Source organism: Jaculus jaculus, chromosome 5, assembly GCF_020740685.1.
Source record: "Jaculus jaculus isolate mJacJac1 chromosome 5, mJacJac1.mat.Y.cur, whole genome shotgun sequence".
Classification (NCBI taxonomy): domain Eukaryota; kingdom Metazoa; phylum Chordata; class Mammalia; order Rodentia; family Dipodidae; genus Jaculus; species Jaculus jaculus.
The window spans coordinates 160,360,111-160,430,699 of record NC_059106.1 but is presented as its reverse complement, the minus strand read 5'-3'; the positions used below and the strand labels follow the sequence as shown (position 1 = coordinate 160,430,699).

The 70,589-nt window shown below is 45.1% G+C and overlaps 2 protein-coding genes and 1 pseudogene across 4 annotated transcripts; 1 reads left to right on the top strand and 2 right to left on the bottom strand.

Moving 5' to 3' along the window:
• Nucleotides 1-12,769: 12,769 nt before the first annotated feature.
• Nucleotides 12,770-17,815, bottom strand: LOC101607132 (annotated as a pseudogene).
• A 13,006-nt stretch (nt 17,816-30,821) lies between these two features.
• On the bottom strand, nt 30,822-34,456 carry LOC101607713 (carbonyl reductase [NADPH] 1). Its single transcript, XM_004654470.2, has 3 exons — nt 34,118-34,456; nt 33,093-33,200; nt 30,822-31,488 (listed from the first exon to the last, which is right to left on the bottom strand). The coding sequence occupies exons 1-3, from the start codon at nt 34,404-34,406 to the stop codon at nt 31,052-31,054; spliced, it is 834 nt and encodes a 277-aa protein (XP_004654527.2). The 5' UTR covers nt 34,407-34,456; the 3' UTR covers nt 30,822-31,051.
• A 3,765-nt stretch (nt 34,457-38,221) lies between these two features.
• On the top strand, nt 38,222-61,886 carry Setd4 (SET domain containing 4). 3 transcript variants are annotated; one of them, XM_045150102.1, is made up of 12 exons: nt 38,270-38,318; nt 42,718-42,744; nt 43,458-43,561; nt 46,912-47,007; nt 49,962-49,999; nt 51,370-51,458; nt 53,484-53,913; nt 56,004-56,178; nt 57,010-57,091; nt 58,001-58,081; nt 58,303-58,426; nt 61,671-61,886. In XM_045150102.1, the coding sequence occupies exons 3-12, from the start codon at nt 43,489-43,491 to the stop codon at nt 61,806-61,808; spliced, it is 1,326 nt and encodes a 441-aa protein (XP_045006037.1). In that variant the 5' UTR covers nt 38,270-38,318; nt 42,718-42,744; nt 43,458-43,488; the 3' UTR covers nt 61,809-61,886. The 3 variants fall into 3 exon arrangements, with proteins under 3 accessions (XP_045006036.1, XP_045006037.1, XP_045006035.1); XM_045150100.1 differs by lacking the exon at nt 38,270-38,318 and adding an exon at nt 41,859-41,971; XM_045150101.1 differs by lacking the exon at nt 42,718-42,744 and having other exon boundaries at nt 38,222-38,318.
• Nucleotides 61,887-70,589: the final 8,703 nt, after the last annotated feature.

Sequence of the window (70,589 nt, the reverse complement as noted above, 5' to 3'; positions counted from 1 at the left end):
AAATACATAAATAAATAAAAACATTTTTAAAAGAAGTTACACAGAAACCCAGAAACTTTCATGAGCTGCCATAGAATCTCTCCTTGCAAAAACCTGATAACCCGGGTTTGATTCCTTAGTACCCACATAAAGCCAGATGCATAAAGCAGTGCATGTTTCTTGGAGTTATCTGCAGTGGCAGGAGGCCCTGGCATGCCCATATTCACTCTCTGTCTGTCTCCACTTTTTTCCTGTTTCTCTCAAATTAATAAAATAAAATGCAAATAAAAAAGAAACTCTCGAAGGGTACTTAATAGGTTTATATTGTTTATATGTAAGTACAATGATTGTGATGGGAAGGTAATATGATGGAGAATGGAATTTCAAAGGGGAAAGTGTGTGGGGGGGGAAGGGAGGGAATTACCATGTGATTTTTTTTATAATCATGGAAAATGCTAATAAAAATTTAAAAAGAAAAAAAAAAAGAAACTCTCCTAAAATATGCTAATCTAGAGCCCAGTTTGGAGGCTAGAAGACAATATTGAAATACTTTGTCTTGGGCTGGAGAGATGGCTTAGGGGTTAAGCGCTTGCCTGTGAAGCCTAAGGACCCGGTTCAAGGCTCAATTCTCCAGGACTCACATTAGCCAGATGCACAAGGGAACACACGTGTCTGGAGTTCATTCGCAGTGGCTACTGGCCCTGGTGCACCCATTATCTCTCTCTCTCTCTCTCTCTCTCTCTCTGTCTGTCTCTTTCTCTCTCTGTCTGTCACTTTCAAATAAATAAATTAAATAAACAAAAAAAATGCTCTTTGAAAAAAAAAGAAATACTTTGTCTCATTGTCTTCCCCAGACATTAAGAAAAAGATCCAAAACTTTTAGAGAATGGCCTTCAAACCCAACAAGAAAACCTTACTAAAAAAAAAAAAAAAAAAAAAAAAAAAAAAAAATTGCGGGCTGAAGAGATGGCTTAGTGGTTAAGTGCTTGCCTGTAAAGCCTAGGGACTCTGGTTCAAGACTTGAATCCCCAGGACCCACATTAGCCAGAAGCACAAGGGGGTGCACGCATCAGGAGTTTGTTTGCAGTGGCTGGAAGCCCTGGCGTTCCCATTCTCTCTCTCTCTGTGCTTCTTTCTCTCTCTGTCACTCTCAAATAAATAAATAAAGAAAAAAAATTAAAAAATTATTTGCAAGCACAGATAGGGAATGGGTGTACCAGGGCTTCTAGCCCTGCAAACAAACTCCATATGCATGTGCTGCTTTTTGCATTTGGCTTTCCATGGATCCTGGAGAGTCAAACCCAAGTTGTTAAGCACTTTGGGCAAGTGCCTTAACCACTGAGCCATCTCTCTCCAGCTCCTAAAGTAGACTTCAGAGAGGAGGAGACTAAATAACGGAGGAAAGTGCCAACTGGTAACAACGGTTAAGAAGGACAGCCATGGAAAATCTTTTCTTTCTCACACAATGCTGCTGGGACCTTGATATAGATGTGACCAAGAGGGACATTTGGCCAAGAGCTTGCTCAAACCCACAAGCTCCCCTGGAACCCTGCCCAGTCTGTAAAGTTGAGAGAAGTTGGAAATCAACCTGTCCTCTAGCCCTTGGGCAGAAGCTAGCTGCTCCAAACCATAATTCAGAGCTGGTGATGCGGATGGGGAGCAAGGCAGCCTTCTCTAAGAGATACAGAGCTAGGGAGTGGCACAAAGGAACTAGAACCAGGTTTGATTGAGTCTCATCCAGGATGGCTGTAAAAAAAAACAACCTCCTGGGCTGGGGAGGTGGCTTAGCGGTTAAGCGCTTGCCTGTGAAGCCTAAGGACCCAGGTTCAAGGCTTGATTCCCCAGGACCCACATCAGATGCACAAGGGGGGCATGCCTGTCTGGAGTTCCTTTGCAGTGGCTGGAGGTCCTGGTGTGCCCATTCTCTCTCTCTCTGTCTCTCTCTGCCTCTTTCTCTCTCTGTCTGTCACTCTCAAATAAATAAATAAAAGTAAACAAAAAATTATTTAAAAAAAAACCAACCTCCTAATCCCACTCAGCAACAGCTTCCTGTTTCTTCTCCAGTTTCCAGGGATTAGCCCCCACAGGTGGAATTTCTTAATCCAGTGTTTCTCCAGGGCTTGCCAACCAGTCAGGTTCCTCCCCACACACCTGAGCCTGGTGGCGAGGCTCATTCTACTTGAATATCTGATTTATACAAAGGCACCTGAGCCTCAGGTGAGAGACCTTTCCCCCATACTCTTCCCCAGCTGGGCCCCAAATCAATTATTATCAAATTCTTTAGCTGCCCTTCTCAGGACAGAGAACTCACCCTGAAATACTTCTATTCTTGCTACTAAAGGAACAGGGAGAGGGCTGGAGAGATGGCTTAGCGGTTAAGCGCTTGCCTGTGAAGCCTAAGGACCCCAGTTCGAGGCTCGGTTCCCCAGGTCCCACGTTAGCCAGATGCACAAGGGGGCGCACGCATCTGGAGTTCGTTTGCTGTGGCTGGAGGCCCTGGTGCGCCCATTCTCTCCCTCTCTCTCTCTCTCTCTGCTTCTTTTGCTCTCTGTCACTCTCAAATAATAAATAAAAATAAAAAAAATTAAAAAAGAACAGGGAGAGCTCGGCGTGGTGGCTCACGCCTTTGAGGCGGAGGTAGGAGGATCACTGTGAGTTTGAGGTCGTCCTATGAGACTCACTGTGAGACTGCATAGTGAATTTCAGGTCCATCTGTGCTAGAGTGAGACCGTACCTCAACAACAACAATAAACGGGGAGATGCCTCAGTGGTTAAACGAGTTTGCTTGCAAAGTCTACTAGGCCAGGCTGGATTCCCTAGCCAAGCTGGTGAAGCTGGATGGACAGTCCACGAGTGCGCCACACCTCCCAGCATCCTCCTCCTGTCTGTGGAAGGTCTTTGCAGCTCCTCCCTATATATTTGTGTATAATCCATACTGTCATTTAACTTTTTGGCACAAAAGGGCACATAGTTTCACTTAAGAAAGGACAATTCTTTAAAACCGAGGTTACGGTAGAGAGCCACAACCAACAGGAGACATTGACACAGGCGCAGGTCTGTCTGCTTCCGGCTGAGCCAGCAGAGAGCAGAGCGGGACACAGCCCTGCCTTCATTGCTCCTCTCGGACTGTTTGTATGGGCCTGACCTTGTGCAGAAGACAGTATGTGCAGAGAAACAGTCTTCAGCTGCTGCAGAGATTGCTCAGTGGTTAAGGCACTTGCCTGCAAAGCCTGATGATCTAGGTTTGATTCTCCAGGGCCCTCATGAAGCCAGATACACAGAGTGGTGCGTGCACCTGGAGTTCATTTATAGCGGCAAGAGGCCCTGGCATGCCAATTCATTCTCTCTCTCTCCTTGCAAATAACTAAAACACACACACACACACACACACACACACACACACACACACACACACAAAAGAAAGCTTTTATATCTTCCCCTGCCCTAGCTTTACCTAATGCCTTTAATCAATCTATCTCTATAGAGTTGTGAAACAGACACCAGATGGGAGGTTTTTTTTTTTTTTTTTAAGGTATGGACCTAATATGTGAGTAATTACTTCTCTGAACAACTGGGTAAAACTATCTTTAAGATGGTCTTCCTCTTGGAGGGCTGTAGAGGTGACTACTATCTTGATTCTAGACTTTTAATTTGGTTCTCTACCTTCTTAGCTATACACCCCAGTGCTTACAGCCCCTAATTCACTGAGCAATCCTTGTGATCTGCTTCCCATCTTGGAGATATACATGCCACCCTCCTGTATATCTAGAAATCTAGACACATCTCTACACTGATGTAATTCCCTAAATCCAGTTACCCTAATCTCCCCCACCACCAACTTTTTTTAAAGCCAGAAAACACTCCACCTCACAATTGCTCTGAAATGTTAAATCACTTTCTTAACTCACTCCCTAACACCGCTGACTCTTCCCTGCCCTTTCCAGCCACTCCATGGTTTACAGACGGGAGTGCAATCAGAGCGCAGTGAGGATAGGCTATAGTCACTACGGACTCAGTCTTAGGTTCAGGGCCCCTCCCACCCAGGCCCATCTTCCAACAGGCTGAGCTTATTGCACTAACCAGAACCTTAATTCTAACCAAGGGGTTGTCAGTTAATATCTCTGTTTATTCTAAGTATAGCTCCCATATTTTCTGTTCTTATGCTCCATCTGGAGGGAGAGGCTCTCTAGCCTCTAAGGCATCACCGATCATTAAAAATACCCTAATACTGGGCTGGAGAGATGGCTTAGCAGTTAAGGTGCTTGCCTACGAAGGCTAAGGACCCATGTTTGACTTTCCAGATCCACGTAAGCCAGATACACAGGATGATGCAAGAGCAAGGTCACACATGCGCACTATATGGGGCACGCATTTGGACTTTGATTGCAGTGGCTTGAGGCCCCGGCATGCCAGTTCTCTGTCTCACACACAAAAAAAGTAAAAGTAAAAAAGTACCCTAATCCTAACACTGTTACAGGCTGAACCATTACCACAACAAGAAGCCACTATTAATTTTAAGGGATACCAGAGACAAACTTCTCCTATTAGTTTGGGAAAAGACAAAGCCGATAAACAGAGTTTCAAGCCATAAGACTTTTCCCTCTCCACATTGCTTCCCCACTTAACCTCCTCGCTACTGATCTGAAGAAAAACAGAAATTACCCCAGGAGGGGTACATTTTGAATCCAAGGATTGTTTACTCAAATGGGCAAAATAATTTTACTGAAAGAGGAGAAGCTCAACATTTTAACAGCCCTTCATGATCAGTTCCACTTGGGCTATTGCCTTCTAGCTAATCTCCTGTCACAGGTTTCTGAGGATTCTCTTACCACAGATTTCTGTGAAGTTGCTCAGTGTTGGCATGATGTGCCAAAGGTCATAGCCCCACAGGCCAGAGAACAAATCCCTGGCCAAGACTGACAGATCAACTTTACCCGCATGACATACATTTAAACATCAGATATCTACTAGTTAAGACAGACACTTCTTCAAGATGGTTCGAGGCTTTTCCATGCATATCTGGAGGGACTGATAAAGCAATAACTGCCTAAATAAAGAGATAATACCCAAGTTTGGGCTACCTACCCCGCTAAGTCTGATATTGGCCTTACATCTATTATTTGAAATTACTTAAGGTCTCCAGGCATAGTGACACCTCTCTTCCCAGCACTCAGGAGGCAGAGGGAAGAGGTTTGGGAGAGTGCCAGGCCACCCGACTACATAGTGAATTCTAGGTCAGCCTGGGCTAGAGTGAGACCCTACCTTGAAAAACCAAATAAATAAATCATAAATGAAATTACTTAGGAGCATATAAGGCTCCTTGTATTCACTGGATGCTACACATCCCCTATAGGCCTCAATCAAAAGGCAAGGTAGAGAGGATGAGTAACCTATAAAAATATTCTTATCAACCTGCAACCCCGCTGAGGAGCATCCCCAATGGAGTGGGGGCAGGGACGAGGGAAAAGAGGGTGCCAACACATGATGTATCCACATGAAACATCTTATTAGTAATAATAAAAAAAATTAAAAAATATATTCTTGGGCTGGAGGGATGGCTTAGTAGTTAAGGCATTTGCCTGCAAAGCCAAAGGACTCAGGTTCGATTCCCCAGGACCCATGTTAACCAGATGCACAAGGGGGGCACATGTGACTGGAGTTTGTTTGCAGTGGCTGGAGGCACTGGTGCACCTATTCTCTCTCTCTCTCTCTGTCACATAAATAAATAAAATATTTGTGTATATATATATATATATATATATATATATATATATATATATACACACATATTCTTACCAAATGAATGATACCAATACAATTTACTGGATTAATCTCTCTATTGCTCTTATGAGAGTTCTTTCAATGCCCCAAGCTCCACATGTCTTGAGGCCCTTTGAATTGATGTATAGAAGACCCTTTTGTTTCTTTTTTACTATTAATTTAATTAATAATTTATTTGAGACAGAGAAAGAAAGAGAAAAATAAGCACCCCAGGGCCTCCAGCCACTACAAGTGAACTCCAGACACACGCACCACCTTGTGCATCTGGCTTATCTGAGTCCTGGGGAATCAAACCTGGGTCCTTTGGCTTCACAGGCAAGCACTTTAACTGCTAAGCCATCTCTCCAACCCTCGAAGGCCCTTTTGATACAGTAATTTCAGGTGTCTTGCAGAACAATGGAGCTTTTGTCAATACTTGGTTGAGCTTGTAGCTCAGTAGTTAGGATGCCAGACATTCATGGCCACTGAGTCACTGGTCTCTAGGATCTTAACTTGAGAATTTTGATGAATGAACACATAGACCACAGAAGGTGACATTTAGAAACATTTTATCCAAAGTGCTTTTCCTTTTCTCTGTACTAACCCCTTCAGAGAAACAGAGATAATTATTAACTAGGAGGAAACAAAGACCCTCATAGATCCCAGGCTACTCTAGCATTTTAAAACTCTCTCATTATAAAAATAAAATGGTGGCATTTCTAATCTATTCCCTTAACTGCCTTTAAGACAAACCCCATGTAATTTCAATTATGGGAAACTGTTGGATATATATGTGTCTACTGGTGCATTGTGCCTCTGTTCATTTATTAGGTGTGACTTTAAAAAAAATACTTCCATTTATTTATATGCAAGCAGAGAGAGATAGAAAAGAGACAGAGAGAATGGGCATGCCGGGGACTCCAGCCGCTGTAAACAAACTTCAGATGCATGAGCCACTTTGTGCACCTGGCTTTATGTGGGTCCTGGGGAATCGAACTCAGATCATTAGGCTTTGCAGGCAAGCGCCTTAACCTCTGAGCCATCTTTCCAGCCCTAGATGTGACTAAAAAAAATTATGTATTTATTTATTTTTTTGAGATAGAGAAGGTGGGGGGGAGAGAGAGGAAGAGGCAGATAGAGAATGGACACACCAGGGCTTCCAGCCACTGCAAATGAACTCCAGCTGCGTGCACACCTTGTGCATCTGACTTGCCTGGGTCCTGGGGATCGAACCTGGATCCTTAGGCTCCACAGGCAAGCGCCTTAACTGCTAAGCCATCAATCCAGCCCTAGATGTGACTTTTTAGAAATACAAAACACTCATCCCTCCTACTCCCAAAAGGAAGAAATGACCCTAAACCTAGGGTGCCTCGAAAACCTCCAGTCCCACATTTATTCTGTGCCACTTATGAAGGATCAGAGAAACCGCCACCAGAAGAAATGGAGAGCTTCTTTACACAGGTACCAGAGGAACTATAGACAAAATCCTCAACAGACACAGCCAATGAGGTAAGCTGCAAAGCCAAAGGACTTCTGTTTGATTCCCCAGGACCAATGTAAGCCAGATGCATAAGGTGGCGCATATGTCTGGAGTTCGTTTGCAGTGGCTGGAAGCTCTGGCACACCCATTCTCACTCTGACTCCCTCTCTCAAAAATGAACAAATAATAAAAAACAAAATATTAAAAAGACTGAGAGTTTCTCTCAGCATGTTACAACTAAGCACAAGTATTTGGAGCAAAAGAGGAGACAGGTTCCCTACAATAATCTGCATTTTGGTTGACTATGGCAACAAAAAGAAGTTGTTTGGAGTATTAATGGAGTTTTTAATTTGTATATTCCATTCTGAAATAAAAATAAAAATAAAAATATATAAAATTCATATTCTATAGGCTTAACATTATTTGTGACAAAGTTTAGATGTGTTACTATGTTGAAAATTTTACCTAGGATTTTGTTAATAATTTTCTTTTAGATTTTAATTATTGTTTAAAATGTTATGCTATACCTGGGGCCTCTCCCCTGTGGAGTTATGGTATTCACTGTGGGGTTATGAAGGCCTCAGGCAGTCACTGTGGGCTAACGGGGGGACCATGTCACAGGGTATTCTGACCCACTTGGTGGCTCTTACAATCTTTTCCCCCCCGTTACTGCAGTGTTTCCTGAGCCATGGCAGGCCTGTTGGCACTCTGATTTAGTGTTGAGTTCTCTGTAGCCTCTGGATTTCTGCTTTGATGGGTTTTGATAGATCACTGTGTCTGTCACCATTGCCCTAGGGATGGTTGTCAGGCTAGCAGTATGAGCAGTATTTCTATCATAGCTTCCTCTACAATTTCTCCTGGGCACTGCTTGCTTTGCTTTCTGAAGCCAATAATTGAAGAATTGATTGTCCTCAGTCTTGAAATTTACAGCTTTTCAGGGATTAACTGATGATCTCATAAGTTGGCCTTAAAGAAGATACTGGTTTTTTTTTTTTTTCAAATTTGTTTTATTAACAACTTCCATGATTATTGATGCTACTTCTCCCTTTCCAGTTTTCTTTTCTGTATAAATCCAAGTTTATCATAGGCAGCAGTAGTGTGAGAATGGCGTGCTATGGTGTGATCGCCCAAATGAACCCAGGACTTCTCACTCATCTCACTGAAAGCTGTGCTGTGTGGTGTCCTCTTGCTGTGGCTCGTTCAGCCCCAAATTAATTGGAAAATAGCTTTCTACTTTATAAAAAGCACAAAAGGGGCTGGGGACATTGCTTAATGGTTAAGGCACTTGCCTGCAAAGCCAAAGGACCCCTGCTGGTTCAATTCCCCAGGACCTATACAAGCCAGATATCTAAGGTGGCGCATGCAACTGGAGTTCATTTGGAGTGGCTGAAGGCCCTGGTATGTCCATTCTTCTCTCTGTCTGCTTCTTTCTCTCTGTAATTCTCTCAAATAAATAAATAAAAAGTCTTTTTTTTAAAAGGAAATAGTACAAAAGGCCTTACCTGAAGACTAATTTTTCCTTTTTCCTTTTCAACTATCAGTAACATAATGTCTTGTGTGCCCAGTTAAAATATGGTCCTTCATCCATTGTCATGCTATTATGAAATACTTAATGACACATTTGTCGTTATTAGTTTTTTTCTATTTTATTTTTCTTCAAGTTTTTCATACAGAGTAGTGGGTCTGATTATGGTATTTTCATATACATGTGTCCTGATACTTTGTTCTCATTCATTTTACCTCCCATTTCCTTCCCTCCTGTCCCCTGCCTCCCTCGGGCTGTACCATACTTTGGGGGCACAGACCTGAAATTATAGACTCTGACCCTTGGAGTTTTATTCAAGAGTGGGCAAACTGCTTCCAGGAGCAGAGACTGAGAAAGAAGAAAAGTAACTGTTGAAGTTACCCAAGAGTGAGCTACTAACAGCCGGAGGAAGAAAACATAACTTACTCTTTGGGTTTTGTTTGTAGAACTTGAGTAGGTAAACATCAGCTGAGCAAAGGGCAAGGGACTTTGGGCCCTGGGTGATTCTTCAACATTTGTAAAAGGAAGGGACTTAGGGGTATGACCTACTGGACTCTGCTCAGCCTCAGCACACATACGCTCTGAGCACAAACACAATCACGTTAAGCCCACCTGTTGTCAACAGACCTCTGGCAGTTCAGTGGGCAATTTGTCACTGACCTCATCATTGTCAGTGCCATGGTAAGTACTTTTTAAGCATGTCTAGTCGCTCTGAGTCAAGACTTCAACCAGGCTACAGAGGAAACTGGGCACAACACAGATCTTAAGATCAGTCAGCATTCTCTCTCTATATATCTGCCTCTTCCTCTCTCTCAAATAAGCACTTTTTAAAATGGGGGCTGGAGAAATGGCTTAGTGGTTAAAGGGCTTGCCTGTGAGGCTTAAGGATCCAAGTTCAATTCCTCAGTACTCATGTAAGCCAGATGCACAAGGTGGTGCATGTGTCTGGGGTTTGTTTGCATTGGGGCTGGAGGCCCCATTTGCACTCGATCTGCCACTTCCTCTATGTTTCTCTTTCTCCCTCTTAAATAAATACAAATAAATATAAATATTTTTTTTAAAAGATCAGTCAACATTTCTAAACACTGCTTGTTAATATTGATCATCTGTGCTGTTCAGGCCAAAGGTCCACCAAAGCAGAGGAAATCTTTAACCATTGCTTTAAGTGGGTGGATGGCATAGTTGTAAGATTATCCTTAGGGTAAGTTATAAGTAAGGAACTTAGCACCTCAAGATAACAATCTCAGAAAAGCTATTTGTAAGGTCCATGATAAATATTCCCTCAGATCTTTCCCATAGGTAATTTCCATATTTCATCCTCATAGTCTATGTCCACATGGTTGGTCCCCTCACTTCCCTGAGATAGTTCCTCCTTCTGCTTTCCTGTCACACTTACTCTGTTAATGCTCTTGTCACCTCCCTTAAGAATTCTTCCTCATCTCCATGATCTCCCTTCTAGTTTCATCTCTCTCCCTTGCTCCCTCTCTCTCTCAGACACACACACGCATGCATGCACAGAATTTTAAATTTAGGTTCTGCATATAAGAGAAAGCACGATATTTCTCTTTCTAAATCCTGCTTGGTTTGCTAATGTAGTTATTTTCAGTTCAGCCATTTCCCTGCTGTTGTAGTTAGCTCTGTGTTGCTGGCAGAAAACACCCAACCAAGAGCAGCTTGTGGGAGGAAAGGGTTGATTTTGGCTTACAGACTCAAGGGGAAGCTCCACGATGGCAGGGGGAAAGGATGGCATGAGTAGAGGGTGGATATTGCCTCCTGGCCAACACCAGGTGGACACCAGCAGCAGGAGAGTGTGCCAAACACTGGCAGGGGGAAGCTGGCTAAAACACCCATAAGCCTGCGCGCGCCCCCCAACAATACACAACCTCTAGGAGGATCCAATTTCCAAATTGCCACCAGCTGGGGACCTGGCATTCAGAATATTTGAGTTTATGGGGGCCTCTTGAATTAAACCACCACACCTGCAAATGTCATGATGCCGCTTATCATTATGGCTGCATAAAACCCTATTGTGTATACGTACTGTGTTTTCTTTATCCAATCACCTGATGATGGACATCTAGGCTGGCTCTGAATTCTGTAGCTGTAAGTATGGGTATGTAAGTATCTTTGTGGTTTGTTGACTTAAGAGTTCTTTGCAAATATTCCCAATCTGGGTCCTATGGGAGTTCTAATTTTAGTTTTTAGAAAAAACTTCTACACTGATTTCTATAGTGGCTGCCTGAGTTTACATTTCTTTTCTTTTTCCTTTTCCTGTTTTTTTTTTTTTTTTCTTGAGGTAGGGTTTCACTTTAGCCCAGGCTGACCTGGAATTCACTATGTAGTCTCAGGGTGGCCTTGAACTCACGGCGATCCTCCTACCTCTGCCTCCCAAGTACTGGGATTAAAGTTGTGCGCCACCATGCCTGGCACAAGTCTACATTTCTACCACTGAGAGGTCCTCTTTGTTTCTTTCCTTCTTTCTTTTGCATGGGTAGGTGATGTGTGCGTGTGTGTGTGTGCGTGTGTGTGTGTGCGTGTGTGTGTGTGTGTGTGTGTGTGTGCACGCACGTATGTGCATGTGTACAGGCCAGAAGCTGACATTGGGTGCCTCTGTCTATCACTTTCCATCTTATTTATTTATTTTTAATTTTGTTTGTTTATTTTTATTTACTTATTTGAGAGCAACAGGCAGAGAGAGAAAGAGGCAAATGGAGAGAGAGAATGGGCGCGCCAGGGCTTCCAGCCACTGCAAACAAACTCCAGACGCGTGCGCCCCCTTGTGCATCTGGCTAACGTGGGACCTGGGGAACCGAGCCTCGAACCGGGGTCCTCAGGCTTCACAGGTAAGCGCTTAACCGCTAAGTCATCTCTCCAGCCCTCCACCTTATTTGTTGAGACAAGGTCTCTAATCAAACCCAGAGCTTGCTGATTTGGCTAGTCTAGCTATCCAGCTTACCCCAGGAGTGCCCTGTCTCTGCCTTCTGTGGGTTGAGAGTGCTGGCCTACTGGTGAGCTACTACGCCCGCTCAGCACTGATGAGGGTGCTAAGAATCTGAATTCAAGCCTCATACTTGTGAGACAGGTGTTTCAACCCTGACTATGTTTTATTTTTTAAAAAATATTTATTTGGGCTGGAGAGATAGCTTAGCGGTTAAGTGCTTGCCTGTGAAGCCTAAGGACCCCGGTTCGAGGCTCGGATCCCCAGGTCCCACGTTAGCCAGATGCACAAGGGGGCGCACGCGTCTGGAGTTCGTTTGCAGAGGCTGGAAGCCCTGGCGCGCCCATTCTCTCTCTCTCCCTCTATCTGTCTTTCTTTCTGTGTCTGTTGCTCTCAAATAAATAAATAAATTAATTAATTAAAAAAAAAGTCATTCTGTGACAGTATTTAAAATATTGCATCTTGGGCTGGAGAGATGGCTTAGCGGTTAAGCGCTTGCCTGTGAAGCCTAAGGACCCCGGTTTGAGGCTTGGTTCCCCAGGTCCCATGTTAGCCAGATGCACAAGGGGGTGTACGCATCTGGAGTTCGTTTGCAGAGGCTGGAAGCCCTGGCGCACCCATTCTCTCTCTTTCCCTCTATCTGTCTTTCTCTCTGTGTCTGTCGCTCTCAAATAAATAAAAAAATAATAATTAAAAAAATATTGCATCTCTGGTAACAAACCTGAAAACTATGAAGCATTTTACTTCCCTAATTTTTGTATTTCCACCCTAATCCAGCCCTTTTCTCCTTTAACATCCATCCAGCTGTTTTGTTTCCTTCTGGTTTTGTTTTGGTAAATACAATTAATTATATCCCAAAACACTGACAATATTCCTTGGCAAACAAAGAAATCCAAGCACAGTCCAAGCCTACAGCTTTGCACCCAAAGTGTAGCCCAGGCTAAATGACACAAGGAAAAAATGAAAACAAAAAACCTATCAATGGCCCTTGCTGATTGGAACAGTCAGATGCTCCCGAGTCCACACTTGTTTGAGAATTTGCAGGTGTAAACCTGAAGAGCAGTTCAACAGATTTTGTAGGCAAATATCAGAGAACAAGTCTTTGACTGATAATTTTCCTATTTATTTCTGCCAAGGTGACCGAAAACACGAAAGCTTTTTCATCAGAGAGGCCAGCATAGATGTCAATTTACCTTTTCTTGTTTTTCTCTTTCTTTCTTGTGTTTTTTTGGCAGATGTAATTTCAGGTCTTCCTCGACCTCCTCCGATCTGAATGGCTGTTACCTCGCGACCTCTCTGTTTTCTAAATCTTTGTTTATTGTAGAGTTTATCTTCTCTCTTCTAGCTCTCTCTCTGTTCACCTCCTCTTGGCCTCATGCTTGTTTTCTGTAGAAGGTGTTGATTTTTCTGAGTGTTTGCATCTAAAAGTTTTCTGCTAATAAATATATAACCACAAGGACATGATTTACATAAAACAGGGACCTGTTGGTCACACTCTGGGCACGACTTGGTGTCCATCCTTCACTTTCTTGGCACGAGTTGCACACTTGTTCGGGCTCCGTAGCTCCAGCTGACACCCTCTGCGCCTCCCAGATCCAGGGTGCTGGGGCGCAGCTGGGTGTTTTCTCTATGGATACCATTCGTACTAGGGTGAGATGGTTAATAAATATGTTGAACTTTTTCAAGTATTCATTGGCCCCTTTATTTCTTCTTTTGAGAACTTTCTATTTCATTCACTAGCCTATTTAGTGATTGAATGATTTATAGGGGTGTTTTTAAAATTTATTTTACTTATTTGAGAGAGAGAGAGAGAGAGAAAGAGAGAGAGCGGGGGAAGAATGGGCACACCAGGGCCTCCAGCCATTGCAAATGAATTCCAGATGTATGTACCACCTTGTGCATCTGGCTTATGTGGATCCTGGGGCATTGGACCTGGGTCCTTTGGCTTTACAGGCAAGTGCCATAACACTAAGCCATCTCTCCAGCCCTGTTTTTTTTTTTTTTTTCTGTTTGTTTTTGTTTTTGAGGCAAGGTCTCACTCTAGTCCAGGTTTACGTAGAACTCACTCTGTAACCAGCCTTGCCTCAGACTCATGGTGACCATCCTACTATCTGAGTGCTGGGGTCACAGGCATTACTCCTGTGTTGGATTGGCAGTTTTTACAGTTCTTCATCTACCCTAGAGCACAGTCTCCTGTCTGGTGTGCAGCTGACACAGGGTTTTTTCTAGAGTCGTCTCTTCACCCAAGTGGTTGCCTCCTTTGCTCTTGTCCCATTTGTCAATTTTTGTGATTATTTTCTGTTTCTATTTCTACTATTTCTGGGGATCTTTCCATATGCCTGTATCTTCAAGTGTTTTCTTAGGTTCTCCTCTAGCAGTTTCAAAGTTTCAGGTCTTACATTAAGATCTTGGATTCATTTTGAATTGATTTTTGTGCAGGGTGAGGTATGGATCTAGTTTCATTCTTCTATATGTGGAGATCCAGGTTTTCTAGCACCATTTGTTAAAGGACCTTCTTTCTCCAATGTATGTTGTATGTTTGTTTGTTTCAAGGTAGCATCTCACTCTAATCTGGGCTGACCTGGAATTCACTATATAGTCCCTGGCCTTGAACTCACAGTGATCCTTCTACCTCTGCCTCCTGAGTGCTGGGAAGAAAAAACAAACAAACAAACAAGAATAGTAGACAAGACTGCTACTGAGGCGAAAAGAGCAAAAGATTAGAAAAGAAAATGAAAATAAAAAGATTTTTCAATAATGAAAAAGTTCAAAAACAAGATTAGGAATGATGAACTGGCAGCCAAGGAAAAGCAGGTTTTTACCACCTCACTGTGGTGGACTTCACGTGGCCCAGGCCACGATTTGTCTGGGCTAGAGGCTGGCTTGGGAAGGTCAGGCCAGCCATGACCATGACTTTGACCAAACACAATACCAGGATGAGATTCATTAGCTTTGAATTCTAGGAAAGAAGACCTCTCTCCCAGGAGTGGTTCAGGGAGTTTGTGGAAAACCACAGGTCTAGTGTTGGAGTCCGGTTCGCATTGCTGGTAGAAATCACCTGACCAAGACCAGCTTCTGGGAAAAAGAGGTTTATTTTGACTTACAGCCTGGAAGGGAAGCTCCACAATGGCAGGGGGGAAACAATGGCATGAGCAGAAGGTGGACATCACCCCCTGGGCGACAAAAGGTGGACCATAGAAACAGGAGAGTGTGCCAAACACTGGCATGGGGAAACTGGCTATAACACCCATAAGCCTGCACCCAAAAATATACCCCCTCCAGGAGACATTAATTCCCAAATCTCCATCAGCTGGGAACCTAGCATTCAGAACCCCTGAGTTTATTGGCGGGGGAGTGCCTGAATCAAACCTCCACATCTAGGGAACTCCTTTAGACAAGAGGTAAGGTGTCAGATCATTTTTTTTAAAATTTTTATTTATTTATTTATTTGAGAGCGACAGACACAGAGAGAAAGACAGATAGAGGGAGAGAGAGAGAATGGGCATGCCAGGGCTTCCAGCCTCTGCAAACGAACTCCAGACGCGTGCGCCCCCTTGTGCATCTGGCTAACGTGGGACCTGGGGAACTGAGCCTTGAACCGGGGTCCTTAGGCTTCACAGGCAAGCACTTAACCGCTAAGCCATCTCTCCAGCCCCAGATCATTTTTTTGATCTCTAGCAAAGTGGAGATTGCCAGGGCATTCCTGCCTTTACTTTTGGGGCTCAGTCACCCTAAACTACCTAACAAAGCTACCTAACTCCCTCTCATTGGTAAGTAAAGCTGCACCCCACTCACCACATAGCGTCACCTGTGTGGCTCAATGCAGGGAGAGGGAAGGCAGAAGCGGCTGCCACAAGCACAGCCAGGTAAGAGTGAAGCAGCCCTTCCTCAGGCCTGGCCCTCACCTCAGCTGCAGGTCTGCGTGAGACAGTGACTCATCCAGAAGATGGGTCAATGGCGGAGAGGAATCTCATTCTGTCAGACATATGACTCAGAGGGCGGCAGAGAGAGAACCTGTCGTTCAAAACTGAGCTACCAGACTGGAGAGATGGCTTAATGGCTAAGGCACTTGTCTGCAAAGCCAAAAGACGCAGGTTCCATTCCCCAGGACCCCATGTAAGCCAAATGCATCCAGTGGCACATGCATCTGGAGTTCATTGGCAGTGCCTGGAGGCCCTGGCGCACCCATTCTCTATCTGAGCTACCCTGGGAATCTGAAGTCAGGGAACACCCACCAGCCAGGCAGCCTCCATTTGGCCTGCTACAGCCTGTGGGTGAGGGAAGGCCCAGAGAGGCAGTTTGGAGACCCAGATGCTGACCAGCAGTATTGGGCTCTGCTCAGGCTGGGGTGTGATTAGGGGGAGCCAGCCCTGCCCTCAGTGGCTGTGAACATACCTCTTCAATTGAGGATCACCCTGGAGTGTGATAGCCTGAGCCGGGACACCAGGAGGTAGATAAAATTCCCTAGATGTGGTGGTTTGATTCAGGTTATGTCCCATAAACTTAGGTGTTCTGAATGCTAGGTTCCCAGCTGATGGAGCTTTGGGAATTAATGTCTCCTGGAGGGGGTGTACTTTTGGGTGCAGGCTTATGGATGCTATAGCCAGTTTCCCCATGCCAGTGTTTGGCACACTCTCCTGTTGCTATGGTCTACCTCTTGTCGCCCAGGGGGTGATGTCCACTTTCTGCTCATGCCATTGTTTCCCCCCTGCCATTGTGGAGCTTCCCTTCCAGGCTGTAAGTCAAAATAAACCTCTTTTTCCCAGAAGCTGGTCTTGGTCAGGTGATTTCTACCAGCAATGCGAACCGGACTCCAACACTAGACCTGTGGTTTTCCACAAACACCCTGGGCCCCTCCTGGGAGAGAGGTCTCCTTTCCTAGAATTCAAAGCTAATGAATCTCATCCTGGCCTTGTGTTTGGTCAGAGTCATCCTCATGCTGGCCTCTTCCTGTCATGGAGCCCTGGAAGGGCAATACTCAGCTCTTCACCAGGGCAGTCCCCCAGCAGGGGGCTTGCAAGTGTAAATACACAGATCCTCCAGCTGTGCGGATCCCAATGCTGCAGGCGTCTCCTACGCTCTGGGAAGACATACCCAAGGAAATAAAATATTAGCCATTCAAGGAATACAATCTAGGGAGTCCCTGTGGCGCCCACAATCTGCAAAGCTAAGTGTGGTCAGCAGAGAGCGCTGTCACATCGAAAAGGAAAACTCCAGACCGCTCTGGAAGACATCTAGCATTTGTCCAATACAGACCCTGACACGGGAGTCCAGGTGACCCGCTCTTCCTCCTTGCATGGAACAGGCTTAGAAAGAGAGAACTCTAGCGCAGGCTGACCTGGGACTCAGGGCCATCTTTCTACCTCTGCCTCCCAAGTGCTGGGATTAAAGGCGTGTACCACCACACCTGGATTTTGTTAGTAGTATTTTTACATTATTGTATATTTTAAACTTTTATATTTTTGTTATTCCCTTCTGATTTTTTGTTTATGCATATCTTTCATTGTTGGGCGGTTTATTTTTCTTTTCTTTTTTCTTTTTATTTTTTTGTGGCTTTCGAGGTAGGGTCTTACTCTCATCCAGGCTGACCTGGTATTCACTTGTAGTCTCAGGGTGGCCTTGAACTCATGATGATCCTCCTACCTCTGCCTCCTGAGTGCTGGGATTAGAGGTGTGCGCCACCGCGCCTGGTTGATCTTGTTTTTTTTTTTGTTTTTCTTGCCCTGTGCTTTCTTCTCCTACCACCCAGTACATTTAGTAGCATTTGTTTTCCTTTTAGAAAATTGTAATTTATTTATTATTTATGAGAGAGGGAGAGAATGGGTGTGCACATGCCTATGCTCTACTGTGCCCATTCATTCATACATTCATTGTATCTTGTGCGGACCCAATGGAAACATCTTTAAATCCCTGTGGGGACAAGGTATAGAAGTGCTTTTCTTCCTGAAGTTTCAGTAGTTGATTCTAAGTCTTACCTGCGGTGTCTTGTCAGCTGTTGGGAATTTCTGTCCTGCATGCGGATATTTCTGCCCTTACTAATGAGGGCGAAGCCCAAAGTTCCGCCCAATGGCCATCCGCCATGAAACATGGACCAGTCAATTTCACACAGGGTCCTCAACCTCGAAGGCTTCATCTTGATCCCATAGTCTCCAGAAAAAAACCCTGCTTGAAATTATCATGCGTGGTCTGCAAGACAGACCAGGGTCAACATGACAGTGTTTCAAGCCCATAGTGAGAGGAAGCAGGGGCTGGGGTTTCCTAACAGGGATATCATATGTGCCTGGCCCCGAGTCGCGCATAGGGTGGAATGGAGAGAACGAGTCTGTCCCTCAAGCAGATGCCTGCCTGGCCACACCCCACCCCACGTGGACTTAAGGACTTACCACAGGGCCATATCTATAAACCCCATGCCTGGTTAAACCCTCCATTATGGAGGGGTGTCATAGTTTGATTCAGGTTTCCCCCATGAACTTATGTATTATAAATAATAGCTCCCTACCTGATGGCAATATGGAAATTAAAGCTTCAGATGCGGTTCTCTGCAGGGCGATCAAGCCCACACTGGCTCCCAATACCAAGCTACTCTGGGGTCTTTGACTTGTCAGGAAGTCTGCCTGGCTCTCGTCTTCTTCCCCGCAGAGGCTCTAGTCCAGGGTGCCACAATCCTCCTGCAATGCCTGGAAGGGGATCCCAGAACACTGTTGGGTGTGTGCATTTCCAGGGACCTCTCCAGCAGGCTGTGGAGTCTGGCCGTGACAGCCTCTTGAACAATGGGTGTCTTGATGAAGGGGTCTCTCTGGGGCCTCCCTCCAAATGATTTAGGAGACACTCCTCCAGAAATTGGCCTGACACCAAATTGGATGGAAAAGAGGAGGTTTATTTATACCTGCAAGCGGAATCCAAGATAGCTCCTGAAAGCCTCTGTCCCTAACCCTGCGTTACGTTCAATCTGTAGTTTCAGGGAAAAGCAGAAGCTAGCAAGCAGGTGTTCGAGAAGCAGACATGTGACAGCTAGCAGCTGCTCTTACCTTCTTTCCACTGCCTCTTCCGCAATGGACCCTGAGCTTTGGTGTGATAGAGATGTTTCAGTGCTGGACACTCCTCCATCCCTTCTTCTCAGCACTATGTTGCCTTTTGGATCATCCCAGTGGTCATCGCCATCTAAAAAGAGAAGCTTCTCTAACCAAAACTGAGAGTAGTGTTAATATATGAATATGAAAATTAAGTGTAGTGCTTTCAGGGCAGTTTGGTGAGAATGATATATGCATTTAGCAAGACAAGAGCAGGCTTTACACCCCTAAGGCTCATGACCTCCCCTGCCATAGGCTTGATGAGGTTTTCAGTACCAGGCATGTATTCCCTCCCATAGAGTGGGCCTCCAGGCCAATTAGAGAGCAGTTGGTTTCCCCAGAGCAGACATTCTACTATTGCACCCATTCAGTAATTTGGCCTGTCTGGCCAAACTTGAGGCTTCCAGTGTCCACTGTTTTCACCACTGATGACTTCTGTCTCCCATAAGACTGCATGCAGTGCTGCTTTTTCCAGCTTTCAGCTGACTAGGCTACAGGGAGAAGGTTTTCTGCTCAGCACCAGCTTGATTTCTCTGGGGCCTTGCCACCCGGGCATGTGAAGCCTTTAGCAGTAGGGTCTTACCATCTGTTTCTGGTGGGAAACCAAGGGTTTTGGCAATAGCCTGTAATGTTTTGGGGGCAACAGGGACCTCCCTGGCCAACAACTCACTGTGTCCCATCCCTGGCACTGAAAATTTTCCAGTAACAATCTATGGCTTTTGGATGTGCCATTATCCAAAAAAGTAGTATTTTATAAGTCTTATTCAGAATATCTTGATTTTTGAGTGACCCTCCCCCACCCTTCTTTTACTCAATCTCTTCCCCTGCTCTCTCTTAGGCCATTAGGACTCCCTGTAATCTGCTCTTCTCCTTCCATATGTACAATAGCATCCTCTTAAATCCTTTCCTCTCCTCCTCATGGCCTTTTTCTAGCTTCTGAGCCTCCAGCTCACACACAAGTGTAAACATCTGTAGCTAGGATCCACATGTGAGAGAGAACATGCGACATTTAGCTTTCTGGCCCTGGGTTACCTCACTTAGTATAATCCTTTCCAGATCCATCCATTTCCCTGCAAATTTCATAATTTCATTTTCTTTACTGCTGAATAGAACTCCATTGTATAAATGAACCACATCTTTACTATCCATTCATCATTTGAGAGACATCTAGGCTGGTTCCATTTCCTAGTTACTGTGAATAGAAAAGCAACAAACATGGTTGTGCAAGTATCTCCAAGGTAGTGAGAAGAGTCCTTAGGATATATGCCTAGGAGTGGTATAAGTGGGTCATATGGTAAATCTACTTTTAGCTATCTCAAGAACCTCCACACTGATTTCCACAATGGCTATACCAGACTACATTCCCACCAACAGTATAGAAGGGTTCCCCTTTTTCCATATCCTTGCCAATATTTATTGTTATTTGTTTTCTTGATGATAACCATTTTTTCTTGATGATAGCCATTCTGACAGGAGCGAGATGGAATCTCAAAGTAGTTTTAATTTGCATTTCCCTGATGGCTAATGATGTAGAATACTTGTTTGATATTTATATGCCACCTGTATTTCTTCTCTTGAAAACTCTCTATTTAGTTCCAGGGTCCCTCCCCCTCCTTTTTTTTTTTTTGGTTTTCTGTGGAAGGGTCTCACTCTAGCTCAGGCTGACCTAGAATTCAGTATGTAGTCTCAGGCTGGCCTCGAACTCATAGTGGTTCTCCTACCTCTGCCTCCTGAGTGCTAGGATTAAAGGCATACACCACCATGCCTGGCTTTCCATAGCCCATTTTTAATTGGGTCGTTTGAGTTCTTATTGTTTAGTTTTTTGAGTTCTTTGTATATTCTGGATATTAATCCTCTGTCAGATGTGTAGCTGGCAAAGATTTTCACCCATTCTGTAGGTTTTCTCTTTGCTCTATTCACAGTGTCCTTTGCTGTACAAAAGCTTTGTAATTTCATGAGACCCCATTGGTTAATTACTGGTTTTTATTTCCTGAGCAACTGGAATTATATTTAGAAAGTTGTTGCCTATGCCAGTATGTTGAAGGGTTTCCTCTACTTTTTCCTCTAGTAGTTTTGGAGTTTCAGGTCTGATATTAAGGTCCTTGATCCAGCTGGACTTAATTCTTATTCATGGAGAGAGAGAAGGATGTATTTTCATTCTTCTATATATAGGTATCCAGTTTTCCCAGCACTACTTGTTGAAGAGGCTGTTTTTTTGCCAGTAATTTTTTTTTTTTTTTTGGTGTATTTGTTGAAAATCAAATGGGTGTAGCTGCCTGGATTAACATCTAGGCCCTCTATTTTTTTCCATTGATCTATGTGTCTGTCTTTGTGCCAGTACCATGCTGTTTTTGTTACTATGGCTATATTTTTTCTTTTTTACATTTAAATTTATTTGACCTAGAAAGTGGGGGAGGGGGAGAGAAAGAGAAAGAGAGAGAAAGAGAGAGAGAATGGGCACACCAGGGCCTCTAGCCACTGCAAACAAACTCCAGAAATATATACACCATTGTGCATATGGCTAACGTGGGCCCTGGGGAATCGAACCTGGGCCCTTTGGCTTTGCAGGCAAACACCTTAACCGTTAAGCTGTCCCTCCAGCCCTATTCTTTTTTTTTTTTTTTTTAAATGTAGGTGTGCATGCCATATTGCATGTGTAGGGTTCAGAGGATGACCTTGGGGTGTCAGTCCTTACCTTCCACTTTGTTTGAGACAGGACCTCTCTAGTTTGCTGCTGCAAACAAATGCCAGACCAACTGGCCTGTGTGCTTTGGGACCGTCATGACTTTGCCTCTGGTATGTTGAGATTAGATGTGTGTGCCATGTTTCTGGGCTTTGTGTGGGTTCTGGGGATCTGAACTCTGGTCATCAGGCTTGTAGAGGAAGCTCTGTCAACCTCCCCACTGCTATATTCTTCTTTGTTTAAAAAAATTATTTATTTGAGAGAGAGAGAAAGAGGCGTAGGGAGAGAGAGAGAAAAAAATGGGTGCAGCAGGGCCTCCAGCCACTGTAAATGAACTCCAGATGCATGCGCCCCCTTGTGCATCTGGCTTATGTGGGTCCTGGGGAATCCAGCCGGGTTCCTTTGGCTTTGTGGGCAAATGCTTTAACAGCTAAGCCTGAACTTCTGGCCAAGATGGCGACCGCCTAGCTGTGCTGCAAATACCAGGGAAAGAAAGATAGATGCAGATCCTAAGGAGAGAGCCACCCCACCATACCACAAAAGGGCTCCGACTGAAACTAAGGAAAACTGGTGAAACAAGCAAGGGTGCTGTTTTCCTGATGAACCGGATACCATCACAAGGGGGAAGGAGACCAACACAGAGAAAAATCAACGCCTACCAAGTCAGAGAGCCAGAACCTCAGAGGCCCCCAACACCTCATCACTGAAGCAGACCAAAAATGAACCCAACATGGCTCAGGGAAATTTTGCGGAAGAGGGGGCGGAAAGAATGCCAGAACCACATGTTGGGTCACGATATGCAGAGACATTTATCATACCAATAACTATGGGCTAACCCCACAATGCACGACCCATATACCTCAACAAGGAGGGGCCAATGGGGAGGGGGTAGGTCATGGATGAGCCTAATAATGGTACCAAACTGCCTGTATTTGCTGAATAGAAAACTAATAAAAAATAAATAAATAAAATTAAAAGAAAAATAAATAAAATGCTAATGCAACCCCCCCAAAAACAGCTAAGCCATCTCCCCAGGCCCCTCTTCTTGATACATATGAAAGAGTTTGCTGCAACTACACAGTGAGTTGTTAAACTTTGATTTTTTTAATAAATATTTTTTCATTTTAATTTATTTATTAGGTGGGGGGCAGACAGAGAATGGGCACCCCAGGGCCTCTAGTTGCTGCAAACAAACTCCAGTCGCATGCACCACCTTGTGCAACTGGCTTACGTGGGTGCTGCGGAATCAAGCCTAGGTCCTTTGGCATTGCAGCCAAGTGTCCTGTTGCAGTCAGCTTCTCACTGCTGGTAGAGAATACCCAACCCAGAGCTGCTTGTGGGAGTGTGGTATAAAAGAAGCTAAAATTTGGGCTGGAGAGATGGCTTAGTGGTTAAGCGCTTGCCTGTGAAGCCCAAGGACCCCGGTTCAAGGCTAGATTCCCCAGGACCCATGTCAGCCAGATGCACAAGGGGGTGCACACGTCGTTGGCAGTGGCTGGAGGCTCTGGCACGCCCATTCTCTCTCTCTCTGCCTCTTTTTCTGTCTGTCGCTTTCAAATAAATAAATAAAATAAACAACAAAAAAAAGAAGCTAAAATTTGAACTGAGTTAATTGCTGAGGAGCTAAAACTTATCTTTGTCAGCAGATGGAAAAATCCCCCAAAAGGAATTGTCCAGAAAGGGCCCAAGGGGATGATAAGAAGAAAGGTAGTTGAGGCTAAAACAAAGTAAAATGGAGTTCATTGTTCGGATGGCTTGACTATAGACATTATTGACATGCAAATCACCACATCTTGTTTGTTCACTTATCCCTCCCCTTGGCCATGAAAACTATAAAATGGAAATAAAATCTTTGCTCAGGGGCAAAGCTTCTTTGGAGAGCTACCTCAGGCTCCTTGGCCCCCGGGTAATTAACTCCTCTACTTTCACTCATTCTGGCATTGGAGTGATCTTCCCAGAGAATTTCTACAACAGGAGGAAAGGGCTTATTTTGGCTTACAGACTTGAGAGGAAGCTCCATGATGTCAGGGGAAAACAATGGCATGAGTGGAGGGTGGACATCACCTCCTGGCCAACATCAGGTGGACAACAGCAGCAGGAGAGTGTGCCAAACACTGGCAAGATGACACTGGCTATGACATCCATAAAGCCACCCCCAATAATAATACACTCCAGGAGGCTTCAAGTCCCAAATTGTCACAAGATGGGGACCTAAGCATTCAGAAGTTCATGGGGGACACTTGAATCAAACTACCATACACCTTAATCGCTAAGCTCTCTCCAGCTCTTAATGTTTTTTAAAAAAAATATTTTATTTATATTTATTTACTTGAGAGAGAGAAAGAGGCAGACAGAAAAAGAGAATGGGTACTCCAGGGCCTCTAGCCACTGCAAATGAATTCCAGGCTCATGCATCATCATGTGTATCTGGCTTATATGGATACTGGAGAAATCGAATCTGGGTCCTTAGGTTTCACAGGCAAATGCCTTAACTGCTAAGCCATTTCTCTAGCCCAGTTTAATGCTTTTTAAATTAATTTTTTGGTTAGGATCTAAAGAAACAGGTCTCATTGTGATATTTTAATATATATATATCTCATCACACTTTGTTCTTTTCCCAACCTCTACTGCCCTCCTTTATCAAGTGACTTTATTAAATGTTTTAATTTAGGCTGGGTGTGGTGGCGCATGCCTTTAATCCCAGCACTTGGGAGGCAGAGATATGAGGATCACCTCGAGTTCGAGGCCACCCTGAGACTACATAGTGAATTCCAGGTCAGCCTGAGCTAGAGTGAGACCTTGGCCTTGAAAAACCAAAGACCAAAACTGCTACGTCCACGGCGACCTCGCCTGTGTAGCAAGCAGAAATGCTTCTGCACTGGAAGAGAGCTGAGGACAGAGGGCCAGCACTCCTCGGAGGGATGCCCCCGGTGACCCCTTGGCAGTCAGTTACTGTAAAGGTTCCTGCTGCCCATGAAGTCACGACGACCTAATTGCCGGTGCCAATGCTGCGCTCTGTTTCTTTCCTGCTTTCTTCTAGCTGTTTGTCTAAGAACAGCTAATTCAACACTTATTAGTAATCATGCACGCAATCAGAGTACAAGAAACAATCTAAGCATTGAATGTGCCCCTCCTATGATTAGGGCAATAGAGGAAATGTATAACTCTACTAGGAATAAAAAATTAACTCTAAAACAGTTTTTAGATGGTGTAGAGTAGAAACAGCTTATGATGTTTTAGAACAATACTGATCCTGAGAAAGTGAAAGTAGAAATGTTAATCGGTAATGTTCATTAGAAGTATGACAGTTCTACAGATAAGGAGTTGTAAAACTTAGGCTTTCCCACCAGGAAACTTCCTGGGGGGTATGTTCAGTACTTGATCAAGGGCTGATAGTAGACTCCCAGAGCTGGGAACTACCTAGATCCACTCCCCTATGAGGGAGGATATGATAAATTCGGTAATAGATGAATAAATTATAAAGGAATAAGGAGGCTATGGCATTCTCTTCCATTTATGAAATGCTTAGCAAAGACACGTAAGCCTTGATGCTTATACTCTAGACAAGAAAGAAAAGAATTCCTGAAAAACATTAAACCAGCCTTAAAATATTGGTGGTCTTTTGGATAAAACACTTTTATAATGAATATGAGGATTATATAAATAATCTTATAAGTGGAAAGAGATGGCTCTCTGCTCGGTTTATAAAAAATAAATAACCTATTGTTCACCTTACATCCCTTACCCCAAGCTTCTATTCATGTAAAGCTGTGGTCAATGATGCAAGGCGTCCTTCTCAGAAAATGGGTACATTCCTGCCTGATAAATATTACATGTATGCTTACAATAGAACAATACTTAAGATTGTTTAGATTAATGATTTCTGAGATCACTTGTTAGCTTGCTAAGTTTCCCTGTTCAATCTGTATAAAATCTTCATGAAACCTTCAGTAAATTGCAGCAGCATATTCTACCTAGAGTGTGTCTGTCTGTCATTTCCTCGCCGAATCCCGAGTTCTCCTTGAGCCTTCGCCCTTGTTCTCCCTCGGTCCTGATCTCCCCGAGAGTCAGTCCGCGGCACAAAACAAACAAACAAACCATATATATATATATATGGTGCTAGGGCCTCTTGTCACTGCAAATGAAATCTAGATGCATGTGCCACTTTTTTGCATCTGGCTTTACATGAATATGAGAGAATCAAACCCAGGCTGACAGACTTTGCATGTACCTTTAACTCTGAGCCATCTTCCCAGTACTCAGTGACTTAAAAACTACAGTGGGCTGGTGAGATAACTTAACAGTTAAGGTGTTTGGTCTATGAAGCCTAAGTACCCTCTTTCAATTCCCCTGTACCCATGTAAGCCAGATGCACAAGGTGGCACATGAGTCTAGAGTTTTTGCAGTGGCTGGAGGCCCTGGTATACCCATTCTCTCTCTCTCTGCCTCTTTCCCTCACACATTCTCTCTCACATAAATAAATAAAATTAAAAAATTAAAAGATATTGCTGGGTGTGGTGGCTCATGCCTTTAATTCCAGCATATGGGAGGCAGCGATAGGAGGATTGCCATGGGTTTGAGGCCAGCATGAGACTGTATAGTGAATTCCAGGTCAGCCTGGGCTATAGTGAGACCGTACCTTGGAAAAACAACAACAACAACAACAAACAAAATCTACAATCAAATAGTCATTATGAAAATTAAATTAAGTTTACCGGCTTGGACAGGATACACTTCTCTAGGTGATTTCCAGCATGTCCCACAAAAAAGGGGGATGTCTCTAAGGTTCTCTTTGTGTTAAGGCATTGATTGACACATTGAAAAGTATTAATATTGACTTTTGCTCAAGGCCAGTTAATAAGTTTCCCAAGTGCTGTTTCCCTAAGAGCTGTGTGTCCACAAATACATACTGTAGAGAAACATATAAGGGCGTGTCCTGATATCTGCTTGCAATTAGAGTCTCTGAAGTTTAAGCCAAGTACGTCTTACGCGAGCATGTTTGATTGGTGACTTTGGAATTCTCCAACAATTTCTGTCTCATCATGACTCGAACTTTTCTAGCTTGGAGTTTTCCCAACTGTTTTGTCACCCTGTGGCACTAAGACAGTGAGTAGAGCCAAGAAAGTGTGGTTCCCTTTATGCCCCAAACAAGATGACTCTTCCCCCTAGGGATTTTCTGAAGCTTTGAGGCAGTTTAGGGTGACTGGCTGGGAAAGTAAAAGAATAGGAATGTCCTTGGGCCTGAGGTCAGAGAAGAATCTCTCTCATAGTCTCCTGTCTAGAGGAGTTACCTAGATCTGTTTTTCCATATACAACCTCACTCCTTCCCTGAGAAGGAGTTCCCCTTTCCTAGAATTAAGGTTTAAATTCTATCCTGACATTGTGGCTGGTTAAGCTCAGTCCCAAATCTTGGGAGTCATGGCTGACCTCCTTTTGAGCCAGTCAGCTCTCTCTCAGGCTCACCTGAGACTGAGGGTAAGATCCATCACAAGAAGATTATAAATAGATCCTGACCAAGTGGGTGAGGTCTTTTTGGGTTTTTCACCTCTCCTGAATTTCCAGGTCCCTGCACGGGTAAGTCTGCCCCATCTTTGCTGGGCTGAGATGAAAGGGGCTCTACTGTTATGTGGGCTCTCTGCCCTCCCCAGCCAGTCACATGGCAGGAGTTCTCTCTACTTTCCTTCTTTAAATTTTTTTTTGGTTCATTTATTTATTCAAGAGTGACAGACAGAAAGAAAAAGAGGCAGATAGAGAGAGAGAGAATGGGCATGCCAGGGACTCCAGCCACTGCAAACGAACTCCACAGTTCCACTCCACAGAGTGCACCCCTTGTGCATCTGGCTAACATGGGTCCTGGGGAATTGAGCCTCGAACTGGGGTCCTTAGGCCTCACAGGCAAGCCCTTAACCCCTCAGCCATCTCTCCAGCCCTTCTTTTAATCTAATAAAGTCTTTTTAAGTCTTGCCGCCTGGATTTTAATTCTTGTTTAAAAAAATATTTTTGCTGGGTGTAGTGGCACATGTCTTTATTTATTTATTTTTATTTATTTAACAGAGAGAGAGAAACAGAGAGAATGGGCATGCCAAGGCCTCCAGCCACTGCGGACGAACTCTAGATGCATGTGCCCCCTTTGTGCATCTGGCTAACATGGGTCCTGTGGAATTGAACCTGGGTCCTTTGGCTTTGCAGGCAAATGCCTTAATCGCTAAGCCATCTCTCCAGCCTGGATTTTAATTCTTTAAATTCATAAGACAAGGATTTTGGATCCCTTCTATTTATTCATGTGTTGGCATACTGGCAAGGAATCCCAAAATTCCTGTTACAGCTTTTTTTTTTTTTTTTAAAGAGGTTAGAACTATTTATGCTTTTACATTTTTCATGCATTAGTTTTTTCAAAGAATTGAGGGCTGGAGAGATGGCTTAGCAGTTAAGGTACTTGCCTATAATGTCTAATGATGGGAGTTTGATTCCCTAGTGCCCAGGTAAAGCCAGATGCACAAAGTAGTGCATGCATCTGAAGTTCATTTGCAGGAGCTAGAGGCCCTGGCACACCCATTCTCCCTCTCTCTTTGCAAATAAAATAAAATAAAACATTATAGCTGGGCGTGGTGGCACACACCTTTAATCTCCATACTTGGGAGGCAGAGCTAGGAGGAATGCCATGAGTTCCAGGCCACCTTGAGACTACATGGTGAATTCCAGGTAGCCTGGGCTAGAGTGAGACCATGCCTCGAAAAAACAAAAGAAAATTAAAAAAAAATTAAAGTTTAGTATTTCACCTCAGTTGTTCATTCTGTTAAGACGCACCCGCTCACAACATGCCCACCCTGTCCCTGTGAGTTGTCAAGCTGCTGCCTCTGCCATCCCGAGCTTGGGATTTGTGTCTTTTAGATGCATTTTCTCCTGATGTGCTGGCTACTTGTTATCTCTATTTATTTATTTTTCGAGGTAGGGTTTCACTCTAGCCCCAGTTGACTTGGAATTCACTATGTCAGTGATCCTTTTACCTCTGCTTCCCTGAGTGCTGGGATTAAAGGCGTGCGCCACCACACCCGGCTTTGTTATTCATTATTTTTTCTGAAGGATCTAGATTTTTGTTTCACAAGTTCTCCCTGTCTTTTTCTTGGTAATTATTTTGTTGTTGTTGTTGTGATTTTGGCTTATCTTGTGTATCCAGCACAATTACTGGGTGGAATCAGTGGTCACTGATGTGGGATAGTTCTTTTTAAAAAAAGGAATCAGGTCATGTAAGCTTCCAAATTCTTTAGTGGCTATTCTAAAAACACTGATATTTTTAAATGACATTTAGTTCAAAAAGTACTTCATTACTCCTTTGCAAGATATCTGGAAGTGTATAACTTTGTTTCCAACCCAGTGTTACTTCAGCTTCTTGCTTGCTAAATTCTAATGAGTTATGCTGTGATTGGAGAACTTTCAAATCCTTTCACAACACTTTCAAAGCACTTGTTTCTTTCTTTCTTTTTTTTCTTTTTTTTTGAGGTAGGTTCTTGCTGACCTGGAATTCACTGTAGTCTCAGGGTGGCCTCAAACTCATGGCATTCCTCCTCCCTTGGCCTCCCGAGTGCTGGGATTAGAGGCATGCGCCACCACACCTGCCTCAAAGCATGTTTTTATGTAAAATTTGGTTGTGAAAAGAGAATGCAGCCTGTTTGTAAGGACACAGTGCATGGATAAATAGAGGACTTGGGCCTGGTCTGGCCTGTGAGGCAGGCGCTTGCTTTCTTGTAACACAGGCAGGTACCTGTGGCTAGTTGCTAATGAAGTGAGTAACAGAGGCATGTATTTTCTTTGAAGGGGGAAAGTGATGTAATCAGCTAATAAGTGTGTCCAATCTCGTTAGAGAATTCTTGCTAGACAGCTGGATACACGCCTTTAATCCCAGCACTCCGGAGGCAGAGGTAGGAGGATCTCCATGAGTTTGAGGCCACCCTGAGACTACATGTGAATTCCAGGTTAGCCTGGGATAGGGTGAGACCCTACCTCACAAAAAAAAAAAAAAAAAAAATCTCGAGAATTCTTGCTAGAGAATGGCTCTATCAAGTTACAAAAAAGAATCATCAAACGATTTTAAATAAATTTACAATTTTGTGTTGGGTTGCATGTGGCCCACAAGCTTTGGGTTGAACAAGCTGAGGGATTATTTTGGGAAATTTGAGAAAAATCAGTTTATGAGGGAATTAGGTAGCATTGGTGAGTGGAACTGGTGTTGGCCACTTGGGACTGCAGTGGTCAGCCAGCCCTATGGGACTCCTTCCTCTCCAGCTGTCTGGCTATAAGTGTTCATTGGGCGGGGTGGCTACTTACAAAGGCTTGTGTCTTCTGGGCTCATTCAAGAGTGATAGATATGTGCTAAGAAGAGCTGTGCCGCTGACTCACGGCCCTATTTATTCTGCATGCTTCTAAATTGTAGAGAAGCGATAGGGCCGTAAGTGCTAACCCGTTTGCAGAGATTCAAGTGGTTTCTACACTGTGGGCATACCAGTTTTGTCTCCATCTATACTTCAACTCAATATTCCCGTATTCGATGTACGTCTACACGGCAAGCTTTCATTTTGAACCAGCTATAACATCTATGGCACCCTCATATCAAAATCATATTGTTTAAATTTTTAAAAAATATATGTTACTTATTTATTTCAGGGGGGGGGGGGCGGAGGGAAGGAGGGAGGGAGGGAGGGAGGGAGAGGATGGACATGCCAGGGCCTCCAGCCACTGCAAATGAATTCCAGATCCATTGTGCCCCCTTGTGCATTTGCCTTATGTGGGTCACGGAGAATCAAACCGGTATCCTTTGGCTTTGCAGGCAAATGCTTTAACCACTAAGCCATCTCTCCAGCCCTGTTTAATATATATATATATATATATATATATATATATATATATATAATTTTGTTGTTGTTGTTTATTTTATTTATTTATTTGAGAGCCACAGACAGAGAGAGAAAGAGAGGTAGATAGATAGAGAATGGGTGTGCCAGGGCCTCCAGCCACTGCAAATGAACTCCAGATGCATGTGCTACCTTGGGCATCTGGCTTATGTGGGTCCTGGGGAATAAAGCCTCAAACTGGGGTCCTTAGGCTTCATAGGCAAGCATCTAACCACTAAGACATCCCTCCAGGCCCTAAATACTTTTTACTTACTTATTTGCAAGGGAGAGAGAGAATGAGAATGGACATGACAGGGCATTTTGCCACTGCAAATGAAGACCAAATGCATGTACCACTTTGTGCATCTGGCTTTACATGGGAATTGGAGAATTCAATCTGAGCCATCAGGCTGGTCTAACTTTTACGTTTGCTAAACTTCGGAATAGAGCTAGTCCTGTTTGAAAAGATGAAGAAGTGGACATTTGTACAAAGAACCATTTAGTCTCTTTCATTTTCATTTATTTGCACGTATTATTTTTTCTCCCTGTATCACAGAGGGAATCACACATAGAAGAATTACAAGGCCACTCAGTGAACAGACTAGTTAACTGGTTGTAAGTTAGTATAGCTTGTTTAGATTTAACATTTGGACAGTGTTGATGTTCTCTGGGTCACATTAGGAAAGGTCACAAGAGGAGGACCTTGGGAGGAGGTGTGCGCTGACTGCTCACCATTGCTCAACTTTCTTCTCCATCACGAACTGCCCGTGAGGCCCCTCTGCATCTGGCGGCAGGAGGGCCAAGTACACGGGGGTCTCGGCTCCTTCCTCTGGGCTTTTGGAGGCTCTTGGTCCTGCCATGTCGGTTCTCACCCACCCTGGGCAACAGGCGTTCAGGAGGATCTTGTCTCCTCTCCTCTGCTCGTTGAGTTTCCTGGCATGAATTCTAGATAGGACGGTCACCCCGATCTTGGTCACTCCATATGCAGTATTGGGCCAACCTTCTTTATCATGCACTCCTTTCTTTGTATCCTCCACAAACTTGTTCATGAGCCCCACCAGCTCGTCCTCTGTGATGGTCTCACTTCGAAACTTCTCCTGCAGCTCCGAGCTGCATCTTTTAAGGGCTGAAAGACTCACCATGCTGGAGACATTCACCACTCTGCCTAAAATACATCACAAATCCCTATGTACAGAGGAAAGTAATAGAACAGTGATACCCGAATTAGGAGAGATTTTTAGATCAGAAAATCTCCATGTGAGAGGAGTTCACGTGGTTCTGAGGCTGCATAAGGAGCTTCAAGGTTTGAGTGGGTAAAGAAATCAAGAAGCCCTGAGAACAACTAATTGCCCTTTAAAGGTCTAGTGCAAAACAGTCTTAGAAGTAGTAGAACGCTATGGGAGGACAGGATGGGAAACAGGAAAGGAGTTGACAATAAACTACATGTACTCAACTATAAGCCAAATATTTCATGTTTTTTTTTAAATGTTATTTTTATTTGTTTATTTGAGAGAGAGAATGGGCACACCAGGGCCTCCAGCCACTGCAAAAGAACTTCAGACACATGTGCCACCATGTGCATCTGGCTTATGTGGGGGCTGCGGAATCAAACCTGAGCCCTCAGGCAAATGCCTTAACCACTAAATAATCTCTCCAGCCCCAAATAGTTCATGTTTTTAAAAGTGGCTGTTGCCAGGCGTGGTGGCACATGCCTTTAATCCCAGCACTCGGGAGGCAGAGGTAGGAGGATTGCTGTGAGTCTGAGGCCACCCTGAGACTACATAGTAAATTCTAGGTCAGCCTGGGCCAGAATGAGACCCTACCTCAAAAAAAAAACAAAAAAACAACAACAACAACAAAAAACAAGCTGGGTGTGGTGGTGCATGCCTTTAATCCCAGCACTTGGGAGGCAGAGGTAGGAGGATCGCTGTTAGTTTGAGGCCACCCTGAAACTCCATAGCGAATTCCAGATCAGCCTGGGCTAGTGTGAGAACCTACCTCGAAAAACCAAAAAGCAAACCAAACCAAAACAAAACAAAATGTGGTGGTTCTTTGTTAGTGTTGTGTATTTTTTTTTCAATGATTGGTAGTTCACCTGGTACCCAAATTCCATGAGGTATCACAGCAGTTTATGATGAAATATGACAGCTTTTTGTGCAAAATGGAGCATGCTGATGGGATTGGGAGGGCTAAAGTGAGTCTGGGGGAAAGAAGAGAGGAGGGCCAGATCATAGAAATCTCTATGAACCTTGTGAAAGGCTTAGGCTTTTCCCACAGGGTCTTAGGAATGGAGCTATGCTTACCATAACCATCAATGCACTCACAGAAGGATCTCTGGGAGTGGAGAAGCTAGGCAGACAGGGTACAGAAACGTGGGCAGTGAAAATGCTTGGGACGAGAGGCCTCCTGGGAGCGTCTGCAATGTGCAGTATGACAGCCGGAGAGCTGGGCTGAGGGAGGCACTCAATGGGCACAACCTGAGGCAGATTCTGTAGGGGGAGGGCAGTGTCACCAGCAGGAAACAGGTGGCTGACTGAAATGTTTTAGGGGAGAATAGAACCCTAAGGATCACTAGCATGTGAAAGGATGGAACACATTACACCAATGAGCCAATCTGGAAGGATAGGAATGATCCAGGTATGCAGAGACTATGGGCAGTGAGCACTGATGACCACTGTAGAAAGGACAAAAGCACAGCGCACGGGGAGGGGAAACAGGGCCTGACGTGGAGACAGCAGGCAGGTAGGGTGGATCGCCCCCCACACTCACCTTGGGGTTTTATTAGAGGCAGTAGCTCTGTGCAGATATCTCGGGTACCAAAAAAGTTAGTTTTCATTGTCACTTCTGCTTGGACAGGAAAGGGTGTGGGATCATTCACTTTTTGGAGAGAGACGAGAACAGCCAATTAACAAGAGTTAAGGCACAGAAGGTCATGGAAGCAGAACCCTGCATTTGACACCTGCTGACATCCAATAAAGTCTGTCTAGTTACAGCACTGTGGCAGTGGCTGGAGCCATGTTTTTTCTACTGCTTCTGAAAGATGGCATGATTGGGAGTAGATGGGTGAAGGCTGAGTAGTGGGATTCTGAAGTAACTTTTTTTTTCCCCCTTCAATTTCTTGTTTATTTAACAAAAAACAACATGTGAAATGTTCAGTCAAAGTGCCCAATTATACAGGCACACCCCCTCCACCTCCTCCTCCTCCAACAGCAACAACAAAAAACAATTGGTAAAGGGAAATGTGGAACCCACTGGAGGCCAAGTAAGCACCAGGGCCAGGGAGGGTTTGCTCTAAGTGCAGCGTCTTCTCTCCAGCTTTCCCAGGGGAGCCCGCTGAGACCCCCACAAGCAAGAGTTTTCTGCTGTCAGTGCTTCTCTGCCAGGTACAGTGCCCCCTTCCTGGCCTGGGCACCAGGATCGCATGAAGCCACCTCCCTTCCTTACTTTTTAAAAAATATATATTTTAGCCACTGTAAATGAAAGCCAGATGCACGTGCCACCTTGTGCATCTGGCTCACGTAGGTTCTAGGGAATCGAACCTGGGTCCTTAGGCTTTGCAGGCAAGCGCCTTAACAGCTAAGCCATCTGTCTCCAGCCCCCTCCTTACTTCTTTAGCAAACATTTTAATTAATTAACTTGTGAGGAGGGAGAAAGACAGGGACAAGAGTACACCTGCACCACTCTGTGCAACTGGCTTTTATGTGGGTACTGGAGAATCGTACCCGAGCCGACTGGCTTTACAGGCGAGCGCCTTAACCGCTGAGCTATCTCCCCAGCAGCCCCTGACCGCTTACTCTTGAAGGCGATGCCCGCGTTGTTGACCAGCACGTCGAGTCCCCCGTACTCCGTGCGCAGGAAGTCTCGCAGCGCGCGGATGCTCCGCAGGTCGTCGATGTCCAGCGGGTGGAAGCGCGGGCTCAGGCCCTCGGCCTGCAGCTGCTGCACCGCGGCCCGGCCCCGAGCCTCGTCCCGCGCCGTGAGCACCACGTCCCCGGAGAACTTCCGGCACAGCTCACGCGTGATGGCGAACCCGATGCCCTTGTTGGCCCCGGTCACCAGGGCCACGCGGTTGCAGGACGACATGGCTGGGCGGCGGGGCTGCACCTCGGCGAGCAGGCAGCGGAGGACGAGCGGAGCTCGCGCGCGCCGGGTCTGCGAGGTGGACAGCAGCCGCTGTAGTTTTGGTCCTCTGGCTGACAGTGCGCAGGCGCGGACGCAGGCTCCACCCCCCCCGGGCAGGCCACGCCCCCGGGTGCTCCAAGTGGGCCTTGGTCTTGGTGTACTTAACATTACTACAAGGCTCTCCCTTCTTCCTGGCACTTGAGCCAAGTGAGATAAACGTTTGTCATGCAAGAAACAGGCGAGGCCGCTTGCTGTGTGCGTTCAGGTTGCTGTTGGGGGAATTAAGCCAGCCTGGAGGAAGGTAGCTCTAGGTTATGGGCATCCCTAAGGACTATGCGAGGTTTTTAAAATTAATTTTTTTTTTTTTTTATGTGAGAGAGAGAAAAAAAGAGAGACAGAGAGAGAGGGAGGGAGGATGGGCACGCCAGTGCCTCCAACACTGCAAAGGAACTCCAATCGCATGCGCCACCTTGGGCATCTGGCTTATGTGGGTCCTGGGGAATCTGATCGAGGTCCTTTGGCTTTGCACAGAAGTGCCTTCACGACTAAACCATCTCTCCAGCCCTAAGGTTTGCCTTTTGATCCCCCTAGTACCCGCAGATGTGCGTTGTGTGTGTAAATGGGGCCTCAGTACAGTTTCTTCTGGTGTGTGTGTTTCATTTTATTTATTTGAGAGAGACACAGAGATAGAGAAAGACAGAGACAGAGATAGAGACTGACAGAGGGCACATCAGGGCCTCTACCCACTGAAAAGGAACTCCAGATGCAAGCACCACCTTGTGCATCTGTCTCCCAAGTGGTGGGATTAAAGGCGTGCACCATCATACCCAGTTTCTAAACTAGTTTTTTTTTTTTTTTTTTTTAAAGAAATTTTAATCTTAGTTTTCCTGGTCACATATGGAGAACTCACTTTTCATATGTATGAAGGGCTCCTCTATTGTGAATACACTAAAATAAAGGATATGTCCACCATTGCAAAGATGCTGTTGCTTAGCTATGCTATATAGAGATTTCATTTATACTGCCATTTCAAGGTAGGTTTCCAGTCAGTTGCTTAATAAAAAGTTAATAATTAAGGAATCAAAGAAAGATCGTTGTTTTTCTCCAACTGAAAATTTTATTGAAACTTTATATTAAGTAAAAGTGATTTACTTATCTGTAGAGCTGGAGCACAATAGCACACTTGTATGTTCACAATAAGTCTATAAATCATATTCAATTTCTTCTTCTCATTTATATCCTTACTTAAGTCTATTTAGCTTTATATAATTTTATTGCAGGGCTGGGGAATGACTCAGCAGTTAAAGGCACTTACTAGCAAAAGCTTATCAAGACTGGTTCTGAGGTCTACATTGGACAGAGGAAATTTAGAAGGCCCTATCCCAAAGTTATGTGCTGTACTGCATATTCTTTTGTGCTGATATTGTAATTTTTGCACTATTTCAAGGCCATGGTCTGTATCATCTTATGTATCTTTTTTTAAAAATTTTATTTATTTATTTATTTGAGAGCGACAGACACAGAGAGAAAGACAGGTAGAGGGAGAGAATGGGCACGCCAGGGCTTCCAGCCTCTGCAAACGAACTCCAGACGCGTGCGCCCCCTTGTGCATCTGGCTAACGTGGGACCTGGGGAACCGAGCCTCGAACCGGGGTCCTTAGGCTTCACAGGCAAGCGCTTAACCGCTAAGCCATCGCTCCAGCCCATCTTATGCATCTTTTTATCTCCATGACACATCTACAGACATCGTCCCACTAATTTTTTTTCTTTTTCTATAAAACTTGCCTATTGCATACTCTAGGTCTCTGGCCTAACAATAATGAATAGCCCCAGATGAGGTACATAAACACTGAAGCATCAGAACTCAAGGGTCCATGCTTTAGAAGAGATTCCGCTGGGCCCACGCTGGTGTAAAAATAAGCTGATTCTCCACTTAGTGTCTGGTGCAGTTTTTTATTTATTTATTTATTTATTTTTATTTATTTATTTGACAGTGACAGAGAGAGGAAGAGACAGAGAGAGAGATGGAGAGAATGGGCACGCCAGGGCTTCTAGCCACTGCAAATGAACTCCAAATACGTGTGCCCCCTTGTGCATCTGGCTAACGTGGGTCCTGGAAAATTGAGCCTTGAACTGGGGTCCTTAGGCTTCACAGGCAAGTGCTTAACCGCTAAGCCATCTCTCCAGCCCTTGGTGCAGTTTGAAAAAAAATTTTTATTAGCATTTCCATGATTATAAAAAAAAATCCCATGTTAATTCCCTCCCTCCCCCCCACACTTTCCCCTTTGAAATTCCATTCTCCTTCATATTAGCTCCCCATCACAATCATTGTACTTACATATATACAATATCAACCTATTAAGTCCCCTCCTCCCTTCTTTTCTCTTCCCTTTATGTCTCCTTTTTAACTTACTGGCCTCTGCTACTAAGTATTTTCATTCTCACGCAGAAGCCCAGTCATCTGTAGCTAGGATCCAAATATGAGAGAGAACATGTGGCGCTTGGCTTTCTGGGCCTGGGTTACCTCACTTAGTATAATCCTTTCCAGGTCCATCCATTTTTTTGCAAATTTCACAATGGTGCAGTTTTTTGTGTGCCTCAGTTTCCTATTGTTGCAGTCAGGTTCGCTTTGCTGGTAGAAATCACTTAACCAACAGCAACCAGGAAACGAAAAGGAGAAGGCTGTGAGCCAGAGAAATTTGTCTCCCAGGAAGAGAATTCCCACAAGACCTGAAAGGATCTAGAATAGAGACAATGATGGGTCAGTGATGGGCAGGATCTTGACCAGGTCTGCTTAGTTATACCACACCTTTACACGCTCTTGAAACCCAAACCTCAAGACAGCCTTGGGGTGGTGCCCCTGGACTTCTTGATTCATTCCTCTTCCCAATGTGGCCACATAAATCTCTGTTAATTTACTTAAGTTAATTAATTTGAGAGAGAGAGGCAAATAGAGAATAGGCACACCATGGCCTGTACCCTTTACAATGGGATGAACTCCGGCCGCACGTGTCACCTGCTGCATCTGGCTTTATGTGGGTACTTGAGAATCGAACCTGGATTCTTAGGCTTTGCAGTGAAGCTTTTTATATATTTTTAACTTTTCTTAATTTTTTTAAAAAAAACTTCACTTGTTTAAGAGAGAAAGAGGCAAATAAAAAGAATGGGCATGCCAGGGCCTTCAGCAGCTGTAAACAAACTCCAGACACATGTGTTACCTTGTGCATCTGGCTTACGTGGGCCCTGGGGAATTGAACTGGGTTCTTTGGCTTTGCAGGAAAGCACCTTAACCGCTAAACCATCTCTCTAGCTCGCAGTCAAGCTTCTTAACCGCTGAGCCATCTCTCCAACCCTGATCTCTTTAATTGGCATTATTTGAGCCCAGCTGGTGAGGGATGTCAGTGTCCAGGCTTTGACCCTAACAATCCCAGTACAGGACCGAAATGGGAACATGGAGTGGACAGCGGCAGTCAGGAAACATGCTATGGTGTCTTCCTTGCAGCTGGGAGGAGAGGGGTGGGAGTCAGCGGGGCCGGGGCCGGCGTCAGGAGCAGGTCCCCAGGGGTGTGCAAAGACCTCGGGCGGGCTCTTCGCAGCGTGGGCCGAGGCTTCCTACGCTAAGGCCTGCTGTGCGGGGCGCAGGCGCACCAGGCCTGCGCTCGCCTGGGTCCAGGGCCCCCGCTGGGGAGCTGCGCATGCGCGCGCCAGCGGCAGCGGAGCGACGGCGCGGCGAGAACCGCTGTGTGGCCGCGGGCGCCCTGCCGGGCCTCGGCGGCGCGGCTCTTCTCCGCGCGCACCTCCCGCGCCGTGGGGACTTCCGCGCGCCCGGGGCCCGCCCACCTCCGTCGACCGCGAGGCCTGCAGAACGACGAGGTGAGCGGGAAGGACTTCCGGGTCGGGCGCTCGCGTTGCCCGGGTAACCGGAGCCGGGTTGGGGGGGGGGCGGGGGAGGAAACGCTTTTTCTTCTGCGTACGGTGGCCCGCTGGGTCATTCGCGCTTCCCGTGTCCTCCCCGCGACCGGAAGTCGTTCCTTGAGCGAATGTCGCTCCCGTGGCCTATACGCAGGCGCTCACGCGTCTCCCCGTGGCCAGCCGGGGATGGGGTCCATGTGCACCCAGCTCGGGCATCAAAGTGAACATTTATTTCATGTTATTTTTATTTTCTTTTTCTTTATTTAATTATGTGTTTGGGCGGACAAAGAGAGAGAGAGAGAGAGATTGAGAGATAGAGAGACAGGGAGAGAGAGAATGAATGGGCACGCCAGGGCACCCCTGCAAAGAACTCTAGACGTATGTGCCACCTTATGCATCTCACTGTATGTGGTTCCTGAGGTATCGAACCTTTGGCTTTGCCAGCAAGCGCCTTGACCGCTAAGCCATCTCTCCAGCCCTATTTTTATTTTCTTTTTGACAATTTCATATACGTATAGATTGTATTTTGACCATATTCACTTCACATTGCTGTCTCGTCCCCTAACCAACTCCACTGACCCTCTTCCCAACTTTGATTGACTTTTGGTAGATCAAAACTGAACCTGTCACTACACAAGTAGAGGGTCATCTCAGGCTGGGAGAGCTTGTCTGGTTGTTCCTTTCTATCTTCGTATTTTTAGGTTTTTCAAAGTAGGGTCTTACTGTAGCCCACACTAACATGGAATTCACTATGTAGGCTCAGGCTGGCCTCGAACTCATGAAAATCCTCTTACCTCTGCCTCCCAAGTGCTGGAATTAATTGTGTGCAACCACACCTGGCTTGCTTTGTTTAAGGAATAGATTTAAAATCCAGTTATGTTGGTTGCACGTTTTATATGCATGTAAAATATATTCAAATTATGATACGTTGGCACTTGTGTAAGTCACTGAATAGGCAGCAAAAGTAATAGCAAATACCTCCTTTTCATTGTTACTTTTTATTGTTTTTCGAAGTAGGGTCTCATTAGCTCAGGCTGACCAGGAATTCACTGTGTAGTTTCAGGGTGGCCTCAAACTTACGGTAGTCCTCCTACTTCTGCCTCCAAGTGCTAAGATTAAAGGCCTGTGCCACAATGCCTGGCTTTATTTTATTTTAAACAAACACATTTTATTTATTTATGAAGAAGAGAAGAGGCAGATAGAGAGAACAGGCACACCACCGCCTTTATCCACTGCAAACAAACTCTAGATGCATGTGCCACTTTCTACATCTGGTGTTATATGGGTCCTGGGGAATTGAACTCTGGTCCTTTGGTTTTGCAGTCAAGTGCCTTAACTGTTGAGCCATCCCTCCAGTCCTAGATAATGCCTCCTTCTTTAGCACTTTTTCTTTTCTTTCTTTTGTTAAAAATTTACTTATTAGAGACAGAGAGAGGGTGAGAAAGGGAGAGAGAGAGAATGGGCACACCAGGGTCTCTCGTCACTGCAGACAAATGTGAGACACATGTGCCACCTTGTGCACTGGCTTACGTGGAACCTGGGTCCTTAGGCTTTGCAGGCAAATGCCTTAATTGCCAAGCCATCTCTCCAGCCCTTTAGCACTTTTTCAAATAATGTCTTTTAGGTCTTCTTGTATAAACATGCATAATGTGCTCAAAGGTAGACCCAAAAGGGATCCTTTATAGTGCTCAACTTTTTTTTTAAACTAAGTATTTCTTCTTTTTAAAATATTTTATTTATTTATTTGAGAGAGAGAGGGGTGGGAGGAAGAGGGGGAGGGAGGGAGGGAGAAAGGGGGAGCGAGTTAGAGAGGAAGAAAGAAAGGGTGTGCCAGGGCCTCCAGCAAATACAAATGAACTCCAGATGCATGTGCCCCCGTGTTCATCTAGTTTACATGGGAACTGGGGAATTGAGCCTGGGTCCTTAGGTTTCTTAACTGCTAAATCATCTCCCCAGCCCCAAACTTAGTATTTCTTGAGCCAGGTGTGATGACGCAGGCCTTTAATCCCAGCATTTGATAGGCAGAGGTAGGAGGATTGCTGTGAGTTTGAGGCCAGCCTGAGACTATGTAGTGAATTCCAGGTCAGCCTGGGCTAGAATGAGACCCTACCTAGAAAAACCAAAGAAATTAAAACAAAACAAAACAACCCAAAACAGTATTTCTCTTTTTCTTTTCTTTTTTTTAAATAGTATAAGAAAATGTATTTTCCTAAGATATTCATTATGGACCAGTAATGCATTTAAATGCATTGCTTTAAAACATTATGCAAAAGAGCTTACAGATCACATTTAATAATAAAACATCTAAAAATGTTAATAAAAATCGAGAAAAATATAATAAAACATCTAGTTGCTTAATACATGTTTTTATGATTACAATTTAATTTTCAAAACCAAGCATGTAAGTATTAAATATATCACTTAATTTTTTTTAAATTTAATTTAATTTATTTGAGAGCGACAGACACAGAGAGAAAGACAGATAGAGGGAGAGAGAGAGAATGGGTGCGCCAGGGCTTCCAGCCTCTGCAAACGAACTCCAGATGCGTGCACCCCCTTGTGCATCTGGCTAACGTGGGACCTGGGGAACCGAGCCTCGAACCGGGGTCCTTTAGGCTTCACAGGCAAGCGCTTAATCACTAAGCCATCTCTCCAGCCCTAAATATGTCACTTTATAGCAGAGGACATTTAAGTGGATTGCACAAACAGCAGGCAGACTTGTGTTATAAGAGGAGAAAGAAGACAATTATAATGAAGCCCAAAACTTAAAAGACAGTATTCAGACACTTCTGTTTAATTGAGACCTAATTTTATAAAGAGCCGGGTCACTGAGTGTTGCAGTCAGGTTCACATTGCTGGTAGAAATCACCCAACCAAGAGCACCTTCTGGGAAAAATAGGTTTATTTTGGCTTACAGGCTCAAGGGGGAAGCTCCATGATGGCAGGGTAAAATGATGGCATAAGCCGAGGGTGGACATCACCCCCTGGCTAACATAAGGTGGACCATAGCAACAGGAGAGTGTGCCAAACAGTGGCAAGGGGAAACTAGCTATAAAGCCCATAAGCCCAACCCCAACAATACACTCCCTCTAGGAGGCATTAATTCCCAAATCTCCATCAGCTGGGAATCTATCATTCAGAACACCTAAGTTTATGGGGGACACTTAAATCAAACCACCACATTAAGTGTTAGATTTATATAAAAATATTTATTTAATATTTATTTATTTATATAAAAATAATTATCTGTATCAGCTGGTACCCCCCACTTTGATAATTTGTGATCGATATCTAGGAATTTCCTAAACCATTAATGTAGCTTTCAGATGCCGGGTGTGTTACATTTTCTTACGAATGAACTGAGGCCCCTGTAACACACAAACATGTCAAGGTAAAATTTCGTCCTAGAGACTTTATCCATGAATTTAGTGAGTGAGTATTTATTGAAAACCTACCTTCCCTTTGCCTCCAGAGCTCACTGCTGAAAATGCAGCTGTTCAAGCCCTGGCTGTGAGTCACTGAACCTTGAATTCATCCTTCAAGACACCCAGAGATCGAGGTTTTCTCTGTCAGGACAAAGCTTTCTTTGGACTTTCATCGGGGGTATTTCTGAAGTGTGCACATTCGTATAACATAGCCTCCTCTCTTTGTCTGTCATATGGTACTTAAGTCTATGTCATGTGTTTTGTCTTCCCTTTCAGTTTTCTACAACCTATTCTTTTAGGTTTGTCCAGCCCGTGGACTTTTCCTTCAGCTTGGTGTCAGAGCTGTTCCTTGTCACTGCTGTCCTTTGCTTTCCTTGGCGCAGTCTGGCTTTCCCATCTTCCCTCCCCTGGCTCCCTATCCACAGGATGACGAGTAGTGACGCTGCCTTAAAGGCCGGGTCCTCAGTGCGTTCTGCTCTTCAGCATTCCAGTCGGTGCTGCTTTGCTCAAAGCCACGCGTGCACTTCAGATCTCCTCTGCAACAACATTCTTTCTGAACGCTGTTCAAAAATGTCCTCAAAAAAAGGTTTCTTGAGGATTTCTGTCATGTAAAGTTGGTATTAAAAGAATACATAACTCAACAAAAGATGTTTCTACTTTTGTCAATTCAATTATAAGTACTGAATTTTGCAAGATCACAGTTAAAATACTTGGTGACATCAATTTATAGATACAATGGATAGATCTAAAAATTCACTTTTTGGCTTCATGATGAGAAATTAAAATTTATAGTATATATTAAGGTTGAAACTTAAAAAAAGTCCTAAACAATAAAATACTAAGATTTTCACTGAATACAGGTATGAGGTAAGAGTAAGTGAAATCTGACTTGACTAATAATTCTAAGCCTCAAGATGCTTTTTCTTTTTATTAAGAACATGCTTCGTTTGGATACATCATGGGTTGGTATCATCTTTTCTCTGCCCCCATTCTGCAGGGGGCCCTCCTCAGTGGGGTTGCTGGTATTGCGCATGGGGTTGTGGGTTTATGCATTGTGAGAGCCGCTCAGTTACTGGGGGGCGGCAGTGCCTCTGGGTAAGACATTCCAACCTGTGGCTCTTTACAGTTCCTGCCTCCTGTTTCACAAAATTCCCTGAGCCGAGGTGGGTGTGGTTTAATTTACTTCAGTGCTGAGCTCTTAGGAGCCTCTGGGTCTCTGCTTTGGGAGGTGTTGAGTATCCTCAGCGTCTGTCTCCTTCACCCTGGCACTGATTGTCAGGCTCACATTGGAAGCAGCACTCTTGCTCCTCTCCCCACTTCCTCTGTGGTTTCACCTGGACCTGGGCTGAGATGCCAGGGGTGGTTTAACTCTTCGGGTCTTGCTACCTTCTGAAAAAGAAAAACAGATTCTCCAGTCCTTCACACATCATCTGGTGCAGGGGAACAGGGAGTTGGTAACCTAGGAGCTAGTTACTCAGGAATCTGGGAGCAAAAGTCTGCTCTCTCTTTTTTTTTTCCTTTTCTTTTCTTTAAAGAGGAAGGTGTACAAAGGTTTTAGAGAATTTTTTTTTTTTTAAGGAAAGAATTCGCCAAAATATGTATTTGTCTGTTCAGAGGTAGCAAGGCCGGTGATTATGATAAGTAGATAGTAAGGCCAAGGATGTTTTTATTTTAGGTTGGCACCTGTGCGGAAGTGGCAGGTTAGGATGCGGAAGTCAAGAGGAAGAGCAAGCCGGGTCAGGAGGCGAAAACTCTTCTCCAGTTCTGAATCAAGAGGAGGTACTTCGTTGTTTCTTCCTTGACAGTCAGAAGAAAAGACCGCCTTTACTGACTACTCTCTGTTCATGCCCTGAGCCTCTGTCCAAAGTCACATAGTGTTCAAGGAGAACATTTTATAATGGTGACCTTATACTCCTTTTTTTTTTTTTTATTTATTTATTTTGGAAGTGACAGACACAGAGAGAAAGACAGTTTTTGAGGTACAGTCTCATTCTAGCCCAGGCTGACCTGGAATTCACTATGTAGTATCAGGGTGGTCTTGAACTTACAGTGATCCATCTACCTCTGCCTCCTGAGTGCTGGGATTAAAGGTGTGTGCCACCATGCCCAGCTTCTGTTATATTCTTTTTTTTTTTTAATTAAAAAAAGTTTTTGTTTATTTATTTGTGAGAGGGAGAGAGAGAGAGAAAGAGAATGGGCATACCAGGGCATCCAGCCACTGCAAATGAACTCCAGACGCATGCGTCACCTTGTGCATCTGGCTTATGTGGGTCCTGGAGAATTGAACCTGGGTCATTTGGTGTTGCAGGCAAGTGCCTTAGCCACTAAGCCATCTCTCCAGCTCTGTTATATTCTTTTTATTGACAGTTTTCATATTTGAGTATACTGTATTTTGATCCTAATCTCCTTCTCTGTAACCTTTAATACTCAGCTGAGGTCTTATATTGTTGTTAAGGCCATTTCTAATTTCCACTCATGTTAGCTTTTGCTTTTAAGGACCCATTACTGTTCCAGGGGTTCACATGTAAGTGTTGTTTCCCAGATAAGCTGTCAGTTTTTTATTTTATTATTTATTTATTTATTCGAGAGAGGGAAAAAGGTAGAGAGGGAGAGAAAGAGAGAACAAGAGCGAGAGAGAGAGAGAGAGACAGCAAGAGACTAGGCAAGCCAGGGCTTCCATCCACTGCAAACGAACTCCAGATGCATGTGCCACTTTGTGCATCTGGCTTACGTGGGTCCTGGGGAATCAAACTGAGGTCATTTGGCTTCAAAGACAAGTGTCTTAACTGCTAAGTCACCTCTCTGGCCCATGTCAATATTTTTTGAGGGTGAAGTCCTTGTTCTCAGTAATATTTTGCAGCTTTTGATGAACGTCATACATATTTTCTAATTTAATTTTTTTTTGTTCATTTTTTATTTATTTGAGAGTGACAGAGAGAGAGAGAGAGAGAGAGAGAGAGAGAGAGAAAGAAAGAGACTGAGAGAGAAAGATTGAGAACAGGCGCGCCAGGGCTTCCAGCCACTGCAAACGAACTCCAGATGCGTGCGCCCCCTTGTGCATCTGGCTAACGTGGGTCCTGGGGAACAGAGCCTTGAACTGGGGTCCTTAGGCTTCACAGGCAAGTGCTTAACCACTAAGCCATCTCTCCAGCCCCTGTTTTTTGTTTTTTTGAGGTAGGGTCTTGCTCTAGCCCAGGCTGACGTGGAATTCACTTGGTAGTCTCAGGGTGGCCTTGAACTCACAGCAATCCTCCTATCTCTGCCTCCCAAGTGCTGGGATTAAAGACATGTGCTACCACACCCAGCTAGTTTAATATTTTTATGATGTTGCAAATGATAAGAAATTTATAAGTTGAATCTTTAAAAATGTTATTTATTTACTTATAAATTATTGAGAGAGAGAGAGAGAGAGAGAGAGAAAGAAAGAAAGAATGGGTTTGTCCAGGCTTCTAGCCATTGCAAACACACTCCAAGCTCCAGATACATGCGCCACCTTGTTCATCTGGCTTATGTTGGCACTGGGGAATAGAACCTGGATCCTTAGGTTTTGCCCTCAAGCACCTTAATTGCTAAGCTATCTCTCCAGCCTGATTTTTTGATTATTACTAGTATGTAGAAATACTTTTTGAAATTTTATGTAGCTGTTTATGTCTTATGAAAATAAAGACAGTTTCACTGCTTTTTTCCATTTCTATCCTTTCATTTTGCTTGTCCTATTCCACTGGCTTGAATGAAAGTGGGGACAATCCTTGCCTTGTTCCTGATGTTAGGAGGAAAGCACTTAGCTTTTACTATTAATATGTCAGCTCTGTGCTTTTTTTTTTTGTAGTAGTACTTAGAATTGAACCTTAGGCTTTATGTATGCTAGGCAAAAGCTCTGCCGCTGAGCTAAATTTATAAGCACAGCTCTCTGTTTTTTGTTATATATTTTTACCTGGTTAAGGAGATTTTCTTCTGTCTTTATTTGCTAGAAATTTTTTTTAATAAAAATATATTTTTAAAATTTATTTGCATGCGTTTGGGCACAGAAGGGTCTCTTGCTCTTGCAAATGAATGCCAATTCCTAGTGCTGCTTTTTGCATCTGGATTTACATGTGTGTTGAGGAATCAAACGCAGGCTGGCAGGGCTTCCAAGAAGTACCTTTAACCACTAAGCCATCTCCCCACCTTTGCTGAGAATTTTTATCAGACAGCTGTTGAATTTTATCAAATGCTTTTGTGCAAGTGATGAGATTATCATGCTGATAATGGATGGGCTGCTTAGCTGATACCATTTGTGTTTTCTAGTATAATTTAGTTCCTTTTGCGATCTGCTTGTCTTCCACATCATCATATGTGTACCTCTAGGGCTGGAGAGATGGCTGAGCAGTTAAGTGTGTTTCCTGAGCAAGCATGAGGGCCTGTGTTTGACTCTCCAAAACACATGCAAAACAGTTGGGCATGGTCACACACACCATAACCCCAGTCCTGGGGTGGAGGGGGCATTGCTGGAACAATGAGTGATGGAACAAGGTCTTCTTGCTGGGTGTGGTGGTGCACACCTTTAATCCCAGCACATGGGAGGATCGCTGTGAGTTCAAGGCCGCTCTGAGACTGCATAGTGAATTCCAGGTCAGCCTGGGCTAGAGCGAGACCCTACTTCAAAAAACCCAAATAAGGAGAAGGTCTTCTGTGACTACTCAGGCAAGATCATGTGTGCCACAGGCCAGCTCACAGCATCTCATTAGCACATGCACGTGTATGCATCACTTATCTCGCACACACCACACCACGCCACACATACTACACATGTGTGAAAAATAAACGTAAATCTTTTTTAAAAAATTTTTTGTTCATTTTTATTTATTTATTTGACAGCGACAGACAGAGAGAAAGAGGCAGATAGAAAGAGAGAGAGAATGGGCGCACCAGGGCTTCCAGCCTCTGCAAACGAACTCCAGACGCGTGCGCCCCCTTGTGCATCTGGCTAACATGGGCCCTGGGGAAATGAGCCTCGAACCGGGGTCCTTAGGCTTCACAGGCAAGTGCCTAACTGCTAAGCCATCTCTCCAACCCTAAATGTAAATCTTTTAATTTGTGATCTGATGATGATACAGTGATTTTAATCACTATATATTCTCTCCTGATAGTGAATGAAAGCTACAAGTCTGAATTTATAGAGCTAAAAAAGTGGCTGAAAGACAGGAAGTTTGAAGATGCAAACTTAGTACCTGCTTGTTTTCCAGGTAAGAGCTGACATTAGACTCCCTGGTCTTAGCTGAGGGCTGGGGTGGTTCTCGCAGTGGGCTCTGCTATCTCTGGCCTCAGCTGTAGTGTGTGTTGGGCTTCCTGCCGGGGGGCTCTGTTGTGTATTTGTACTTTACCTTGCTGGGCAAAGAAAAGGAAATGTCCTCTGGGGAGAAATGACAAGGTGGCAAAATAAATTGAATTTGAGGGAGAGTGAAGTCACAATTTAGGATAACAATTGAGAAACAAAATATCTTACCTACCTGTAGGAGGTCAACTATAAATTTGACTCATCTTTTGTGTGTTTATGGGGTATTGTGTGGGTGTGTGTGTGCATGTGTATGTGTGTGTGTGTGTGTGTGTGTATGGAGGCCAGAGGTTGATAAAGGTATCTTCCTCAGTGACTCTCCTTATTTATTTATTTACTTACTTATTGAGACAAGATCTCTCTAGCTAGTTCTGTTGCCCCAGGGATTTCCTGTCTCTGCCTCCAGAGCACTGGCATTACAGTGGGCCATGCCCTTTTGCCATTTATTTACTTGAGTGCTGGGGATCAGTATTTAAGTCCTCATGTTGGCATGGTAAGTGCTTTACTCGCTGATCCATCTCTCTAGCCCTTGAGGTAAACAGCCGATGCAGTTGCTAGGATCAGTGACCTGCATCTGAGGCTTCTGTCAACCTAACTAAGTTGTCTACTTAGCAGAAGTACAGGTATTCCTGGAATGTCTTTTGACCCAAAGGAAATGTCTTTGCTGATTCCTCAAAGGAAAGGGACTCTTTTTTGTTTTTGAGGTAGTATCTCACTGTAGCCTAGGCTGACCTGGAATTCATGATTCTCAGGGTGGCCTGGAACTCATTTTCCTACCTCTGCCACCTGAGTGGTGGGATTAAAGGTGTGCGCCACCACATCCAGCTAGGAAAGACACTTTTGTTGTGACCTGTTGTGAAGTGGTTTCATAGGACTTTTCAAACTACACAGGCTGATAGGGTTGTTGTAAATCCAGTAAGAATAGTTTTCTGAGGGAGGAACAGTTGGGCCAGCCAGTGGAGGGGCTTACTTTACCAAGGCCTCAGCAAATACTGCCCTCAGCTGCTTTGGGTCTGTGTTCTCCACGTGTTGGAGGAACAGTCCTCAGCTAGTTTGGGTCTGTGTTCTCCACCTGTTGGAGGAACAGCCCTCAGCAAGTTTGGGTCTGTGTTCTCCAGAGTTGGAGGAACAGCCCTCAGCTAGTTTGGGTCTGTGTTCGCCACCTGTTGGAGGAATAGTCCTTAGCCAGTTTGGGTCTGTGTTCTCCACGTGTTGGAGGAACAGCTGTCTGTGTGGCAGATGTAAAGGCTTCCATGATTATCTGAGCTGAAGTAAGTTAATATTTTCTTCTCGAAACCGAAGAGCTTATTATAGAGGATAGATTGACATTCAGTTCTGGATCATTCTGTCACAGAACTTGGAGAGTGTTCTGTGCTGTGCCCCTGGCTGTGGGTGGGTTGGAGATAACCATAAAGGAAACCAAGGTGCCTTTCAGAGGACCAGGTTCTGCTGAAGCAGATATAGCTGGCTGTTAGGAGCCTGAAGCTCACCATTTGGCACACTGTAGACAATTTACCGTAATAAGCCTTATTGCCACTGAACATTCCCTCTGGCCATTAACATGATCTGATCATTTATGTTGCCATTAGGTAACTAATTTGGAACAAATTAACTTCCTCTTACATCTCTCAAGACAGATGATTTCCTGTGTGTGCCCCTGGCCAAGTGCAGTGATACATGTGAAGTTGTTCCCAATGTCAGCCACTTATACATAGTGACTTTGGCTGTTGGCCTAAACAACGAGAGGTTGGCTCTCCAAACAACGTCTAATCCACAGTTGCAGGGCATTGCAGTGCTGAGTACTTGTACCACAGTAAACTACAGATGTGTTGAGAGAAGCAAAGCAAGAAAAAATTAAAGGTACAATGAGACGGTCACACAGTTGTTCTGAAACAATTACCTATTGCCAGAAGGATCAGGAATGAAGGCTGCCCCAGATGCCTAGCAGATGGCTACTATGGTCGTTTGAATGGAGGTCCCCCAGTCCATGTGGGAGTTTATTGAAGTTTGTAGTTTAGATCTGAAACTGCCTGGCTGGAGGAGGTGTCTCCATGGCTGGATATTGGGTTCTAGCCCTAAGGTGTGGTGGCGGCGGTGGCTTTTTTTTTTTTTTTTTTTTTTTTTTTTTTGCTTTTTTCTCTGCCTGGACAGGTGGAGGTGGGGCCCAGCTTCTTCTGCCATTATAGAACTTCCCCTGGGTCTGTAAGCTTCAAATAAATGCCATTTCTCCCATAAACTGTCTGGTCTGGAGCTGCATCCCAGCACTACATCTACTGAGCAGCCTTCTAGTTACTTATTGATTTGCAAGCAGAGAGACAGAGAGGGGGAGGAGGGAGAGAGAGAGTGTGTGTGTGAATGAGTGAGTACTAGGGCATTTCGCCACTGAAAATGAACTCCAGATGCATATACCACTTTGTGCATCTGGCTTTACATGGGTACTGCAGGCAATGCCTTAACTGCTGAGCCATCTCTCTAGGCCAGCAGCCTCTCTCAGAAGCATTTTTATGTAAGATTGTGGTTCTATCAAAGTATTTTGTGCTTCATTCTATTATAAGACAATCAAATATGAAGACCTTCCTTTCATGGTCTCTCCTGACTCCATTTGTCAGGAGTGACATTCATGAATTCATTTTGGCTTCTGATAACTTTCTGTGGTGGATTGAATGCCAGTGAGTATGAGCTTCGAGGATGCTTCCCATAGCAGATTCATGACCCCATCTTCCCTGGGTGTTAAGAACTGAGAGAGAGTTGGCTTTATCTTTGGGTAATTTTGACTCACTTTTTTTTTTAATTCAAAGAGGATCTGTAGGGCTTTGAAGGTATATGATATGAAGATTTACTTCTTTTCTGCCTTTGTTTTCCTAGGAACAGGAAGAGGGCTGAGGAGCAGAACGTCCCTGAAGGTGAGAGCTTCTCTATTATCTTTGAAGCCCATGATAGGTTTGCCTGTGCTGTTTTTATGGTTGAAATCAAGTGAGTTAAACATAATTCACATCTATCTTTTTTTGGCATAGAGATCAAGTAGGCTAAGCTGGCTCCATCAAGCTCAGGGAGAAATACGTTTGTGCCTCCCTGCATTGGGATTACAGGCACAGGCCACCACAGCCTGTATTTTTCTATAGGTTCTGAGGAGCAGACTCAGGTTGTTATGCTTGTTAATCAAGCACTTTTCCCACTAAGGCATCTTTTCAGTCCCCAAATTTATTTTTAATTTTAAAATTAAATGTATGTATGTTTAGCCAAAAGAATGTTACTTCAATGCTATAATTTTATTATGCTGACATATATGTGTATGTCTCTCTTTATATATATATAGCTACCTATCATTGAAATTTAATGTGCTACTGAAACTTATTAGTATTAAACAGTTTCTTCCCCCCCCCCATTTATTTATTTGCACTTATGTGTGCATGCACATGCATATGCTAGGGCCTCTTTTCACTGCAAATGAACAACAGACTCTTGTACCACTTTCTGAGTCCAGCCTACCTGAGTGGGAATCAAACCCAGGTTGGCAGGCTTCCTAGCCCCATACTTGTAATATTTAAAAATTCCACCAGGTGTGGTGGTGCACGCCTTTAACCCCAGCATTTGGGAGGCAAAGGTAGAAGGATCGCCATGATTTCTAGGCCATCCTGAGACTACATTGTGAGTTCCCAGTCAGCCTGGACTAGTGTGAAACCCTACCTCAAAAAAACAAAAACAAAAAACAAACAAAAAACCCCCACAAAATCCCTTAGTCAGACATGGTGGTGCATACCTTTAGTCCCAGCACTCAGGCGGCAGAGGTAGGAGGATCAGTGGGAGTTTGAGGCCAGCCTGAGACTACAGAGTGAATTCCAGGTGAGCCTGGCCTAGAGTGAGACCCTACCTCAAACAAACAAACAAACAAACAAACAGACAAAGCAAACAACAAAAATTCCTGGGCTCAACTGATCCTCTTACCTTAACCTGAGTGGCTAGAACGCTAGGTTCATGCCACTGTTCCTGCTTTGCTGGACAACATTTACTGGGTGGTTCAGATGTGCCAAGGTTGACAGGTGGGTGTCAATCCCATGCTGAACCTGTGCTTCCTTCGGGAGTTGTAACGTGGTGCTACAGCAGCTGTGCCGAGTCGCTGACTCAGGGAGTTGGGAATGAGCTCTCTGGTGGATGGTGGTTAGATTGTAGGGGTCTCCTGTTTGTGATTATGGAACCAGAGACTGTACATATCACCATCCCCCTGGTCCTTCCCCAGACATAAGTGTCCTAATTTTCCTTTCTGTTTGGCAAGGAGGGACAGATGATTATTTCGTTGCCTGAGAGTTGTTTGCTCACCACGGACACTGTGATTCAGAGCTCCTTAGGGCCCTACATTCAGAAGTAAGTGACCAAATCATGCATATCTTCTGCTAGCGCTTCTCTCTGCAAGCCTCTGCCATGGACAAATGTGACCTCAGGGCATAGCAGATGATTGCCCAGCCCCTTGTTTAGCTAAGAAATATCTGGAATAGCTTAGAAGATTTATTCTGCTCTGGGATGTTGGTTCTTAAATCAGGGTGAACTAAATTTCTAAGTTCTTTAAATATTTTATTTACTTATTTATTTATTTGGGAGAGTTGAATATGGGTCCTTAGGCTTTGCAGGCAAGCACCTCAACCACTAAGCCATCTCTCCAGTCCTCCAGCCCAATGTCTGATTTCTTTAATAGGCTGCTGGAGATGTCGGTGGGTCCTGCTCCTCACTTACTAGAACAGAAAATGAAATGATGGTAAGGCCTTGTCTGCCAGTAGCCCATTTCCCTCCATCACAGAAGGGCTTGGCAGATGTTGGTTCACTGTGTGTTAGTTTTACCTTACTTTTGTGGTTAGAACAGAACTGACCCAAAGTAGCAGATGGGCTAAAAGGGTTTATATTTCAGCTTAAGGTCTAGAGGGGGAGGTTTCATTATGGCAGGGAAAGGATGGCAGAGCAGAGTCACCACATCATATTTTGCCACAGGAGCTGACAGGAAGCAGCAAGAGTGTGCTGAGCAAGAGGGAAGCTGGGTTACAACACACCAAAGCCCACCCTCAGCAGCACACTTCCCCAGCAGGGCTCTACCTCCTAAACTGCCACTGGCTAGGGACCAAGGATTCCAGACACACGAGGCTGTGAGGTGTGCCTCATTCAAGCCAGCACACTTGCTCTGTTGCATTTGCTTGACATTATGGAAGAATTATTGTTATTTAGAAGAGGCTAAAAAGGTACGCAGGGCTCTGTATTATGGTGGCTCTTGGTGTTGGAGCGCCCTTGAGGACAGAAAGGGTGTGGTCCTCAGCAGAAGGGGTTTCTAAAGTTTCAAGATTCAAAGACTGTGCTGTTTCTTAACCTGAGATAAGCTCTAGATTTTTTTTTTTTTTTTACCCCCTTTGGCATTTTTACAGGCCTGTGTGGAGGCAAGGATGCTTTGAGGGCTTATGTTCCGAATCACTCAGAGATTTTGAGTAGAATGTATGGTAACATAGGAATCTGGACTTTGAAAGGTTCATTTATACCACATGGGGTTGTTTACTGGTAATTTCTCAAAAAAAAATTATCTGGTTTGTATTAGAGCCCATAAGTTTAGGAACAAAAGTCTGGGAACTCTGTTAAGTACATAAGGAACATGTATGTTCTCCTCTTGTTATTGTCCACTAGAATGTCTGGCAGCAGTAGACATGTTTGGTTTTACATTATCCAACATAGTAGCCAGGAGCCACACATGCTTGATGAGTCATTGGAATGTGGCTTGTGTTAGAAATGAAAATTTAAATATCATTTAAAAATATTTTAAATATTCAAAAATATTTTATTTATAGTTATTTATTTATGACTGGGGGGGGGGGGGAGAAAGGGTGCAGCAGGGTCTTTGGCTACTGCCAAGGAACTCCAGACACATGCACAGCCTTGTGCATCTGGCTTACGTGGGTATTGGGGAATTTAACTGTTATTTAATTGTAAGTAATTTAAATAGTTAAAAGGCCCAGTATTCACTGTGTTGGATGGTCCAGGGTCATCCCATCAGACCTCTCAGCCCCAGATTTTACGTCCTTACAAGGTGAAACAAGGCTACAAGCTTCGGCAAGAGAAGCATGTTGGAAGCAAGGAGATGTTTTGCAGATAAGAATCTTATCTACACAGTTACGGAGGTTGCATTGGTGAATCAGTGGTTCTGACACATGCCTATGGCTAGTTGGAAGCACTTGGCCAAGGTGTGCTCTGAAGAGAAAAGGCCTTAGTCAGGAAGGAAGCCCCTGTGTGGGGGCAGCAAGTAAGCCCTTGGGGTTGACACTTTGAGGACAGTTCCTCTGGCAGCAAAACAAACTGCTTGCTTACTCCACACTTTGAATAAAACTAATCCCTTCCATCTGTCTTTGCATTTGCAAGGTGGAAGCCTCCTCCATCTCCTATACTGGCCCTATGTACCTTTTTAGTCACAGAGAAGCATGCAGGGGTCCTGTCTCCCTGGAAGCCTTACCTGGACATTTTACCCACATGGTACACCTGCCCTGCCTGTTTGGAGCCAGAAGTGGTTGATCTTCTTCCCAAACCTTTAAAAGCAAAGGCCAAAGAGCAGCGCGCCCATGTGCAGGAGTTCTTTGCTTCCTCCAGAGCCTTCTTCTCTTCCTTGCAGCCTCTGTTTGTGGAGGCTGTGGGCAGCGTCTTCAGCTACAGCGCCTTCTTGTGGGCCTGGTGCACGGTCAACACCAGAGCTGTGTACCTGAGGCCCAGGAGGCACGAGTGCCTTTCCGCAGAGCCAGACACGTGTGCACTCGCTCCGTTCCTGGATTTGCTGAATCACAGCCCACATGTCCAGGTGAGAAGCTGATTTGGAACATGTGCTGTTTTGCATAAAGATCCCAACATGTAGAAACAGCGGCTTTGAGTAGTGATGCAGTCATAGGGAGAAATCTGGTTTCAAGTGGATCTCCTAGGCCGCCTGCCCCCGGGCCGCTGTTTGAGCCCCGCTATTCTGTTGTTCTCCCAGCTCTGCCCTTGTCTCCAGGCTGCAGAGTCCTGCTCTGTGTCCCCTGGATTGCCTTTCCTGCCACGGAGTCCTTCCCTTCTTGCTTCTTCCAGGCTGGGGTGAGGTCTAACTGGCTTTCCCGTCCTTTCTCTTTTACTCGTGGTGGCATAGCTGTCAAAGTGTATGTCTTGGCTCAGATTAGTGATTGAATTGAATCATCCCAGTGAGCTTTGGGATCTTTGAGACTGGGAATGTTGTGTTGTTTCTCATTGTAATCCCAGTGCTCATGATACGGGGATGGAGTCCTGGGAGGGATAAGATTTCCACCACGATATAAGAGCTCTCCAGGTCCTTGAGCTCTTAACTTCCCCTCCTTGTCTAAGTTATCAAAGAATTAAAGGCTCAGAGGAGAATAAATTTGAATTATGAGACTTATTTTAGGGAGCATTAGGATTAAGAGGGAAGGCAAAGCAGGAGAGCAAAGCCAAAATAAATAAATAAATAAATACCCTCCCTTCCCAGCCAGGCAGGGAAGGGGGAGGGGAGAATGAGAAGACTCCCCTCATACAGGGGCTAGGAGAGCAGAAGGAGGGGGAGGGAAAAAGGGTGAGGGACCAAGAGGGCTCAAAGGTCCATGTATATGAACCAGACATCCAGTCAGGATGAGCCTCATCATCAGACTCACGTATGTAAGGGAGGAAGCTGATTGGCCAGAAGGCTCAAGAGGCTGACTCAGAAGGGCCAACCCACAGGTGTGCTAAGCCCAGGAAAACTTGAGGATGAAACAGGGAGCTGTTGCTGAGGTGGGGCTAGGAGGTTGCTGCTTGCAGCCATCTTGGATACGACTGAATCTGATGTGAGTTCTAGTCTAGCCAGCGCAGGCATGCTTCTGTGGACCAGTCCTAGCTAAATATCTGTCAGCAAAAGGCTTCCTTTTTCCTAATTCATGTCCTTCAGGGCAAGGCCCAGCATGCAAAGGGGTTGGGTAAATGTTTACTGGATGGATGAATACTTGTGGAGACAGGGGTCTGAGAAAGCAGGAGACAGTCCTACCTTGGGAGAGTGTCACAGATACCCTCTCCTCCAGCCCCTTTCCTGTGTGCCTGGAGATGAGTGTATTTGCAGAGCGTGCTGGGAGAAAGCTTGGAGGACAGAGGAAAGTCTGTCAGCTTACATGTAACCCATTTGGGTACCCTGGATTGGGGTCTATGTGTGCTGCCCCCCTAACGTGACATGCCACTGTGAAAAGGTTGGTTACTTACTGTCCCACATGGCAGTCAGGGGAGAGCTCAGAGATGTCCTGTGGTGCCCTCTTGAGCCTGTGGCAATCCCTGGCCTTTCCACGTGCCCCTTTTATAGAAAGATGTGTTTTCCAATGTCTGCAGTGCAGGAGCCCGGGGCTAGATGAGAGGTCTGTGGTTGATGTTGGTGACTGACGTCAAGTAACTCAGTAAGTCTTCAGCAGCCTGACTTTATTTTTATTGGGCTTTTGGGGGCATTTGTGCTCCAAACCAGGGATTTTATAGACTTGTATGGGAAGAACACAAACTCTTAACTCACTGGTGGGTAGCCAGAAGGCCCTGAGCTCAGAATGGTTTTATAGATTTAAAGGATTGTAATCAAATAAAAACTTGTGGCAGAGACCACACAGAGCTGTTAGAGCCCAAGATATTTTGTGGCCTCTTAATACCGTCAAACCTTCTTCCTTAGACTGCTCATGACAGGGCGGCTGCTCTCTCTCTCCTCTGACCAGTGTCAGGCACGTGCTGGCGAGCCCCGCAGCTCTCTGGCCCACTGCCTTGTCTCCTGGGGTCAAGCTGACGGGAAGGCAGAAGTGAGCTGAAGTTTCCCTTCACTGGCCAAGTGCATTTGGCATCCACCTTTGAAGCCACATCTCCGTGAGCGGTTTAGTTTTACACTGAGCAGAGCCATCGTTGCAGGTGAAAGCAGCGTTCAACAAGGAAACTGCCTGCTACGAGATCCGAGCGGCCTCCCGATGCAGGAGACACGAGGAGGTGTTCATCTGCTACGGCCCGCACGGTAACCGGCGGCTGCTCCTGGAGTACGGCTTCGTCTCCCCGCGCAATCCTCACGCCTGTGTTCCCGTCTCAAGAGGTGGGAGTCGGCTCCGCCCTTCTTGTTAGGATATTCTACCTCCTTCTCCCTAGGAGACGTGGTTGCTTTCTGAGACAATAAAAGTCGCAAAACGTTACCACATAGCTTCCTTTCATCCCGGGCAGAGCTGGTCTTGCTTTCATTGACTGTGGGATTTAAATGTTTTAAGTAGAGACAGCGAAGTTCTGGCTGGCACAGAAGGTAAGACAAAACAGAGAGAAATGAAAGTGGCCTTCATGGATGGAGGGCGATAAAATATACCTAAACGCTTTCACTGTCACTGAAGATGCAATATGAGTATTGAGAAAGAAACCCAAATTAGGAAGCGCTTCCTCTCTGGAAGGCACTGTGTGTGCTAGGGATGGAGCTCAGCGTTGAGCGCTTGCCCTAGCTTGCGCGCTCAAGGCCCCAGGTGGGATCCTTGGCACTGCCCAAATAATTAATTAAAGTAAGTAAGTAAATTAGAAAATAAAAATTTCAGCTCATAAAACTCAGTATTGTGTTTCCTTGCTTTCATTGAACTTGTTCATTTGTGGGCTGTACTTTCCCAGCAGTTATTCCAGAGCCTTAATAACTGGGTATGTTGTTGGTACTTAGTGGGAACACGAGCCCAGCTTGTGGGTGTCATGTGCTGAAATCAGAACTCGCCCAGCTTCTCAGGCCTGGTTGTGACTGCAGTGAGTTGGCCTTGAAGAGGACACTTCTTGACACAGTCTATGCGTGTTGTGACTGTTAATGGGAAGGAAGAGCCAAAGAAGGAAAAGACAATCTTACTTCTTCTGTCAGAATTAAACCCTAACTTTCTGATTTTTTTTTCTTTTTAAAATGTAGAAATGCTTGTTAAATATCTCCCATCAGCAGATCAACAGATGCACAAAAAGATCTCCATTTTAAAGGATCATGGCTTTATAGAGTAAGTGCTTTTCTGTTTTGAATTTATTCCTTCAGGACATTTGAGGGTTTCTGTAGGTATGAGACTGACTGTGTGAGCGGACAGGCAGGTGTTTATTAAGCTCCTCCTCTGCGTGGCACAGTTGTGTTCTGTGTTGTGGCTACTACAGTGGAAGACACTCGCTAGGGAATATGAGACAAATTTGAAATATTAAAGTATGTGCCCAGCTGGCCCAGGGTGAGTTTGTCTCTGCCATGTGGTCTGGTGGGATGGCACTGGGCATCGTAGGCCAGGTTGGCCTTTAGGGAGGACCCGTCATCTGACAGCATGGCCTAGGTCTCCAGCAGTGGGATAGACAGGACTTAGGTTCTCCCTTTGAAATTTTCTTTTCTGGATGAAACCAGTTTTCCACAATCCAGTCGCAGTGTGAGGGCGGTGTGCTGTGGTGGCTCTTTTGTTTGATCACAAATTTTCCTTGTTCATCGCACTGTCGCTGTGCTGCGTGTCCTTTAGCCCTGGCCCTCAGCCAAGTTCAGCTTCATATTGAAATTGATTGGAAATAGCTTTCACTGTGCAGTTTTCTGTTAGGTAGGCTTCCTTCATGAATATTTGCTATTTTTCTCTTGTCTTTTGTTTCTTTTTGGAGGCAGGGGCTCACTGTAGTCCAGGCTGACCTGGAATTCACTATGTAGTCTCAGGGTGGCCTTGAACTCACAATCCTCCTACCCCTGCCTCTCGAGTGCTGGGATTAAAGGCATGCACCACCATGCCCGGCTATTTTTTTGTTTTCTTGTTTTTTTTTTTTTTTAACAAGATTGCAGGTAAACTTCTTTGTGTATCCATTAAAAAGAATATTTGACTCCTCAGACATTGGCCATTTGTCATGAAGCCCTGAAGTGACAGATTCATTAACTTGTTTTCCTATTTTAGAAATTTGACATTCGGATGGGATGGGCCATCTTGGAGGTTACTCACAGCTCTTAAGTTGTTATGCCTGGAAGCTGAAAAATTGTAAGTTCCACATGTGCTGGTCTTACTGGCGTCTGGTTACAACCTCAGGTGTTTGGGGTGGAGAGGTACGGGGCTTTTCTGATCCTCAGCCATGAGCACCACGTGGCCGCTGCTGTGTGACTTGCCCTTGTCGGGGTTGTCCTTGTCTTAGACTTCGCTGCAGTTCTGTCTTTATTTTTTGAGATCCTGCTAAATGATCTTATTGGACATTTTGGTTTTAGTACATGTTGGAAAAAAGTACTCCTTGGTGAAGTAATTTCAGATATAAATGAGAAGACAAGTTTGGACATAGCCCAGAAAATATGCTATCAATTCATAGAGGAGACTACTGCTGTGCTTCAAAAGGTATGTTTCTATACTTTTACATGCTTTTCTGAAATGAGTATTCTGGTTATAAAGTTACTTGTTTTGTGCATGCTATTAGAGCAGTGATGAGAATCTTCAACAAATGGATGTATGTAATTTCTGTATTTGATTGACAGTTAATATACTTTAACATTTTTTCTTTAATTACATTAAAAGTTTTATGTATGTGTATGTGTACATGATAATGTTTTCTGGTTTTTTTTTTTTTTTTTCCCGAGGTAGGGTCTCACTCTGCACCAGGTTGACCTGGAATTCACTATGTAGTCTCAGGGTGGCCTCGAACTCACAGCGATCCTCCTACCTCTGCCTCTCGAGTGCTGGGATTAAAGACATGTGCCACCATGCCCGGCTTGATAATGTTTTGATACATGCACTTTGTGGAATTGGTTGGTTAAGCTGTTCAGCATATGTATTACCTCACATATGTTTGTGTGAGGAGAATGATTCTTTTTTGGAGTGTGTGTCTGTATTTGTAATATGTGGTATGGTGTATTCACATGTGTGTGCAGACACACACACCCTGTATACACACATGTTGTGTATATGTTTGTGGAGGCAAGAGGATATTGGATGTCCTTCTATTGCTCTTCTGACTGATTCTCATGAGACAAGTCTCTCCTTGGGCCTAGAGCTCATATTATTTTATTTTTGTCAGACTGGCCAACAGGCAGCCCCAGTGATTGTCCTGTCGGCATCCCTCTCAGCAGCACTGGGTTACAGGCATGCATGGCCACACCTGGGTTTTTACACGGCTGCAGGGATCAAGCTCAGGTCCTCATGCTTGCTCAGTAAACACTCTTATTTGCTGAGTCTTCTCCCAAGCCCACGATGAGAACTCTTACAAATCGACTTTCTTAGCAATTTTCTTTCTTTTTAAAAATATTTCAAAAATTTTTTCCTTATCCATTCTGTGAGAGAAAGTGTGTGTGAGAGAGAGAGGCAGATATAGAGAATGGGCATGCCAGGTCCTCTAGCCCCTGCAGATGAACTCCAGACTCACGTACCACTGTGCATCTCGCTTATGTGGGTACTGAGGAATTGAACCTGGGTCCTTAGGCTTCATAGGCAAAGGCCTTAACCATTAGGCAATCTCTCCAGCCCAGAAATTTTCTTTTTTCTTTTCTTTTTTTAGTTTTTCAAGGTAGGGTCTCACTTTAGCCCAGGCTGACCTGGAATTCACTATGTAGTCTCAGAGTGGCCTCAAACTCATGGCGATCCTCCTACCTCTGCCTCCCAAGTGCTGGGATTAAAGGCGTGTGCCACCACACCCGGCACACTTTTATTTTTTTAAAAATAAATTTTATTATTTGCAAGCAGAGAGGAGAGAGAAGTGGGGGAGTGAGGACATACCAGGGCCTCTTGCCACTACAAAGGGACTCCAGGCACATGCACCACTTTGTGCGCTGTGGCTTTACATGATACTGGGGAATAGAACCCAGGCCACTAAGGTTTGCAAGCAAGTGCCTTTAACCTCTGAGCAATCTTTTTTTTTTTTTGGTTTTTCAAGGCAGGGTCTCACTCTGGCTCAGGCTGACCTGGAATTCACTATGTAGTCTCAGGGTGGCCTCGAACTCACGGCAATCCTCCTACCTCTGCCTCCTGAGTGCTGGGATTAAAGGCGTGCGCCACCATGCCCGGCTTCCTCTGAGCAATCTTTATAGCCCTAGTTTCTTACCAGTTTTTACATTCACAATATGCATATTGCTATCAACTGTAGTCACCATGATACACATTAGATCTCTAGAATTTGTTCCTCCTATCTAGCTGATATTTTGTGTCTTCTGACTAATATGTCCTCCATCCATTCTCCAGCCACCTCCCCCACCTGGTAACCATGATTCTGCACTGTTTCTAAGAGTTCAAGTCTTTTATACCCCACATACAAGTGAGAACCTGTAAGTTTTGACTTTATGTGCCTGGTCTGTTTCATGTGACCTAATGTTCTCCAGGTTCATTCATGTTGTTCCAAATAAGAGGATCCCCCTCCACTTCTGCCCTTTTGTGTTACTGCAGATTGGACCTAGGGCCTCACACCTGCTGGGCATGCACTCTGTCACCGAGTTACATTACCAGCCCTTTGGTTTTCTAAGATTATATTCCATTGTGTAGGAAGTATACCACATTTTCTTTATTCATTCATTCCTAAACACATCGTTTGATTCTGTATGCTTGCTTCATATTTAAGTAGATAGAAATTATTATTTATTTATTTTAAAAATATTATTTATTTATTTATGAGAGACAGAGAGAGAATAAGAGAATGGGCACATCAGGGTCTCCAGGCACTGCAAAGAAACTCTATATGCAAGTGCCACCTTGTGCATTTGGCTTACATGGGTCCTAGGGAATTGAACCATTGTCCTTTGGCTTTGCAGGCAAGCCCTTTAACTGCTGAGCTATTCTCCAGCCTAAGAGAAGTTATTGCATGATTTCTTGCCTTTTTTTTTTTTTGAGGTAGGGTGTTCACTCTAGTCCAGGCTTACCTGAAATTAACTCTGTTAGGACCAATCTGGCCTCAAACTCATGATGATCTTCCTGCCTCAGCCTCCCAAGTGCAAGAATCAAAGGCATGCACTACCAGGCCTGGATGCATGATTTCTTATAGATTTTAAATAATTTTTTCACTTTCATGTTTTAGTTTAGTAAACATTGATTAAATGATAAATCAGTTTATTTGTATGAAAGTGTGATTGGCATTGAAATAAATAATTTTATGCCTTTGAAGACATTATGCATGAAAAGGCAAATACAGGGTTGATGAGATGGCTCAGAGGTAAAAGTGCTTGCTTTCAAAATCTGTTGGCCTAGGTTCAGTTCCCCAGAATCCATGTAAAGTCAGATGCACAGAGTGGAACATGTGTTTGTATCTGGCTGACTTTCTCTCTCTACCTCTCAAATAAATAAATAAGTTGAAATTTCCTTTAAGAAAAAGACAAATGCAAAAGGATAAGTATTGTATGGTTCCAGTTATATGTGGCACCCCAAATAGGCAAGTTCATAGAAAAAGAGTAGGGTGCAGGTTACCAGGGAGGGCCTGGGGCGAGGGGAACTAGAGAGAGTTTGTGTCTTTGGTGGCGGAAGTAATTGAAGGTTCAGAGTAGTATGGTCCTTGCACATGAAAGTACTTACAGCTGCTAAACTACATGCCTAAGAATGGTGGAAATGATATGTTTTGTTATTTCTGCATTATTACAATGAATAATAACTTAATGACAACTTGCAGGTTTCTCACATGAAGGAACAAAAAGTATCTTTGATAAATCAACTCACTTTGGTGGAAACATTGTGGACGGAAGAGCTGAGGATTCTCAAGGCTTCTGCTGAAATCATCAGCAAACTGTGTGCAGACCCTTTGCCCTGACTTCACCTACATGTGTTTGAGCACCTCCTGTGGTGGGTGCTTTAAACTGAGATTGGATTAAATTGATTTCATTTGCAACCATTTGCAGTCCTTGAATGGTTTCTATGAATAGCAGTATGGCTACTACTTCTCCCTATGCTTCTCCTGTAAATTGTGAACTTCATGGGGTGAAATGGTGACTGCTTCCAGGGCCGGGAGGGATGTGTTCAGGGGGCGGAAGAGGTCTGGGCAGCAGGGGACCGTGAGTGAAGCTGCGTGGGCCATCTGCGTGGCACTTGTGATGCTCTGTACAGTAAACGGCAGCAGCAGAGCATAGGAGGGAGGTGAGAGACTGGGGGAGCAGGAAGCTGTGTGGGCCGCTGTCCTGCCTGGATTCCACTAGTGCTGGGCACCCAGTGTCCCCCATCTTACTTGGCTCATTGGCTGTTAATGGGCCAGAGTTGTGCTTTGAAGATGCTGCCATACCATTGGGTTACGAGACACCTCTGTCTCTCTGTCTCTGCGGGTGGCTTTGGTGCCAGGGTGGGCCCCAACCAGATTACTCAGGCCTTTTGTGTGTGGCTGCATTGTGGAGGAGCCTTTCTAGTCATGGGGAGGCTCGGCATGCTCATGAGAACAGATCTGCCACAAACCTGCTGTGGTTTCTTGATAGCCTGAGCCAGGGCTTGCTAATGATTGTCTGGGGAAGAAGGACTGGCTGGCTGGTCAAGCACACAGTTTTGGGGATCACACAGGCAGCCATCATTGCTACCCAGAGTCCTCTTTTCCTGTGGTATTCCTCCTTCCGCATACCTCCAGTTTTCCTCTCAGTGTAGAGCTCAAAAAAACCAAGTGGATGGCTTCCACCCCAGAACGTGAGTAGAGTTTAAAGAAATGTTTTCAGAGTTATATCATGAGCATCTTTCCCGTTGCAGGGTCGGGTTTTCATGCACTATACAGCTATACTGGAGTCTAGCAAACCATTTCAATAGAGGGCCAAGTAGTGAACACTTTAAGCTTCCTGGATCATAATATGGCTGCTGTTCCAACTATACTGCAGAAGGCCATAAGATCATAGGCAGCAAATCACATAGCTGTATTGTAATCACACTTTGTTTAGAAAGGCAGATGGTGGGCCATTATTTGCCTTCTCTTGTGTTGTGCCTGTTCTTCCTGTCCTCTATTAGGGGACCTTCAGGACCTCAATCAGTTTGTTTCTTTACATCCTTAAAAGTGAAAGCAACTCTGCACATGGGAGATTTCACGAACACCACATGGTCACATGGTTCTTGTTTTTTTTTTTTTTTTGAGGTAAGGTCTCACTCTAGCCCAGGCTGACCTGGAATTCACTATGGAGTCTCAGGGTGCTCTCGAACTCACAGTGATCCTCCTACCTCTGCCTCCCGAGTGCTGGGATTAAAGGTGTGTGTCACCACGCCCGGCACAGTAATTCTTGTTTTACTTGTTCAGAAAAATGCATAAAAAACACAACTACTCAGACCCACTTACACATATATGAGATTTTGCCACCCATGATTGCTCGGCATGTATGTGAAGAACAGTTATATAAGACTCACTTTGTAGAAAATACTTGACATATACGTGCATGTGTATGAAATCACAGACCCATGTCTAGAAATACGGGTTCTGGCAGGGAAGTCTGTGGCCACAGGCCATTCCATGCTCCACAGGCCACCCTGCTTTATTGACGTGCTCTTATGAGGCCATGTTCGAGGTCACAGACCTGCCTCTTCTTGGAATGGTGAGCCTGTTGCGCTACACTTGCTGGCAGTATTTTCTTCCCTGTTTTTATTATTTATTTTGTTTATTTTTATTTATTTATTTGAGAGCGACAGAGAGAGGGAGAGGGAGAGAATGGGCGCGCCAGGGCTTCCAGCCTCTGCAAACGAACTCCAGATGCGTGCGCCCCCTTGTGCATCTGGCTAACGTGGGACCTGGGGAACTGAGCCTTGAACCGGGGTCCTTAGGCTTCACAGGCAAGTGCTTAAACCGCTATGCCATCTCTCCAGCCCATTCTTCCCTGTTTTTAAATGATCCACCCTTCTCCTATACCACTCCGTCTTTCCCATAATTTTTCTTCCCTTTTGGTTTTTTCTTTGTTGGTGCCTTCGACATGCCTGAGATTCCAAAGTACTCCCTTCCCTGGTGGAAATCTGGCTACTGATTTTTAAGTATTTTTATTTCTATTTATTTATTTATTTTGGTTTTTTGAGGTAGTGTTTCATTCTGGTCCAGGCTGACCTGGAATTAACTCTGTCATCTCAGGGTGGCCTTGAACTCATGGCAATCCTCCTATCTCTGCCTCCTGAGTGCTGGGATTAAAGGCGTGTGCCACCATGGCTGGCTTTTATTTATTTTTTAAGAGAGAAAGAAAGATGGAGAAAGAGAGAGAATGGACACACCAGGCCTCCAGCTGCAAATAAACTCCAGATGCATGCGGCACCCTGTGTATCTGTCTTACGTGGGTGTTGGGGAATCAAACCTAGGTCTTTTGGCTTTGCAGGCAAGTGCCTTAACTGCTAAGCCATCTCCCCAGCCCTGGTTACTTATTTTTAGGTGGTAAACCTACTGATGAATTGGCCGGGGGGGGGGGGGGATAGACAGCAAGAAATTAAGAATGATTTGAAGCAGTGCTCTATGATCCTTCAGGTTAAAAATAGCAAGGTCCATTGCAGACTGGGGCTTTAAGTGCTTTTGCCTGAAGATAGAAACTGACAATAACCTTTTAGGAACCTGAAGCTGTGGCTCTATGAAATGGCCTTCTTGCTGAAACACTTGTGTGTCATTCTCACGGGGGTCTCGGAGTACAAACGTTAGAAGTGTACTTCTGTCCCAGCTGGTCAAATAGCAACTGTTGCAGTCCGGTTCACATTGCTGGTGAACCAAGAGCAGCTTCTGGGAAAAATAGGCTTATTTTGCCTTACAGGCTTGAGGGGAAGCTCCACGATGGCAGGGGAAAATGATGGCATGAGCAGAGGGTGTACATCACCCACTGGCCAACATAACATGGACAATAGCAACAGGAGAGTATGCCAAACACTGGCAAGGGGAAACTGGCTATAATATCCATAAGTCCGCCCCCAACAAAGGCGTTAATTACCAAATCTCTTATCAGCTGGGAACCTAGCATTCAGAAACCTATGTTTATGGGCGACACCTGAATCAAACCACCACATTCTGCCTCTGGCCCCCATAAACTGATATCCATACATGATGTAAAATACAATTCATTCATCCAACTTCAAAAGTCCCTATAGCTTTTATCAATTCCAATGATGTTCAAACATCCTCATAGTCCAAGATCTTTTAACTGAGCCATAATGCCAAAAATAACCTCAAAAAACCCATAATGGCACAGAATATTCACACTGCAAAAGATGGCATTGGGCATAGCAAAGAAACATTCGACCAATACAAGATTTAAAACAACCAGGGAAAACATCTGTAGCTTCAAGTCCAACAACTCTAGCCAGAGACAAATCTCCAAGACTGATAATTGTAACCAGCAATAAGTCTCTGGCATTCCAATTCTGCCCCTCCAGCTAGGCTACTCAGTCCTGGGAAACTTCATGGGGGCCAGCAGCTCTCCTTGGCAGTCATCTTGTGGTCCTGGCATCTCCACTGGGTCTCCACTGCAATCCACGATTCATCCTCATGGCCCCATGGGGTCTCCATGCAGGCATCTAGCAAACCTGCTTCACACTGCCCATGGCCATTTTCAAAACACAAGACCATGTTGCAAACCAATGACCCTCTTTCCAGCATTTCTTATACTCCATGATACCAGGTAGGGTGCCAATTTTTTTCTAAGATCATGTATGTTTGTTTCTTTATTTTATATTTTATATTTTTAATTTTTATTAGCATTTTCCATGATTATAAAAAAATCCCATGGTAATTCCCTCCCCCACCTTTCCCCTTTGAAATTCCATTCTCCATCATATTACCTCCCCATCTCAATCATTGCACTTACATATATACAATACCAACCTATTAAGTCCCCTCCTCCCTTTCTTTCTCTTCCCTTTATGTCTCCTTTTTAACTTACTGGCCTCTGCTACTAAGTATTTTCATTCTCATGCAGAAGCCCAATCATCTGTAGCTAGGATCCACATATGAGAGAGAACATGTGGCGCTTGGCTTTCTGGGCCTGGGTTAGCTCACTTAGTATAATCCTTTCCAGGTCCATCCATTTTTCTGCAATTTTCATAACTTCATTTTTCTTTATCGCTGAGTAGAACTCCATTGTATCAATGTGCCACATCTTCATTATCCACTCATCAGTTGAGGGACATAGGGCGCCAATTTGTTAATGGGGGGTGGAAATAAAGCAGACTTTGAAGAACAGGACACTCCTTGAGCACTCAGTCCCCTTCAAAAGAATCGACATTCTTCCTGGTGCCCCAGCGCAGGTCAGCTGGCCCAGCCTCAAAGGTTGTAATCTGTCAGTTGCAGCTGAACGTGCAACAGTTCACCCAAAGCTTTTTCTTTCTATGCCATATCCCTCTGCTCACACCGGTTCATTTCTTTGCAAAGCAACGCTGCACAGCTTCTCAGGACATGGGCATAAGAGCAAGCTTCTCATACATACTGCTAGCCCAGTCCAAGCAAAGCTCTTTCTTACCCTCATAAGCCAAACCTCACAGTCCATAGTTCTTACTGCATTCAGGTCTTGCAGCTCAGACCAGAATAGTCCATCAAGCTGTACTTACAGCACTGCAAGGCATCTCTTAGGCCAAGGTTTCAAATCCTCCCACATTCCTCTTGAATAATCAGCCCCAAAAAGCCAAAGCCGCACAGTCAGGTGTCGAGCAGCAATCACCCTCCTCAGTACCACTTTACTGTTGCAGTCTGGTTGACATTGCTGGTAGAAATGACCCAACCAAGAGCAGCTTCTGGGAAAAATAGGTTTATTTTGGCTTACAGGTTTGAGGGGAAGCTCCACGATGGCAGGGGAAAATGATGGCATGAGCAGAGGGTGGACATCACCCCCTGGCCAACATAAGGTAGATGATAGCAACAGGAGAGTGTGCTAAACACTGGCAAGGAGAAACTGGCTATAACACCCATAAGCCCCCCCCCCCAACAATACACTCCCTCCAGGAGGCATTAATTCCCAAATCTCTATCAGCTGGGAACCTAGCACTCAGGACACCTATGTTTATGGGGGGCACCTGAATCAAACCACCACAGCAACTTATGTTCTCCCTGATAGATTTCATCCTGAGGGTCAAACAGAACAAATTCACAATGATTTCTTTCTTTCTTTCTTTCCTTCTTTCTTTCTTTCTTTTTTTTTTTTTTTTTTGAGGTAGGGTCTCACTGTAGTCCAGGCTGACCTGGAATGCACTATGTAGTCTCAGGGCAGCCTCAAACTCACAGTGATCCACCTACCTGTGCCTCCCAAGTGCTGGGATTAAAGGCGTGCCCGTCATGGCTGGCTCTTTTCTTTTTTTTTTTTTTTTTGATTAATTATTTATTTATTTGCAAGCAGCGAGCAAGAGAGATAGAGAGAAGAGAGACAGAGAATGGGCATGCCAGGGCCTGTAGTTACAGCAAACGAACTCCAGACGCTTGTGCCCCTTGTGCATCTGGCTTATGGGGGTCCTGGGGAATCGAACCTGGCTCCTTTGGCTTTGCAGACAAATGTCTTAGCCACTAAGCCATCACTCCAGCCCCCTCACACTGAGTTCTTGAGTGACAGGTGGACCTGGGAACTTTGACAGGAATGTTGGAGCACTTGGAAAAAACTTCCCTTTAAAGACCCAGAAAGCCATATGTGGTCTGTAGGGATAAAGAACATTATGAAGGAAGAAATGTCCCAATACAAAGCAGTTTAAAAAATTTTTTTTTTTTTGTTTATTTATTTGAGAGCGACAGAGAGAAGGAGGGAGAGAGGGAGAGAGAGAGAGAGAGAGAGTGGGGGGGGGGGAATGGGCATGCCAGAGCTTCCAGCCTCTGTAAACGAACTCCAGGTGCATGCGCCCCATGTGCATCTGGCTAACGTGGGTCCTGGGGAATTGAGCCTCAAACCAGGGTCCTTAGGCTTCACAGGCAAGCGCTTGACCACTAAGCCATCTCTCCAGCCCAGTTTTTTTTTTTTTTTTTTAAGACAGGTTCTCACTACGTTGCCCAGATACGCCTTAAATTCACGATTTTCCTGCCTCAGCCTCCTGAGTGCTGTGTTATAGCGTGTGTCATCAGACATGATCTCTGGGAGCTCTTTACTATTCTGGCATTGTCACCTGCCAATACATACAACACTACCAAGGTCCCCACATAGCAAAACCAACAGATCACACACAACATGCCAGTGCCCACCGCCACAGACCTCTGCCATCCCCAGTGTTGACCTCTCTTAGTTTCAGAGGACACTTCTGTCTTCATCATTTGCTATAACCTTAACTTCCTATTATTTTGTGTCTTTAAAAATATTAGGCTCTGGGCTGGAGAGATGGCTTAGCGGTTAAGCGCTTGCCTGTGAAGTCTAGGACCCTGGTTTGAGGCTCTATTCCCCAGGACCCACTTTGGCCAGATGCACAAGAGGGCGCACGCGTCTGGAGTTCGTTTGCAGAGGCTGGAAGCCCTGGCGTGTCCATTCTCTCTCTCTCCCTCTCTCTGTCTTTCTGTGTCTGTCGCTCTCAAATAAATAAATAAATAAATTAATTAAAGAAATATATTAGGCTCAAAGTAAGCTTGCAAAATAGCCACAAACAAAAGAATTTATGGGGCTATGGATAAAGCTCAGTGACAGAGCACTTGTCCAGCATGTGTCAGACCCTGCATCCCATCCTCAGCACCAAAAAAAAAGTAAGGGTAGGGCTGGAGAGATGGCTTAGCGGTTAAGCGCTTGCCTGTGAAGCCTAAGGACCCCGGTTCAAGGCTCGGTTCCCCAGGTCCCACGTTAGCCAGATGCACAAGGGGGCGCACGCGTCTGGAGTTCGTTTGCAGAGGCTGGAAGCCCTGGCGCGCCCATTCTCTCTCTCCCTCTATCTGTCTTTCTCTCTATGTCTGTCGCTCTCAAATAAATAAATAAAAAATGAACAAAAAAAAAATTAAAAAAAAAAAAAAAGGTAAGGGTATCCCCTTGTACCAAGAAGGATATCTGTAATCAGAACAACAGATCATAGCAAGCATTGTCTGAGATGGGAAGACATCAGAAGCCCTATATCCTGTCAGTTCCTCACATCTTGTTAGGACCCTCTTATCCTGTCAGAACCCCGTCTCCTGTCAGAACCCCGTCTCCTGTCAGAACCTCATCTCCTGTCAGAACCCCGTCTCCCGTCAGAACCCCGCCTCCCGTCAGAACCCCGCCTCCCGTCAGAACCCCGCCTCCCGTCAGAACCCCATCTCCCGTCAGAACCCCGCCTCCCGTCAGAACCCCGTCTCCTGTCAGAACCCCGCCTCCCGTCAGAACCCCGCCTCCCGTCAGAACCCCGCCTCCCGTCAGAACCCCGCCTCCCGTCAGAACCCCGTCTCCTGTCAGAACCCCGCCTCCCGTCAGAACCCCGCCTCCCGTCAGAACCCCGCCTCCCGTCAGAACCCCGCCTCCCGTCAGAACCCCGCCTCCCGTCAGAACCCCGTCTCCCGTCAGAACCCCGCCTCCCGTCAGAACCCCGCCTCCCGTCAGAACCCCGCCTCCCGTCAGAACCCCGCCTCCCGTCAGAACCCCGTCTCCCGTCAGAACCCCGCCTCCCGTCAGAACCCCGCCTCCCGTCAGAACCCCGCCTCCCGTCAGAACCCCATCTCCCGTCAGAACCCCGCCTCCCGTCAGAACCCCGTCTCCCGTCAGAACCCCGCCTCCCGTCAGAACCCCGCCTCCCGTCAGAACCCCGTCTCCTGTCAGAACCCCGCCTCCCGTCAGAACCCCGCCTCCCGTCAGAACCCCGCCTCCCGTCAGAACCCCGCCTCCCGTCAGAACCCCGCCTCCCGTCAGAACCCCGTCTCCCGTCAGAACCCCGCCTCCCGTCAGAACCCCGCCTCCTGTCAGAACCCCATCTCCTGTCAGAACCCCGCCTCCCGTCAGAACCCCGCCTCCCGTCGGAACCCCGCCTCCCGTCAGAACCCCGCCTCCCGTCAGAACCCCGCCTCCCGTCAGAACCCCGCCTCCCGTCAGAACCCCGTCTCCTGTCAGAACCCCGCCTCCCGTCAGAACCCCGCCTCCCGTCAGAACCCCGCCTCCCGTCAGAACCCCGCCTCCCGTCAGAACCCCGTCTCCCGTCAGAACCCCGCCTCCCGTCAGAACCCCGCCTCCTGTCAGAACCCCATCTCCTGTCAGAACCTCGTCTCCTGTCAGAACCCCGTCTCCTGTCAGAACCCCGTCTCCTGTCAGAACCCCGCCTCCCGTCAGAACCCCGCCTCCCGTCAGAACCCAGAACCCCGCCTCCTGTCAGAACCCCGCCTCCTGTCAGAACCCCGCCTCCTGTCAGAACCCCGTCTCCTGTCAGAACCTCGCCTCCTGTCAGAACCCCGCCTCCTGTCAGAACCTCGCCTCCTGTCAGAACCTCGCCTCCTGTCAGAACCCCATCTCCTGTCAGAACCTCGCCTCCTGTCAGAACCCTCATCTCCTGTCAGAACCTCATCTCCTGTCAGAACCCCGTCTCCTGTCAGAACCCCGCCTCCTGTCAGAACCCCGTCTCCTGTCAGAACCCTCATCTCCTGTCAGAACCCTCATCTCCTGTCAGAACCCCATCTCTTGTCAGAACCCCATCTCTTGTCAGAACCCCGTCTCCTGTCAGAACCCTCATCTCCTGTCAGAACCCTCATCTCCTGTCAGAACCC

Excerpts from the sequence above, each read along its gene's own strand:
- LOC101607713 (XM_004654470.2), bottom strand. The coding sequence starts at position 34,406 with ATGTCGTCCTGCAACCGCGTGGCCCTGGTGACCGGGGCCAACAAGGGC. Across the intron at positions 33,201-34,117 it reads CGCGGGCATCGCCTTCAAGA|TGAATGATCCCACACCCTTT; the intron begins GTAAGCGGTCAG and ends CTCTCCAAAAAG. Across the intron at positions 31,489-33,092 it reads GCCTCTAATAAAACCCCAAG|GCAGAGTGGTGAATGTCTCC; the intron begins GTGAGTGTGGGG and ends GATGTATTTTAG.
- Setd4 (XM_045150101.1), top strand. The coding sequence starts at position 43,489 with ATGCGGAAGTCAAGAGGAAGAGCAAGCCGGGTCAGGAGGCGAAAACTC. Across the intron at positions 51,459-53,483 it reads TTAGGGCCCTACATTCAGAA|GTGGAAGCCTCCTCCATCTC; the intron begins GTAAGTGACCAA and ends TGCATTTGCAAG. Across the intron at positions 58,082-58,302 it reads TGCCTGGAAGCTGAAAAATT|TACATGTTGGAAAAAAGTAC; the intron begins GTAAGTTCCACA and ends TTTTGGTTTTAG.